The sequence below is a fragment of the Triticum aestivum genome, chromosome 4D (assembly GCF_018294505.1).
Source record: "Triticum aestivum cultivar Chinese Spring chromosome 4D, IWGSC CS RefSeq v2.1, whole genome shotgun sequence".
Lineage (NCBI taxonomy): Eukaryota > Viridiplantae > Streptophyta > Magnoliopsida > Poales > Poaceae > Triticum > Triticum aestivum.
Genome location: NC_057805.1, coordinates 419,816,496 through 419,888,584, shown reverse-complemented (window position 1 = coordinate 419,888,584; position 72,089 = coordinate 419,816,496). Strand labels below are relative to the sequence as shown.

The 72,089-nt window shown below is 46.9% G+C and overlaps 2 long non-coding RNA genes across 5 annotated transcripts; both read left to right on the top strand.

Moving 5' to 3' along the window:
- The first annotated feature begins 13,627 nt into the window (after positions 1 to 13,627).
- LOC123098298 (uncharacterized) lies at positions 13,628 to 16,699 on the top strand. The gene is made up of 4 exons (XR_006447709.1): positions 13,628 to 13,931; positions 14,019 to 14,147; positions 16,479 to 16,586; positions 16,677 to 16,699. It is a non-coding gene; the product is annotated as an uncharacterized lncRNA (long non-coding RNA).
- Positions 16,700 to 16,709: 10 nt separating this feature from the next.
- On the top strand, positions 16,710 to 42,164 carry LOC123098297 (uncharacterized). 4 transcript variants are annotated; one of them, XR_006447708.1, is made up of 6 exons: positions 16,710 to 16,797; positions 39,512 to 39,579; positions 39,668 to 39,713; positions 39,840 to 40,899; positions 40,987 to 41,379; positions 41,464 to 42,164. It is a non-coding gene; the product is annotated as an uncharacterized lncRNA (long non-coding RNA). The 4 variants fall into 4 exon arrangements; XR_006447707.1 differs by having other exon boundaries at positions 39,668 to 40,585; positions 40,785 to 40,899; XR_006447705.1 differs by having other exon boundaries at positions 39,668 to 40,899.
- Positions 42,165 to 72,089: the final 29,925 nt, after the last annotated feature.

The window sequence follows — 72,089 nt, the reverse complement described above, 5'->3', positions numbered from 1 at the left end:
CACAGTCGGGCGTCTGAGCGACACCACATAAAGGGCTTATAAGGTAAATAAATAACAAGCATGCCACAGACGGGCGTCTCAGCGACACCACATAAAGGGCTTATAAGGTAAATAAATAACAAGCATGCCACAGTCGGGCGTCTCAGCGACACCACATAAAGGGCTTATAAGGTAAATAAGCATGGTGAATATCCAGGAGGTAGAACCGTCCCAGGGATACTCAATAAATAATGTAAATGGTTAGTCCATAATAATAATAGCCATAATCATCGCAAGTCACAAGTCATGATCCAAGTTCTGGTTTAACAGTTTTTCTCCTCCGAAGACCGACACTTGACCCATCCCAGACTGTAGTCCTTACCCATGGACACGGCTATTCGAATAGATGTATAATCTCTGCAGAGGGTGTACTCTTTACCCACGGGTAACGGATTTCTTTAGTCCATCGGGACTAATTCCGTCTACGGTCTTTTAATTGAAAACACACCTAACCGCACACACCAGCCTAACTTACCGGTGTCTGGAATCACCCACGACACCCATTAAGCAAAACTCTAAGTGGGGAGGCTACAACCTCGACTTAGCATGGGATCACAAAATTTACGCGCGCAAACTAGGGGAGCTACCCCCTCGGCTCCAACCGGAAACACCCATGCCCCCGGGCCAGGTGGCATGCCTACCGGATGCAGCCGGTATCTTCCACCATGGCCTCTCTGTACGGTGTGTGCTAGAAAGGGGTTGACAACTTACTGGACCGTACCCTACCTATGGCAGGGACAAGTGGTAGTACGAAACAAGTATGGGATGTTACCGGAACAAGACTCGATCTACGGCCGACTCAGGAGGTTTAAGTATTCCCTGCATGGTTAGCATTGCAATCTTCTTCATAGTTTCCCGACAGGGTCACCACCCCTCATGCCCCATCATGCCTTACTGCACATTCTCGCCACAACGAGACGACAGTCACGGGGTTGTGTTCACCGGAACATAACCTCCTTTCGAACTCCCTCCGAACTATCATCAGGCACATGTGGCATGAGAAGTAGCTGCTGTCACCAATGTCACATACCTAACAGAAAAGATTTTCACCATGTGCTTATATGCATGAGTATGATTCCACATAAAATAACACCATTCCACATTAGCATAAATGGTGGAATTCTAGAATATTCTAGCAAAACAACACCCAACTTGTATCATATCTGAGTTCAAGATGCTTGCCTTCAAGGTGTGGAGGGGTGAGGTGCACTCCAAAACTTTTGAAAGTTATAATCTCCCCTCCAAATTCCTATTTTCAAAAATATTCAAATAACACATACTTTAAAAACAGCGCAAAAAGTTGTCCTAGATATTTTTGAAATAAATCTTAAAATAAACTAGGTGGAATTTGAGAGAGGTAGGAAAAAGAATTAATTCATTTGGAGGTTTATTTAAAACGATATAGCTAGTCGAAGTTTCAGTCAAAATCTGATTTTTAAAATAAAACAGAAAAGAAAACGTTCCGGACGAAATACGTTTTCGAGAGGGGGACACGTACTTCGGGCTTTACGCCTCCACCTAATCTAGCGTGGACCGGCGCTGGGTCACTGACAGTGGGCCCCTTGGGTCCACTGGTCAGGTTTGACCAGTCGTTCCCCCGCCTCCTTCCTCCTCTGGCCGAACAGAGGCGGGGCTCCGGCGATCGACGCCGGCGAACGGCAGCTCCCCGCGGGATCCAGAGGGCAGGGATGGATCCGCGGTTCCAGGGCGGTCCTCCCGGTGGTCGATAGGGTGGCGGGGACGGAGGGAGTTGCCGGCGGCGAGCTCCGCGGTGGACGGCAGCTTCGGGTGAGTTTGGGGGTCTGGGCTACGGTGGCTCCCGATCAAGTTTGAGAGGTGGGGTGGCTCCGCAAGGTCTAGGAGAGTCGAATGGTGGCGCTGGATGGACCGGGGAGGTTCTGCTCGCGACGCAAGGCACCGGAGCGTGGCGGCGGCCGAGCTGGCCAGAGACGAGGAAGAAGGCCCTCCCCCGTTGATTGCTGGCTGCGGGAGTGCTATGTGGATGGCTTGAGGTTGCCTGGGGGTTTGGAGGAGCTCGGGGGTCCCTATTTATAGCGGCCAAGGTCGGTTCCGCGGCGGCCGTGGATAAGAACGCCGGCGACCGCCGTTCTGTAGCCAGGGGGCGCGTGGCGTTGGCTGGCGGGGTCTGGCAGAGTGAGGGGATAAGCTTGAGCTGTTCCAGGGGCAGCTGGCGCGCTGGAGTGGCTCGGGCGGCGCCGTCCATGGCAGGAGCCTGCTGTGGACGCCGGTGTGCTGCCAAGGGAGCTCTGACGGCGGCGCTGTAGGGCGCTAGGGTGGCTTGGAGGGTTCTGGCGAGCGGGCGAGGGCAGGGCGTGGCCCTACGGGCGAGCAAAGGCCAGGGGCCAAACGCGGCGACTCGGGCGCACGCACGTGCAAAACGCGCGCTCTGGCCGCGCCCAGAGCACGCACGCCAGGTGCTCGACGCAATGCCATCGTGTGCTAGAGGGCTTGAGCGAGGCTGGTAGTTAACAGGTCTAGGTTAGAGTCATCTAGGAGCTTAGTGGACAAGTTAGTTAGGTCAGAGGATCAAGTTCACAATGCCAACTAAAAATCATGCCAGATTTGGCCATGCACACAAAGTGTTTGGCAAAATGCTAAGGGCAACTAGGCAACTCTTGGGGTGGCCAAAATCTCCAGATCCTAGTTTCTTTAGGTGTAGGTGATGGTGGCAAGGTTAATTGGTCAAGACCAGAAACTTGTTAGTGCAAGTTTTTGAGAAAACCAAATCTGGACAGAAACTAAAGGCTGTAATTGCATGAACCAAAAATACTCCAATGGGTCCACTCGCCTGGACTTAAGGGTTTTGTAGGGAGGACTACAAGTAGGAAAAAGCTCATGGGCACTAAAGCAAAATAAATTAGGGTTGCAGTAGAAAAAGCCAAACTGGACCAGAGAGCAAAAGAGGATGATTTGCTCAAATTTGTCAAAGAACACTCATGGGTTTTTGCATGAAGTTGAATTATATGCATCTACTGACATCTCCAAACACTTGGAAGAATTTTTAAAGAAATATTTAAATAGGTTGTAGTGCAAAATTACCAACTGGACAAGATTTGAAACTTTGGTGTAGAGCTCAAAATCTCCAATGACCAAAAGATATTTTTGCATAAAAGTGATGTGGAAACACCACATGACATCCCCAATTTTTGGTTGAAATTTTCAGATATTTTCTGAAAGGGTTGTAGTGCAAATAGAGTTCTGGAACTTATGAAAAATCATTTTTAAAGAAATAAAGCATCAGGAAAAATAATTGTAGAAATGATTCCACTGATAAAAAGAAATGGTCTTGGGAAGATATACAAGTCCAACAATATTTTTGAAGGTTTGCACTTGGGGTAAAAACTTCACAATATCAAAGAAAAAAAAGAGGTTCTGAAATCAAAGATAAATTCAGAAAATAAAAATTTAATTTCCTGGCAAAATTTTAACTAATAAAACAAGGTCAAAATTTTGGGGTGTTACAGATTTGGGTGCTAGCGTTTCCACGATTCCAAAAACTTTATGTGATGTGCTAGGTTTCCGTGAATTTGATGATTGTTCTATAAATTTGCATCTCACGGATTTCAGTATTAAGAAACCTATGGGAAGAATTAATGATGTTCTTATTGTAGCAAATAGGAATGATGTTCCCGTAGATTTCATTGTGCTTGATACAGATTGCAATCCTACATGTCCTATTATTCTTGGTAGACCTTTCCTTAGAACGATTGGTGCAATTATTGATATGAAAGAAGGAAACATTAGATTTCAATTCCCGTTAAGGAAGGGCATGGAACACTTTCCAAGAAATAAAATTAAGTTACCATATGAATCAATTATGAGAGCTACTTATGGATTACATACCAAATATGACAATACCTAGATCTATGTTTTATGCCTAGCTAGGGGTGTTAAACAATAGCGCTTGTTGGGAGGCAACCCAATTTTATTTTTTTATTTTTCTTGTTTTTGGTTCTGTTTTCAATAAATACACATTATTACCTCTATAGTAATTGTGTTTTGGTATTTTAATTAGTATTTGAGCCAAGTAAGACCTTTGGGATGGCTTATGGTGTTAGTTGATTTGATCTTGCTGAAAAACAGAAACTTTTGCGTCCAGTAACAGAATTGTTTAAATTCACTGGAGCGTGTAAAAACCCTGAATGTTTTACACAAGATTTATATACAAATTGCCTCCGTCATCCTAAATTTTCAGAATTTTTGGAGTTACAGAAGTATGAGCCAATTCAGATCTTCGCAGACTGTTCTGTTTTTGACAGATTCTGTTTTCTATGTGTTGTTTGCTTATTTTGATGAATTTATGGGTAGTATCGGGGGGTATGAACCATGGAGAAGTTGGAATACGGTAGATATTACACCAATATAAATAAAGAATGAGTTCACAACATTACCAAAAGGTGGTGATTTATTTCCTTATACTAACGGATCTCATGAGTTTTCTGTTGAGTTTTGTGTTGTGAAGTTTTCAAGTTTTGGATAAAGATTTGATGGACTATGGAATAAGGAGTGGCAAGAGCTTAAGCTTGGGGATGCCCAAGGCACCCCAAGGTAATATTCAAGGACAAGCAAGCATCTAAGCTTGGGGATGCCCCGGATGGCATCCCCTCTTTCGTCTTCGTTTATCGGTAAATTTACTTGAGGCTATACTTTTATTCACCACATGATATGTGTTTTGCTTGGAGCGTCTTGTATGATATGAGTCTTTGCTTTTTAGTTTGCCAAAATCATCCTTTCTATACACACCTTTTGAGAGGGACGCGCATGAATCATGAATTTATTAGAATACTATATGTGCTTCACGTATATCTTTTGAGCTAGGCAATTTTGCTCTAGTGCTTCGCTTATTTCTTTTTAGAGAGCGGCGGTGGCTTTATTTTATAGAAATTGTTGAACTCTCATGCTTCACTTATATTATTTTGAGAGTCTCTCTAAACAGCATGGTAATTTGCATAGGTTATGAATTTAGTCCTAATATGATGGGCATCCAAGAGGGATATAATAAAAACTTTCATATAAAGAGCATTGAATACTATGAGAAGTTTGATTCCTTATGATTGTTTTGAGATATAAAGATGGTGATATTAGAGTCATGCTAGTGAGTAATTGTGTATTGGTAGAAATACTTGTGTTAAAGTTTGTGATTCCCATAGCATGCACGTATGGTGAACCGTTATGTGATGAAGTCAGAGCATGATTTATTGATTGATTGTCTTCCTTATGAATGGCGGTCGGGGACGAGCGATGGTGTTTTTCTACCAATCTACCCCCTAGGAGCATGCATGTAGTACTTTGTTTCGATATCTAATAGACTTTTGCAATAAGTATGTGAGTTCTTTATGACTAATGTTGAGTCCATGGATTATACGCACTCTCACCCTTCCAACATTGCTAGCCTCTCTAGTACTGCGCAACTTTTGCCAGTGCACTACACCCACCATATAACCCTTCCTCAAAATAGCCACCATACCTACCTATTATGGCATTTCCATAACCATTCCGAGATATATTGCCATGCAACTTCCACCGTTCCGTTTATTATGACATGTTTCATCGTTGTCATATTGCTTTGCATGATCATGTAGTTGACATAGTATTTGTGGCAAGGCCACTATTCATATTTTTTATACATGTCTCTCTTGATCGTTGCACATCCCGGCATACCACCGGAGGCGTTAATATAGTCATATTTTTGTTCTAATTCTTGAGTTGTAAGTAAATAAAAGTGTGATGATCATCATTATTAGAGCATTGTCCCATGTGAGGAAAGGATGATGGAAGCTATGATTCCCTCACAAGTTGGGATGAGTCTCCAGACTTTACAAAAAAATAAAAGAGGCCAAAAGAATCCCAAACAAAAAAAGAAGAAAAAATGAGAGAAAAGAGAGAAGGGGCAATGCTACTATCCTTTTACCACACTTGTGCTTCCAAGTAGCACCATGATCTCCATGATAGAGAGTCTCCTATGTTGTCACTTTCATATACTAGTGGGAATTTTTCATTATAGAACTTGGCTTGTATATTCCAATGACGGGCTTCCTCAAATTTCCCTTAGGTCTTCGTGAGCAAGCGAGTTGGATGCAGACCAACTTAGTTTCTTTTTGAGCTTTCATAAACTTATAGCTCTAGTGCATCCGTTGCATGACAATCCCTACTCACTCACATTGATATCTATTGATGGGCATCTCCATAGCCCGTTGATACGCCTAGTTGATGTGAGGCTATCTCCTTCTTTTTGTCTTCTCCACAACCACCATATTCTCTTCCACCTATAGGCTATATCCATGGCTCACGCTCATGTATTGCGTGAAAGTTGAGAAAATTTGAGAACATCAAAAGTATGAAACAATTGCTTGGCTTATCATCGGGGTTATGCATGATTTAATACTTTGTGTGATGAAGATGGAGAATGATAACCCACAAGTGTAGGGGATCGTTTCTAGCCTTCTTCGATAAATAAGAGTGTCGAACCCAACGAGGAGCTAAAGGTAGAATAAGTATTCCCTCAAGTTCTATCGACCACCGATACAACTCTACTCACACTTGACGTTTGCTTTACCTAAAACAAGTATGAAATTATTTTGCAGAATAAAACTACGAGTACTTTGCGAGAATAAAAATATGAATAAATTGCAAGGTAATAAAATTAGATAGCTTTTGTCAACAAGAAAGTCATTTGTCCCTAGGCAATCAATAACTAGACCAGTAATCATTCTTGCAATTTTATATGAGGGAGAGGCATGAGCTAACATACTTTCTCTACTTGGATCATATGCACTTATGATTGGAACTCTAGCAAGCATCCGCAAGTACTAAAGATCATTAAGGTCGTGAAACCCAACCATAGCATTAAGTATCAAGTCCTCTTTACTCCCATATGCAACAACCCACTTATCCGTCTTTAGGCTGCTGTCACCCCCGCAACCGACAATAAGCGAATCATAAACATATTGCAACACCCTACATCGAGGACCCCTCACGTTTGCGTGAGACGGAGGGCACCGTAGGATAGCACCATAAATAAAAATACACTCATACCAACCAATATCACGATTAGCCCACAGGACAAAACGAATCTACTCAAACATCATAGGATAACCATAAATCATTGGGAAATAATATATGGAGTTGAGCACCATGTTTAAGTAGAGATTACAGCAGGGAGAAGGGCGTTACACCACTGCATAGAGGGGGAGAGAGTTGGTGTTGACAGCGGCAAAGTTGTTGGTGTAGATCGCCGTCATGGTCCTTGCCCCGGCGGCACTCCGGCGCCACCGGGAGAGAGGGGGAGAGAGACCCTCTCCTTCTTCTTCTACCTTGGCCTCTCCCTATATGGGAGGAGAGTTCCCCCTCTGGTCCATGGCCTCCATGGCGGCGGAGGGGCGGGAGCCCCTCCGAGATTGGATCTCCCTCTCTATTCTCTTCTATTTTGCGTTGCTGTTTTCTGGTCAAAAACCATTTCTTATATTCCCGGAGATCCATAACTCCTATTGCATTGAGATTTTAACACGATTTTTTCCGGATATAAGCTTCCCTGCGCCCGAAGTAGAGCCCCAACCAACGTACGAGGTGAGCACAACCCACCACCGTGCGCCTGGCCCCTAGGGCGCGCCCTGGTGTCTTTGTGGGGGCTGTGGGGCCCCGTTTGCGTTGATTCCAAGTCCCAAAAATCACATATATTCCAAAATAATTCTCCGTAAAATTTTATTGCATTTGGACTTCATTTGATATGGATATTCTGCGAAACAAAAAACATGCAAAAAATAGGAACTGGCACTGGGCACTAGATCAATAGGTTAGTCCAATAAATCATATAAATTGTTGCAAAAAATATGTGAAAGTTGTATAATATTGACATGAAACAATCAATAATTATAGATACGACGGAGACGTATGAGAGCATAGCCATACTATATGATTTTGTAGGGATAACTTTCTTTGGCCACGTTATCTTCAGAAGACATGATTGCTTTATTAGTATGCTTGAAGTATTATTGTTTTTATGTCAATATTAAACTTTTCTTTGAATCTTATGGATCAGAATATTCATGCCACAATAAAGAAAATTATATGGATAAATATGTTAGGTAGCATTCCACATCAAAAATTCTATTTTTATCATTTACCTACTCGAGGACGAGCAGGAATTAAGCTTGGGAATGCTTGATAAGTCTCCAACGTATCTATAATTCTGTTTTGGATGTTTTATATTACCTAGAGCCCAGTGACAATTTCTGTTTTTTCCTTGTTTTTGAGTTTTACATAAAAGGAATACCAAACGGAGTCCAAACGGAAAAAAACTTTCGTGATGATTTTTCTTGGACCAGAAGACACACGTAGGACTTGGAGAGGAAGGCAGAAGAGTCCCGAGGGCTCCACAAGCCCTCAGGGCGCGCCCCTGACTTGTGGGCCCCACGGGAGTCCACCAACCCTAATCTTTGGCCTATAAATTCAGAAATATTCCCAAACCACCAGAAGCGTCCACCAAAATACTTTTCTGCCACCGTAACCTTCTGTTCTCGTGAGATCCCATCTTGGGGCCTTTTCCGACATCCTGCCGGGGGGGATTTAATCACATAAGGCTTCTACATCAACTTTGTTGCCCTTCCGATGAAGCATGAGTAGTTTACCACAGACCTACGGGTCCATAGCTAGTAGCCAGATGGCTTCTTCTCTCTCTTTGATCCTCAATACCATGTTCTCCTCGTTGTTCTTGGAGATCTATCCGATGTAATATTCTTTGGCGATGTGTTTGTCGAGATCCGATGAATTGTGGATTTATGACCAGTTTATCTATGAATATTATTTGAATCTTCTCCGAATTCTTTTATGCATGATTTGGTATCTTTGTATTTCTCTTCGAATTATCGGTTTGGTTTAGCCAACTAGATTGGTTCTTCCTACAATGGGAGAGGTGCTTAGTTTTGGGTTCAAGCTTACGGTGTCCTCACCCAGTGACAAAGTAGGGGTAGCGAGGCACGTATTGTATTGTTGCCATCAAGGGTAAAAAGATGGGGTTTTCATCATATTGCTTGAGTTTATCCCTCTACATCATGTCATCTTACTTAAGGCGTTACTCAATTCAATGAACTTAATACTCTAGATGCATGTTGGATAACAGTCGATGTAGTAGTAGATGCATAATCATTTTGGTCTACTTGACACAGACGTGATGTCTATATTCATAATCATTACCTTGGATATTGTCATAACTTTTCGCTTTTCTATCAATTGCTCGAGAGTAATTTGTTCACCCACCGTATTATTTGCCTTCAAGAGAGAAGCCCCTAGCAAAACCTATGGCCTCTGCCTCGACCCTTGACCCCTCGGCGACCGGCAATCCTCAACCCTCGTTCCTGACCCTCGACCCTAGTTTTTGCGACCGGCGATCCTCGACCCGGTTCCGTCGGCACCGACGCACCCCTAACCTATATAGATGTCATTCAGGGTTTCGTCGACGTCTTTTTCTTCTTCTTCTTCTTCATCATCCTCCGACGGCGGCGAGGGGTGGTGTGGCTTTGCGGAGGAGTTTTTGGTGGTTGCGATGGGTGCCTCTGGAGTCGCCCTAGCGATCTGGGAGGCAGATCCATGGGTGCAGTTTTGATTCAGTTTCACTGCAAACATGATTAATAACTTTAGTGCAAAAGTCTGACAAAGATAATCAGAACAAGCCTCCGCTCTCATAGCCCTTTTCAACAAATTGTCCATACTTGGACACTACAACCTTATTGGACTCAAACACCAAATTATAGCCATCTCAACACAAATGAGAGCCGCTGACAAGATGTTTATTTATAGAAGGGACATGCTGCACATTCTTCAGCCGCACGATCTTTCCCGAAGTAAACTTCATATCGATCGTACCTACACAATGAACATAAGCATGAGACTTGTTCACCATCAACACATGTGTAGTTCTTGTGACCTGATCAGAAGAGAAACATGTTGATGTCAGAACACACATGTATATTGCCACCGGTGTCAATCCACCAATTAGGAGAATGATATACTGAAAGAATGGTAGAAAATTTACCATACCCGACATATTTCATCTCAACATCACCAATAATAACATCACCAATAACATGCGTCATTTTGACGCATGGTCATTGAAGGATGAAGCCCAATGATTCTCACTACCGCATAGAAGGCATTTTCCTTTTTATTTTAGGTCTCCTTCTTCTTCTTGAAGTTGGCAGGTTGTTGGACTTTGTTCTTGCCATCAAACTTTCCTTTGCCTGCATAGTTATTTTTGTTGGGTTTTTCGGGTTGGAAAATTTTCTTCTATACCAAATTGGCACTAGAATTCCCCTCATGGTAAATAAGCACGCGTGTCTTTTTCCCTCGCCTTCTCTTACACATCAAGAGTGCCAATAAGATTGACAACAGTAAACTCTTGCCTCTTGTGCTTCATAGAGGTAGAAAATTCCTCCACGAAGGTGGAAGCTTGGCAATGATTCCTCTGGCAATGAATTGTCTGGTAACACACAATTAACATGCTCAAGTTCCTTAGTGAGCGACTGAATCTCATGAGCCTGCTCAACAACAGAGCGATCATTAGTCATCTTGTAGTCATGATACTGTTCCATGTCACTTCCCGCGTCCACGACGCCAAACTTGGTCTCGAGCACATCCCATTTATCCTTACCGACCATGATGGTCATGAATGGATCAAAAATCTTGTCACCAAGAACACTCAGAACAACACCTCTAAAGAGGGTGTTTGTAGGCTGGAAAGCTTGCTCCTGCTCAACAATCAGCTCTCCCTCTGGCTTTCCTTAAGAGGCGTGAAAACAATTCATGGTGGTAAGACAAAGAACTGCCCTCGCATGCCACCTCTTATAGTTCACACCCTCAAACGATGCAGACTTGAGAGTTGCAGCAAAAGCAATAGGAGAAAATTGCCTACACATTTTAGGTTTTTGGATTTTTGAAAAATTAGGCATTTTCCATTAAATTTAATCCAGAAAAACAATAGGTGAAACATGATCAACATGATAGAGAGAATAATTGCGACATGCAACTGATTGTTGATATTAGTCATGCAATTGAGATCATAAGCAACAAGCAACATATCCATGTTGATCACTAGTAGCAGTAAACCAAACACTAGCCTAACTAAGAGGATAATATGACATACAGAACAACAACAAAAGATGCATACGCGCCATTCGTCATGTCGGTGAAGATGTTGTCGGCGTCGGGGAAGAAATCGTCGTCAAGGATGTCGTCATTCGTAGCCACGATGAAGAGAGATCCAACAGTCTTGCGGAAGAACTCCCTAAAACCTCATTGCCCCTCCCCGTATCGGATCACGAGAGCGCGGGTTTCGGAGGCCTGCTGTCTCACTCCCCAGTGCCTGCCAGGAAGCGAGATGGGAAAGAGATAGGTTTCAACTCACGGGTATATCCGCTAGTTCTAAAAGAAGGTAATTCCGTTGGATTGGAGCGACGTTGTTCAGGAAGCTACGAATATGATACGGCAGGCTTTCTTAGTCGTAGGCAAGTGCACAGACGAACGAACATGAGATGACGTTAGAAATTTTTTGTGACGGACGAAACAGACAAAAATTACCGACTCAAGTACAACAAGAATGAAGATGCATTCAAGATTACTGATATTATACTTTATTTTTAGACATATATTAGGAAATAGCCGTGTTTTTGCTCTCTATGCAATGCTAAACTATATCGATTTTTGAATATGTTGCATGTCACGCTTACTAGTAATCTCTAAAAAAAAGTTGACTTTTTTTTGAGCAAGAAAAGTATCCTTTATTGAATGTTCAAACACATAGGGATACAGATGATATCGGGCAGAGTAGTAAGCCACACATGGCGCCCGGGAGGAAGAGAAGCAGCTGCCTAGCTAAGGCATGAGCTTCCCCATTATGTTTTCTATTCTCGTGCACAAACTGTAAATCTTGGATCTGAACGCATCCTGTGCTTGATCTCCTCCAAGATAGCAAAGTATCGACATGAGGCACCAGTATGGATATAGGTGATCACCTCGAGGCAGTCCGATGCAACACACACGGATTGAGCATGGAGGTCCGCGGCAAGAGCAAGGGCCTCGTTGCACGCCTGAGCTTCGAGTGTAGTTGGGTCAAGCAAACCCTCGAAAATAACCGCGGAAGCCCCAAGAAACATGCCATTCTTATCCCTGCAGATCACCGCCGAAGCCCCTCGGTCTCCAACCTTGGAAAGGCCACCGTCAACATTAATCTTCACGTCATGCTTCGCCGGCGGGAGCCAGGTCGTCCGAACTGGTCGGTCGCGCTGCACTGATTCCTCCCGGGGCGTTACATGCACGTCCCTGGGCGTTGCATGCAGGTCCTTGGATTTTGCATTTCGGTCCCTGGGTCCCTCTTTCCCGTCGGGGATCGCCTCCAGCTCAGACAAAAACTTCTCAATGAACATATGCATACTGAGCGGACTTTGGAACTGCTCATCGTGGATAGCTCGACGCCGTGCCCACCAAATTGCCCACATCGTCACGAGGACGCGCGCAAGCTCCATCGAGGGAAGAGTATCAACGAGCCACAGCATCCACAACTTTGCGTCGTCCGTCCGGTTCGAGACAATGGTTTCCGTGAGGTCCTCATCAGCTAGTGCCCACACGCACCTAGCCATCTTGCAATCAAAAAGCGAGTGACGCCACGTGTCCACCGCCACCTTGCATAGGGTACACTCCGGTGTTTCAGCCATGTTCCTTGTCTTGCGAACTTCTCCCGTGGGATGGAAGATTTAGCCAATCTCCATGCAAAAATTCTAACTTTGGAAGGGACCGGAGCTCCCCACAGCTTTGTCCAAGATCGGCGATCAGACTCGAAACGCGAGTGGCCATCATTGTGCTCTAGCCAGTCCGTCCGCTGTTGCTTTGTGGCGGCCAAGAGTCTATATGCAGACCGTACTGTGAAAACACCCCTTCTCTCATAATGCCAAGACCAGAAATCATCACGGACTCTTGAGCTTAACGGGATGTTAAGGATTGCTTCAACATCCATGGGGTAGAGGTGCTGATCAAGAACATCTCGGTCCCATGTCATATTAACTGGATCAATAAGGTCTGACACCTTGTGGGGAGGAGTCAAAGACTTTGGGCACACCGACCAAAGCTTAAAATCATGTGGAATTCAATTGTCATTCCATATGTTTGTGTCCTCTCCCGAACCAATCCGTTTCACAAGTCCAAGCTTTAAAGTGTCTCTGCCTTCAATTATGGAGCGCCAAACTTGTGAAGGATGTTTGCCCACTTCTGCGTCAAGAATGGTGGAAGAAGGGTAGTAAACAGCCTTTAGGATCCGCGCACTCAAAGAGGTGGGTTCCTGTAGGAGGCGCCAGGCCTGCCTGGCCAGTAAAGCCAGGTTAAAGAGCTCGATATCGCGGAAACCCATTCCTCCCATAAAAAAGTTGACTTTTGTAATGCTCTGCTGGGAGCGAACCACCACCTCCCGGTTATGGGCCGCGGCCCATGGGGCGCCATAACCGCCTCCATCCAAGTCGAGACGGTATACCCATGGGGCACAGCCCGGCCCGATCCCTCCATAAGCAGGGCCTCTCGTGCGAGACAAGGCCTGCCGCAAGAAATGAAGGGGGAGACCGACGCGAAGAGGAAAAGAGAAAAAAATCTCAATTGATCGCCTCCGCCGCTACACATCCACGCCGTCGAGAAGCACTTCGGCACCGCCGCGGCCGGTAGCGAAGACTTCGGCGGCCTCTTCTCCGCCGACACCGACGACCAGATCGCCCTCGAATTCCCAACCTGTCCGCCCTAGAACCGGCGCCGCCGCGGCCGGCAGCGACGACTTCGGCGGCCTCTTCTCCGCCGACACCGCCGACCAGCTCGCCCTCGAGTTCCCCACCTGCAACCACGTGCGTGAGCCTTCCCCTCCCTCAATCCCCTTTTCTCTCCGCCGGCCTCTGATCCGTTTGCGCCCCGTTTTCGTTTCCCGGTGGCAGTTCGATGGGTTCCAGAAGGCGACCATGGAGATGGTGAGCAACAAGAAGGGGACGAACACGCTCTCCTTCATCTTCGACAAGGCGTCATCGTCGCCGCCGAGTCCCGGGCCAGCATGGGCGGGTACACATGTGAGTCCCCTGTCCCTTGGCCTCGCATTCGTGCTAGGGTTTGGTGCTGCGGGGATTCGATTTGCTGGCGTGGACGCGTGATTTAGGGTCGGGATGTTTATAGATGTCCTAGCGAAATCTGGCTCCTTTGTCCGTTGATTATCTCTGGGAGGACAATTTGGTGGTCAGGGGTGTGTTTCTTTACTCTTGCGTACCAGGGCTGTACATTTTCATATCTAGTAATTCAGGGCAGTGATTCATACATCTATGAAATCTCAAACCAACTTGATTTGGGTGTGAAGAACTTCTGCTTAGGTTCTAGTGTACAACAGAGAAAAACATATCGCAACCTCACAATAGCTGAGCCACCAATTGCAGTGCCATAACCTCACACCAGTTGTGGTGACCGTGCTTGGATGTGGCGGTTCATTTGGATTACGCGGTGAATACAAAGATACTTATTGAGTTTGGATGCTAATTATCTGTAGGAACTGAGAAGGGAGGTAATCTGTAGTGGGATTGTTAATGATAGAGAGTTGTGAATTGATGTGATACTGATATCACACACACAAAAAAGATAGTTTTGCTAATACTTACTATTGAATTCAAGTCTGCTTATCTGTAGGTCCAACATTTGTGCATATTGATTTGTGTCTTTGTGGTTTGGAGTAAGCCAATAGAAAGCTGCTGTTATTGTATAAAATGTCTATTTTTCCACAAGTGCTGATCCTTCTGTAAAATTGCCCTTGCATGTTTGTTAGTCGTTGTAGAAGGCTTTTGCTTGATGCATGTTTGTGGTTTGTAGAAGGCTTTTGTAGAAGGCTTCTGTAAAATTCCCGCGTTGCTATCTGAACTGTGTGCTACCACAAGTGAAATCCACCTCGAATTACCTATTTTTGGATCGCATTGATGCACAATGGTTGTAGACACAATCCAGTCTTCTACTGGCGAAATATCGAAACAATGTTAGTATCTCTGTTAATGTTAAATACACATAAGCAAAATATCTATCAAAACTTCAATGCCAACATGCCTGCAACATTCTTGAATTTGCATTACTAAGTACTCCCTCCATCCCAAAATAAGTGTCACTAACTTTGTACTAAATCAGCGGCACTTACTTTGGGACGAAGGGAGTATATACAGAACTGAAGTTTAACCAAGAACATTACATCATTGCATTTCTTTACAGAATTAGCCCACAGTTGTGATTACAATGCTAATTTTTAGTGTTAGATTCATCCGTATCTAGATAAATTTAAGACAAACTTTTTGGGATGGACATAATAGAACTGAAGGTGCCGACACTAAATTTCTCCCAAGATTTCTGAAGAAAGCAAAAATAAGAAAATATTTGCCCTAAGATTTCTCCAAGAAATGCATACCAGGAGCAAAATTAATATATTGATGTAGATGACATTAATCTTCATGTAAGGTGGATCAACTTCCATACAGGAGGGTCCAGGTACATGCTCATAAAGTTGGTTGATGTTGCCGTGGCTAATCTAGCCTTATTTCTTGCCGCTAGTTTCTATGAACAAGAAACCAACAAAACTAAAGTTTACTTTAATATAAAGTTTTAGCCGCAGCTAGAAAAGAGCCGCCAAGCTCTTGTACATTTAGTCGATGGACTTTAAAGAAAAATCATGGATAAATGAAGAAGCTAGATCTGGCCATATAGTGCAAGAAACAATTAGTGAGCGAGACAAATGCTTAGTGATGAGAAAAGAATACTTTAACACCTGGAAGCCTTAACAAATCTACTCTTACACCCTTTCGGCGGCCGTGGACCATGAGAACTCCAAGAACCTCTCTTGAACCCATGGCTCACGTACAACTGGAGTAGCTGCTGCACTCGGAGACCTGCTGCGGTGCCACTATTCGATGCCGCTAGGAAGCAGGTATAGATGAAGGTCGTACATGACAGAAGATGGTGAGCTACATCTTGCATGTACAAATGAGGGCGACCTAGGCTTGTGTTCGACAAATGTTATGCGAGGCGGCGACGACTGAACGCGATAGTAACCCTAGCTGGTCGCGCTCACTCTTCATGAGAGAGGAAGAATAAATCAGACTGGGTCGAGCGAGTCGATGAGGCAGGGAAGAGAGCGGGCGGGTCCACTCGCCGGCGATAATTTGGTTGAGAGCGGAGGAAGCGACACACGAACATGCGAATCGATATACCACGACCTACCAGCACAACCACACTCCCCTTTGATAGTAAAAGACAGTTAGCATAACAATAGTTTCTTCCTTTAGAGATTTGATGGAACTATGAGTGGCCCTTTGACATATTTTAGTGTCGTTAAGCTGTACTTAGGTCTATGCTTAACAATTCTGCTCTTTTTCTAGGGTTCGGTCTTGGTACTATGTTGATAAGCGAGGGTGCAAGGCTCAAGGGAAGCCGGTTCTCTTACTCTCTGTATGCTTATTATATGCTCATGGTATCTTGGATGAGGGGTATGTTCTTTTATACCTCTATATGTTGCTTTGCTCACTGTTCATATTATCTTGAAGTTGCATCCCTTATGTTTGTGTTTTACATTTCAGTTACAAATTCAACGTGTCAGTTGCAGTTGAGGAAGTTGAGGAAGCTGCTGAGTTAGCATGGCGGGCGCGGGCTTTTATCACGCAACCTTTCGTGATGGAGCCAGTGGTTGTATTCATATTGGTATGCATTCTATTTCCTAGTATCTATAGTAATATTTGTTTTGTTCACTCGATAAGCATGATACAACATGCATGCATATTTGTTAAACACCTTATCATTATATCTTCCTTTTGAAATTGCAAACATAATTGTTTATTGAGTTGAAAGTACTTTCGTAAGTTTTTGACAAAGTTCAAAAATTATTGTATTCTCCATCATGTAATGCACACCCCTAGGTTGGGAACTAGAGATTACCGTCTAGACGATGGTTATAAATTAAACCAAACCCTTCTATTTACAAATGTACAATGTTGAGGTCTAGACATCTAGTGAGACCTACCTAGGATTTCTAAAACAATATAATATAATGGTTACATGTAAATTACATGCGTAGATTTATTCCTTTTTTCATATGACTTACATGTTAGTAGATTCTAAAAATATGGTGTGATGTATAAAAAATTATGGTCAATGCTATGTCTAGTGTTTGCGTCAAATTATTATTTGGAAGTCGGGGTTAAAGTTTATTGAGAAAAGAAGATTATCATTTGGGCTTGATAGAGTATGACTATATCCCATGGGGTCATGTTATGCAAACGTGGCCCACTTTGGAGAAGAATACACCAACCATTTTGGTAGTGAGCCTAACTCATCTCAACAATTCTGTTTGGGCCTCGTTCCCCTAATATGCTAGACTATTTCTCTTATTCACTTCACGATTTGAGAGAGGGAATGCCAGCGGCCATGGCATCAGTGTGCCCCGGCCATTCATGCCACTTGAGAGGATGAAGGCTCTTGCGACATCGTGCGAGAGGCATTGGCGCTAGCGAGTTTGCCACCATCTGAGCCGCGGCGACAATGCCGTAGAGCATATACTGGTGGGTAGAGCTGGATGGTGGCGTGCCGACGTTGTAGGAGGAGGTGCACTTGTACGGGTAGAGCTGAATGGTGGCGTGCCGACGTTGTAGGAGGAGGTGCACTTGTACGGGCATTGCAATCTGTTTCTTCTTCCAAGCAATTAGAGAACCATTAGAAATGCACAGGAAGCAGAAAGTGAACGACAATCCAAGGGATCACTAGCCCACATAGCATCTCAATATGCCTGGGAGTTGTAATGAACGTGAACGGGAAAGAATATACAGTGAGGGATCGTGCCACGAAGATATCAAAAACCATGAAGATATAAAAAACATGAAGAAGATGACTATAGTGAACCGAGGTGGGGGCAGAGACGAACTGACTCAAAATATGGATATGATAGGAGATATCCCGGCGGGTGATAGCCGGAAGACTCCCAACAAGATGACGATAACGTGTCAGAGCCGACAAAGGGTCACCATCAGTAGCGCGAAGGTGAACATTAGCTACATGGGAGTCAATGGTGCGCTCATCAGTAAGAGCAACATGAGCAAGAAGATCCTGGATTACTTTTCTTGACCAAGAAGAGACCTTAATCCTAAGAAAGTAGCAAAGCGGGCCAAGATCAGATATAAGGAAGTGCTTACTAAGACGTGCCTTCACAAAGGTAATATACTCGGTGTCTTTGCCAGTAGTGAACATGTCATCAACTTATAGAAGAAGAGTCCAACCAAGAGCAGAAAGTTGGACAAACAATGCAGGATCATGAGCACTTGCTGAAACCAACGGCAGCCACTGTAGAGGAAAACACTCACACCAATCTTGAGGGCTTGCTTCGGGCCATGGAGAGCGACGAAGACGATAAAGCATGTCGTAAGGAACAAAATACCTAGATGGTGGCTGCATGTAAACGTCCTCACGCAGCTCACCATTGAGAAAGACGTTCTTAACATCAAGTTGAGGTATAGATAAGTGGCGAATGTGTGAACAGTGGTCATATGGTTCACATTAGCAAAAAGTCTTGTAATCAAGACCAAGCACCTCCTGAAAGCCACGAGCCACAAGACGAGTTTTGTAACGCAACGGAACCATCAGAGCGAGTCTTAACCTTGTAAACCCCTTACAAGTGATGGGACGAACACAAAGAGGAAGAGAAACAAGATCCCACGTGCCGGTACGCTCAAGAGCAACAGTCTTCTCTACCATCGTAAACTGCCATTTCAGATGAGCAACAATCTCCTCTACCATCGTAAACTGCCATTTCAGATAAGCAACAGTCACGATAAGAAATCGACTCAAGAAAAGCAGCGCAAGCGCTTGAAAAATCAGGGTGGTCAATTGGCGGAAACATATGAGAAGGCAAGCCGTAAGTAGGCTGAGGCGGGGAAGATGGCACATCAATAGACGCATACACAACACGCGGTCAACGAGTGTGAAAGTGAGGAAAAGATGGAAGACCATGAGGATCATCGGGGTAAACTCAGGTGATGGAGACGAGGAAGCCATCGGTGATGGTGTAGAATCTTGTGATAAGCGAGGTCAGGAAATCATAGGAGATGATGGCGTTGGATCTGTTACCATTGGAGAAGTGAATGGATAAAGGCTCAATAGGAATGATAGGAGTGTCGAGAAAATTGTAGAAAGAGATATCCTTCACTGAAAAGGTCGAGGAAGATGAATGCATGTAGAAGGGACGAGACTAATCGAAAGTCATATACCGAGAAATAGGCATCCGTCGATCGGCGTGATCTCAACAACGATATCCCTTACGCTCATCGCTATATCCCAAGAAGACACTTAACAGACCAATCAATTAGTTTGGTGCGCTCACGAGGGAAAAGAAGAACATAGCAAACACAACCAAACAATTGAAGCGCCAAATAATCAGAAAGCAATCAAAGTGACGCTCCAAAGGAGCGCCACCCTGTAGGGAAATGGATTGCTGAAGGTTGATGAGATAGATGGAACTGGAGGCAGACTTGACCGAAAAGTGCGGCGGAAGATAGAGCAGTGACCATCAACTAACGAGCCGTCTCAAGAAGGCGACGATGCTTGCGCTCAGCCATGCCATTCTGAGCGCGAGCACCAGGATAAGAGAACTGAGCAAGAGTACCTTGCTCAGCAAGGACTCAAAGCAACAACTTGGAGATGTATTCTCCACCAGAGTCATCACAGAATACAAGACTAGGCGTAGAGAACTTAGTATGAACAATGACATCAAAACACTTATATAGATAAGATATCACTACGAGAAGAAATAAAGTATATCCAGGTGTGTTGAGAGAAGTCATCTATAAAGATCGTATACTAGCGATGACCTTCTTTCAAGGCAAAGGGAGATGAACCCCAGACATAAAAGAGAACAATGTCGAAAGGATGCTGAGACACTGTCTCGCTATGAGCATAAGGTATCTGTACCTCTTCTCTTTACCAAGCTGACAACCTTGGCGGTTTAGAGACATCATTGGGGATGGATCCAAGAAGACCACGTCAAACTAAGGATGAGAGATGAGAGCCACACAAGTGACTCTTGGCGATGATGCCACTGCTGAAAACATGGTAGACAAGGCAACAGAGGAGGAGAGACTGGCGGCGATGGCAGCAGAGTTACTTGGTCCAGCATCCCACGTGCCTGTGCACTCTCCGTTACCCGCCGATCCGGCTTGGTGTGCTTCTCCTGTTTGCGGGTAGTGTGGCACGCACTTGATTAAGCACCCCACGTTCTCTTATTGTGCGCCCTTAGCCCTGGCTTTAGGTAGCGTCTGTCCTCGGCTTGTCGTGCATAATCTAGGTACGCGCCGATTGTCCAAGCTCCTGCTCACCATTGGTGTTGCTCGAGGGTTATGGTGTCGCTCAACAAGGGAGCATGGGATGTGGGATTGAGACAGTTCACATACCAACCCACAGCAAGGCAAAGGATGCCCATCCAGACTGGCAGGGAGCGGAGGTGGACACAAAGGTGGATGTTGAGTCTCAACAGTGCGCTCGTCAGTAAGAGTAGCACGAGCAAGAAGATCCTGGGTATACTTCTTAGAAAATAAAGATGAAATCTCATTCTCAAGGAAGGAGCGAAGAGGACCAAGATCATACATAAGAAATTCACTATGACGAGCCTTCACAAAGGCAATGTAAGAGTTGTCCCTAGTGATGATTGACATATCGAACAAATGTCAGACCATGAGTTGGTTGGTGGACAAAATGTGCAAGATCATGAGCACTCACTAAAAACCAGCCACATTCATTGCTGAGATGAAGCGTAACCAGGCACGCGAGGGGTTTGCTTAAGACCATATAGGGAGCGATGAAGACGAGAAACCATGCCATCCGGAAGAGAATACCCAGGTGGTGGCTACATATAGGCATTCTTGACATCAAGCTGAGAGAGAGACTAGTGGCGAATGGAAGCCACAACGGAAAGTGTGCGAAGAGTGGTGATCTCGGCCATACAGGAGCAAATGTCTAATTGTAGTCTGTTCTCACCACTAGAAGAGCTTCGTAAAGCTCAAGTGAAACATCATAGTCTTACCCTTGTAGGCCCACTTACGCGGGAAGAGCATTCAATGCCATTACATGCTGCTATTCTGCATGAACAAAAATGTCACGGTAAGAAGTCTTCTTGGGAAGAGCAGCGCAATAACAATAGTAGTTAATAGGCAGAAGTCGGCGAGCTCAGAAGCCATTAGTAGGCTGTAGGCTGATCTGGAGGCCATGTGTTGCCAACAGAAGAAGACATAGTAGTCAAGGAAGATGACTCATTAGAAGAATCCACAACACGCGGACAATTATTGTAGTATAAAGTCAAGGAAGATGAGCAAAAGAAGGAAGATGAAATGACGAAGTGCAAGAGTGACTCGACTATCAATTGGTAGGGAAGTTCCATTTGACAGTAAAAACATGAACAGGGGAATCTAGATGTGGAATACCCAAGTGGCGGCTGCACGTAAACCTCCTCACACAACTCACCATTAAGAAAGACATTCTTAACATCAAGCTGAAACACAGACCCGTGACAAATAGAGGCCACAACAAGAAGTGTGCTAACAATGGTCAGATGGCCTGCGGGAGCAAAAAGTCTCATCGTAATCAGGGCCATGCTACCGCTGAAAGCTACGAGCCACAAGACGAGCTTTGTAATGCTCAAGAGAACCATTAGAGCGAGTCTTAACCTTGTAGACCCACCAAGTAATAGGAAGAACACGAGGAGGAAGAGAAACAATATCCCACGTGCCGATGCGCTCAACATAGCAATATCCTCTATCATGGCAAGATGCCATTTGGTATGAACAACATTAAGATAAGAAGTCTGCTCAAGAACAACAGCGCCAATGTTTGAAAGACTAAGGCGGTAAGTAGGCGAAAGAGGACGAGGACGCAGGCCACAAGTAGGCTGAGATGGGGAAGATGGCACATCAGTAGACGCATCCACAACACACGAACGACGTGTATAAAGGTGAGGCAAATATGGAAGAATACGAGCAAGAATCATCGAGATAAACTTGGGTGATGAAGACAAGGAAGCCACCGGTGATAAATGTGTCAAATCCTGTGATAAGCAGGTGAGGAAATCATAGGAGATGATGGTGTTGAATCTTGAATAATCGGAGAAGCAAGAGCAGTACGAGGAATGGATTAGGGCTCAACAAGAGTGATAGGATTGTCGGGAAAAGTGTGGAAACAGATTCCTCCACTGAAAAGGTCGGGGAAGATGGACGCGGGTAGAAGGGACGAGACTCATCGAAAGTCATATCCCGATAAATAGTCATCCGACAACCAACATGATCCGAGCAACGATATCCCTTATGCTCATTGTTGTATCCTAATAAGCCACACTCAACAGACCGAGCAATAAGTTTGGTGCGTTCACGATGGGCAAGAAGGACACAACAAACACAACCAAACAATTGAAGTGCCGAACAATGAGGAAACGATCAAATAGACGCTTGAAAGAAGACCACCCTACATAACAGTGGATTGGATTGCCTAAGGATGATGAGTTAGATGGATGTGGAGATAGACTCGGCCCAAAAGTGTGGTGGAAGAGAGGTAGTGTCCATCAATTGATGAGTCTTAAGAAAGTGATGATGCTTGCGCTGAGCCGCGCCATTCTGAGCATGAGCACCAGGATAAGAGAACTGAGCAAGAGTACCCTGCTCAGCAAGGACTCAAAGCGACAACTTGGAGATGTATTCTCCCCCAGAGTCATCACAGAATACAAGACTAGGCGTAGAGAACTTAATGTGAACAATGGCATCAAAACACTTGTATAGATAAGATATCACTACGAGAAGAAATAAAGTATATCCAGGTGTGTTGAGAGAAGTCATCTATAAAGATCGTATACAAGCGATGACCTCCTTTCGAGGCAAAGGGAGATGGACCCCAGACATAAAAGAGAACAACGTCAAAAGGATGCTGAGACACTGTCTCGCTATGAGCATAAGGTAACTGTACCTCTTTACCAACCTGACAACCCTGGCGGTTTTGAGACATCGTTGGAGCCGGATCCAAGAAGACCACGTCAAACTAAGGATGAGAGATCAGAGCCACACAAGTGACTCCTGGCGATGATGCCACTGCTAAAAACAATTGGTAGACAAGGCAACAGAGGAGGAGAGACTGGCGGCGATGGCAGCAGAGTTACTTGGTCCAGCATCCCACGTGCCTATGCACTCTCCGTTACCCGCCGATCCGGCTTGGTGTGCTTCTCCTGTTTGCGGGTTGTGTGGCACGCACTTGATTAAGCACCCCACGTTCTCCTACTGTGCGCCCTTGGCCCTGGCTTTAGGTAGCGCCTGTCCTCGGCTTGTCGTGTATAATCCAGGTACGCGCCGATTGTCCAAGCTCCTGCTCACCATTGGTGTTGCTCGAGGGTTATGGTGTCGCTCAGCAAGGGAGCATGGGATGTGGGATTGAGACAGTTCACATAGCAACCCGCAGCAAGGCAAAGGATGCCCATCCAGACTGGTAGGGAGCGGAGGTGGACACAAAGGTGGACGTTGTGTCTCAACAGTGCGCTCAGTAAGAGCAGCATGAGCAAGAAGATCCTGGGTATACTTCTCTTATAAAATAAAGAAGCCATCAGAGGTAGAAGAAACCTCATTCTCAAGGATGGAGCGAAGAGAACCAAGATCATACATAAGAAATTCACGACAAGCCTTTACAAACACAATGTAAGAGTTGTCCCTAGTGATGATCGACATATGGAACAAATGTACAGAATGTGCAAGATCATGAGCACTCACTAAAAACCAGCCGCATTCACTGCTGAGATGAAGCGCTCAAACCAGGCACGCGAGGGGTTTGCTTAAGACCATATAGGGAGCGACGAAGACGAGAAACCATGCCATCCGGAAGAGAATACCCAGGTGGTGGCTACATGTAGGCATTCTTGACATCAAGCTGAGAGAGAGACTAGTGGCGAACGGAAGCCACAACGGAAGTGTGCGAAGAGTGGTCATCTGGGCCATATAGGAGCAAATGTCTAATCGTAGTCTTGACTATGTTCTCACCACTAGAAGAGCTTCGTAAAGCAAAAGAGAAACATCATAGTCTTACCCTTGTAAGCCCACTTACAAGTGATGTGACGAGCAAGAGGAAGGGAAATGAGATTTCACTAGCCGACGCGGGAAGAGCATTCAGTGCCATTACATGCTGCTATTCTGCATGAACAAAAATGTCACGGTAAGAAGTCTTCTTGTGAAGAGCAGCTCAATAACCATAGTAGTTAATAGGCAGAAGTCGGCAAGCGCAGAAGCCAATGTAGGCCGTAGGCTGATCTGGAGGCCATGTGTTGCCAACAGAAGAAGACATATTAGTCGAGGAAGATGACTCATTAGAAGAATCCACAACACATGGACAATTATTGTAGTAAAGTCAAGGAAGATGAGCAAAAGAAGGAAGATGAAAAGACAAAGTGCAAGAGTGACTCGACTATCAACTGGTAGGGAAGTTACATTTGACAGTAAAAACATGAATAGGGGAATCTAGATGTGGAATACCCAAGTGGCGGCTGCACGTAAACCTCCTCACACAGCTCACCATTAAGAAAGACATTCTTAACATCAAGCCGAGACGCAGATACGTGATGAATATGGCCCGTGGGAGCAAAAAGTCTCATTGTAATCAGGGCCATGCTACCGCTGAAAGCCACAAGCCATAAGACAAGCTTTGATCTCAAGGGAACCAGTGGAGCGAGTCTTGACCTTGTAGACCCACCAAGTAATGGGAAGAACACGAGGAGGAAGAGAAACAATATCCCATGCGCCGATGCGCTCAACAGTAGCAATATCCCCTATCATGGCAAGGTGCCATTTGGTATGAACAACATCGAGATAACAAGTCTGCTCAAGAACAACAACGCCAATGTTTGAAAGACTAAGGCGGTAAGTAGGCGAAAGAGGACGAGGACGCAGGCCACAAGTAGGCTGAGACGGGGAAGATGGCACATCAGTAGATGCATCCACAACACACGAACGACGTGTATAAAAGTGAGGCAAATATGAAAGAATACGAGCAAGAATCATCGAGAAAAACTCAGGTGATGAAGACAAGGAAGGCACCGGTGATAAATGTGTCAAATCCTGTGATAAGCAGGTGAGGAAATCATAGGAGATGATGGTGTTGAATCTTGAATAATCGGAGAAGCAAGAGCAGTACGAGGAATGGATTAGGGCTCAACAAGAGTGATAGGATTGTCGGGAAAAGTGTGGAAACAGATTCCTCCACTGAAAAGGTCGGGGAAGATGGACGCGGGTAGAAGGGACGAGACTCATCGAAAGTCATATCCCGATAAATAGTCATCCGACGACCAACATGATCCGAGCAACGATATCCCTTATGCTCATTGTTGTATCCTAATAAGCCACACTCAACGGACCGAGCAATAAGTTTGGTGCGTTCACGATGGGCAAGAAGGACACAACAAACACAACCAAACAATTGAAGTGCCGAACAATGAGGAAACGATCAAATAGACTCTCGAAAGAAGACCACCCTACATAACAGTGGATTGGATTGCCTAAGGATGATGAGTTAGATGGATGTGGAGATAGACTCGGCCCAAAAGTGTGGTGGAAGAGAGGTAGTGTCCATCAATTGATGAGTCTTAAGAAAGTGATGATGCTTGCGCTGAGCCGCGCCATTCTGAGCATGAGCACCAGGATAAGAGAACTGAGCAAGAGTACCCTGCTCAGCAAGGACTCAAAGCGACAACTTGGAGATGTATTCTCCCCCAGAGTCATCACAGAATACAAGACTAGGCGTAGAGAACTTAATGTGAACAATGGCATCAAAACACTTGTATAGATAAGATATCACTACGAGAAGAAATAAAGTATATCCAGGTGTGTTGAGAGAAGTCATCTGTAAAGATCGTATACAAGCGATGACCTCCTTTCGAGGCAAAGGGAGATGGACCCCAGACATAAAAGAGAACAACGTCAAAAGGATGCTGAGACACTGTCTCGCTATGAGCATAAGGTAACTGTACCTCTTTACCAACCTGACAACCCTGGCGGTTTTGAGACATCGTTGGAGCCGGATCCAAGAAGACCACGTCAAACTAAGGATGAGAGATCAGAGCCACACAAGTGACTCCTGGCGATGATGCCACTGCTAAAAACAATTGGTAGACAAGGCAACAGAGGAGGAGAGACTGGCGGCGATGGCAGCAGAGTTACTTGGTCCAGCATCCCACGTGCCTATGCACTCTCCGTTACCCGCCGATCCGGCTTGGTGTGCTTCTCCTGTTTGCGGGTTGTGTGGCACGCACTTGATTAAGCACCCCACGTTCTCCTACTGTGCGCCCTTGGCCCTGGCTTTAGGTAGCGCCTGTCCTCGGCTTGTCGTGTATAATCCAGGTACGCGCCGACTGTCCAAGCTCCTGCTCACCATTGGTGTTGCTCGAGGGTTATGGTGTCGCTCAGCAAGGGAGCATGGGATGTGGGATTGAGACAGTTCACATAGCAACCCGCAGCAAGGCAAAGGATGCCCATCCAGACTGGTAGGGAGCGGAGGTGGACACAAAGGTGGACGTTGAGTCTCAACAGTGCGCTCGAGTAAGAGCAGCATGAGCAAGAAGATCCTGGATATACTTCTCTTATAAAATAAAGAAGCCATCAGAGGTAGAAGAAACCTCATTCTCAAGGAAGTAGTGAAGAGGACCAAGATCATACATAAGAAATTCACTATGACGAGCCTTCACAAAGGCAATGTAAGAGTTGTCCCTAGTGATGATCGACATATGGAACAAATGTCAGACCACGAGTTAGTTGGTGGACAGAATGTGCAGGATCATGAGCACTCACTAAAAACCAGCCGCATTCACTGCTGAGATGAAGCGCTCAAACCGGGCACGCGAGGGGTTTGCTTAAGACCATATAGGGGGCGACGAAGACGAGAAACCATGCCATCCGGAAGAGAATACCCATGTGGTGGCTACATGTAGGCATTCTTGACATCAAGTTGAGAGAGAGACTAGTGGCGAACGGAAGCCACAACGGAAAGTGTGCGAAGAGTGGTCATCTGGGCCATACAGGAGCAAATGTCTAATCGTAGTCTTGACTATGTTCTCACCACTAGAAGAGCTTCGTAAAGCTCAAGAGAAACATCAGAGTCTTACCCTTGTAGGCTCACTTACAAGTGATGTGACGAGCAAGACGAAGGGAAATGAGATTTCACTAGCCGACGCGGGGAAGAGCATTCAATGCCATTACATGCTGCTATTCTGCATGAACAAAAATGTCACGGTAAGAAGTCTTCTTGGAAGAGCAGCACAATAACCATAGTAGTTAATAGGCAGAAGCCGGCGAGCTCAGTAGACATTAGTAGGCTGTAGGCTGATCTGGAGGCCATGTGTTGCCAATAGAAGAAGACATGGTAGTCGACGAAGATGACTCATTAGAAGAATGCACAACACACGGACAATTATTGTAGTAAAGTCAAGGAAGATGAGCAAAAGAAGGAAGATGAAAAGACGAAGCGCAAGAGTGACTCGACTATCAACTGGTAGGGAAGTTCCATTTGACAGTAAAAACATGAATAGGGGAATCTAGATGTGGAATACCCAAGTGGCGGCTGCACGTAAACCTCCTCACACAGCTCACCATTAAGAAAGGCATTCTTAACATCAAGCCGAGGCGCAGACACATGATGAATATGGCCCGTGGGAGCAAAAAGTCTCATTGTAATCAGGGCCATGCTATCGCTGAAAGCCACAAGCCACAAGACGAGCTTTGTAATGCTTAAGAGAACCAGTAGAGCGAGTCTTCACCTTGTAGACCCACCAAATAATGGGAAGAACACGAGGAGGAAGAGAAACAATATCCCACATGCCGATGCGCTCAACAGTAGCAATATCCCTATCATGGCAAGGTGCCATTTGGTATGAACAACATCAAGATAAGAAGTCTGCTCAAGAACAACAATGCCAATGTTTGAAAGACCAAGGCGGTAAGTAGGCGAAAGAGGACGAGGACGCAGGCCACAAGTAGGCCGAGACGGGGAAGATGGCACATCAGTAGACGCATCCACAACACACGAACGACGTGTATAAAAGTGAGGCAAATATGAAAGAATACGAGCAAGAATCATCGAGATAAACTCAGGTGATGAAGACAAGGAAACCACCCGTGATAAATGTGTCAAATCCTGTGATAAGCAGGTGAGAAAATCGTAGGAGATGATGGTGTTGAATCTTGAATAATCGGAGAAGCAAGAGCAGTACGAGGAATGGATCAGGGCTCAACAAGAGTGATAGGAGTGTCGGGAAAAGTGTGGAAACAGATGTCCTCCACTGAAAAGGTCGGGGAAGATGGACGCATGTAGAAGGGATGAGACTCATCGAAAGTCATATCCCGAGAAATAGTCATCCGACGACCAACATGATCCGAGCAACGATATCCCTTATGCTCATTGTTGTATCCTAATAAGCCACACTCAACGGACCGAGCAATAAGTTTGGTGCGTTCACAAGGGGCAAGAAGGACACAACAAACACAACCAAACAATTGAAGCACCGAACAATCAGGAAACAATCAAGTAGACGCTCGAAAGGAGACCACCATACATAGCAGTGGATTGGATTGCCGAAGGTTGATGAGTTAGATGGAAGTGGAGATAGACTCGGCCCAAAAGTGTGGCGGAAGAGAGGTAGTGTCCATCAATAGATGAGCCTTAAGAAAGTGATGATGCTTGCGCTCAGCCTCGCAATTCTGAGCATGAGCACCATGTTAAGAGAACTGAGTAAGAGCACCCTCCTCAGCAAGGACTCCACGCAACAGCTTGGAGATATACATTCCATCGGAGTCATCACAAAACACAGGAATAGGCGTAGAGAACTGATTGGAACCAAGGCGGCAAAACACTTATATAGATAAGACCTTACTACTAGAAGAAATAAAAGATATCCAACTGTTCAGAGAAGTCATCTATAAAGATAGTATACTAGCAATGACCTCCTTTTGAGGCAAAGGCAGATGGGCCCAGACATCAAAGAACATTGTCGAAAGGACGCTGAGGCACTGTCTCGCTATGAGTATGAGGTAACTGTACCTGTTTACCAAGCCAACAACCCTGGTGGTTTAGAGACATCGTTGGAGATGGATCCAAGAAGACCACGTTGAACTAATGACGAGAGATGAGACCCACACAAGTGTCCAAGGCAATGATGCCACTGCTGAAAATAACTGGTAGACAAGGCAACAGAGGCAGAGAGACTGGCGGCGGTGGCAACAGAGGGACTTGATTGCATCCCATCTGCCTGTGCACTCTTCGTTCCCGCCGATCTCGCTTGGTGTGCTTCTCCTGTTTACAGGTTGTGTGGCACACACTTGATTAAGCACCGCACGTTCTTCTACTGTGCGCCCTTGGCCTCGGCTTTAGGTATGTGTCGACTGTCCATGCTCGTGCTCGCCATTGGTGTTGCTTGAGTGTCCGGTCTTGGTGTCGCCCAACAAGGGAACAAGGGATGTGGGATTGAGACAGTTCCCATAGCAACTAGCAGCAAGGCGAAGGATGCCCATGTAGATTGGTAGGGAGCGAAGGTGGACACAAAGGTGGATGTTGACACCATAGGAGTCTCAACAGTGCGCTCATCAGTAAGAGCAGCACACGCAAGATGATCCTGGATATACTTCTCTTCGGAAATAAAGAAGCCATTAGAGGTAGATGAAACCTCAGTCTCAGGGAAGTAGCGACGAGGACCAAGATCAGACATAAGAAACTCACTATGATGAGCCTTTACAAATGACATACATTGTCGCCAGTGATGATTCACATCTAGAACAAATGTTCGACCATGAGTTGAATGGTGGATAAGATGTGAAGGATCATGAGCATCCAGAAAAACCAGCCACAATCACCACTGAGACGAAGTGCTCAAACCAAACACGAGGATACCATATAGAGAGCAACGAAGACGACAGACCATGCCATCAAAAAGATAATACCCATGCGGTGGCTACATGTAGGCATTCTTGACATCAAGCTGAGAGAGACTAGTGGCGAACATAAGCCACATCGAAAAGTGTGTGAAGAGTGGTCATCTGGACCATATAGGAGAAAATGTCTAATCGTAGTCATGACCATGTTCTCACCACTAGACGAGCTTTGTAATGCTCAAGAGAACCATTAGTCTTACGCTTGTAGACCCACTTACAAGTGATGAGACGAGCACGATGAGGAAGGCAAATGAGATTCCACGTGCCGATGCGGGCAAGAGCATCATTCCTCGATGCCATCACATGTTGCCATATGGGATAAGTCGTCTCGGAAAGAGCGGTGCAATAACCATAGCGGTCAATAGGTAGAAGCGGGCGAGCTCGGAAGCCATAAGTAGGCTGAGTTGGAGGTGGTGCGTTGCCAACAGAAGAAGACGTAGTTCGCGAACATATTTTGAATTCGACGCGAACATTTTACGAATTCACGTATGCTTGTATATGTGAATAGTTTTTTGTATTTATGTGCATTTTTTGAATTCATGAACTTGTTTTGAATGCGTGAATTTTCGAATATGTGATCATCTTTTGAATACATGAACAATTTTGGAATTCACAAGTTTTTTTGAATCCAAGAATATTTTTGAATTAGTGAACATTTTTTGTATCCACAATCTTTTTGGAATTGGTGAACATTTTTCGTATTTGCAAACATATATTTTGAATTTGTGAACATTTATTGAATTTCTAACTATTTTGTCAAATTCGCCTTATATGTTATTAGATTGTAAGTGTTGAAGTGTGTATGTGGATTGCCTAGCCCTTTCCATTAGTTCAGACTTTTGGTTGCGTGAATTGTCTAGCCCTTTCCATTATTTTGGACTTTTCGTTTGCATTGACTAGTTCATGAAGCTTAACACTAAGGATATGGTGTGATGTATAAAGAATTATGGTCAATGATATATTTAGTGTTTGGGTCAAATTATTTTTTGAAAGCAAGGGTTGAAGTTTGCCAAATAAAAGAAGATTATCATTCGGACTGGATAGAGTATGAGTAAATCCCACTCGATCCTGTTTGCATCAAAAGCGTGGCCTACTTTGGAGAAGAATGCACCAATCATTTTGGTAGCTATAACTCACCTCAGCAATTATGTTTAGGCCTCATTCCCCCTAATACACAAGTCATTATCTCATTTCTCATATTTCTTAGTCTCATTCCCAAACACTTCACGATCAACACGTGTCACATGTGGTAAGCAATTCAAAAAATTCAAAAAAAAATACTTCACGATCCTAGAGAGGGAACGCCAGCAGCCATGGCGGCATTATCCCCTCCTTTCATGCCACTTGAGAGGATGAAGGCTCTCGCGACATTGTGCGAGAGGCATCGCCACTAGCAAGTTTGCACCATCCTGGCCACGACGGCAATGCTGCAGAGCATATGGTAGAGGGTGTAGGACGGTGGAGCAACGACGCTTCAGGAGGAGGTGCACTCAAACAAGGGGCACTGCAGTCTATTTCTTCTTTCGGTCGAATGGCAGCCAGATTGACAAGACTCCCAACAAGATGACAATAAAGTGTTAGATCCGACAAAGAGTCATCCTCAGTAGCAGAGGCGAACATTGAGCTCCATGGGAGTCTCAACAGTGCGCTCATCAGTAAGAGCGGCACGAGCAAGAAGATCATGGATTATTTTTCTTGAAAGAGGCCCAAGATCAGACATAAGAAACTGCTTACTAAGACGTGCCTTCACAAAGGCAATATACTCAGGGTCTTTGCCAGTGAATGTCATGTCATCAACATATGGCAGAAGAGTCCTACCAAGATCAAAAAGGTGGACAGACAGTGTAGGATCATGAGCACTCGCTCAGCGGCAGCCACCACAAAGGTAGAATACTCAAATCAGGCATGAGGGGCTTGCTTAAAGCCATAGAGAGAGCGACAAAGACGACAAAGCATGTCATCAGGAGCAGAATAACCAAGTCGTGGGTGCATGTAGACCTCCTCACACAGCTCACCATTAAGAAAGGCATTCATAACATCCGAGCTGCATGTAAACCGACTTTAGGTTGCGTTGTGTCCTCTGCTTCGACTGTCCGAGCTCCTGCTTGCCATTGGTGCTGCTCCACATCAAAGCAAAGGATGCCCATCCAGACTGACAGGGAGTGGAGGTGGACACAATGGTGGATGTTGACTCCATTGGAGTCTCAACAGTGCGCCATCAGTAAGAGCAGCACGAGCAAGATCCTGGATATACTTCTCTTATAGGAAATAAAGAAGCCATTAGAGGTAGAAGAAACCTCAATCTCAAGGAAGTAACCAAGAGGACCAATATCAGACATAAGAAACTCACTATGACGAGCCTTCACAAATGCAATGTACTTAGAGTTGTCGCCAGTGATGATTGGCATATAGAACAAGTGTTCGACCACGAGTTGAATGGTGGACAGAACATGAAGGATCATGAGCATTGGCCGAAAAACCAGCCATAGTAACTACTAAGACAAAGCGCTCAGACCAGGCACGAGGGGTTTGCTTAAGACCATGTAGAGTGACGAAGACATAGACCATGCCATTAGGAAGAGAATACCCAGGTGGCGGCTACATGTAGGCATTCTTGACATCAAGCTGAGAGAGAGAGGGAGGGAGCGAGAGAGAGAGAGACTAGTGGCGAACAGAAGCCACATCAAAAAGTGTGTGAAGAGTGGTCATATGGGCTGTATAGGAGCAAATATCTCATTGTAGTCATGACCATGTTCTCACCACTAGACGAGCTTTGTAATGCTCAATAGGACCATCAGAGGCTTAACCTTGTAGACCCACTTATAGGTGATGAGACGAGCACGAGGACGAAGGGAAATGAGATCCCTCGTGCCGATGCACGCAGGAGCATCAATCTCCGCTGTCGTCGCATGCTGCCATTTGGCACGAACAACGCCGTCAACATAAGAAGTCGTCTCAAGAAGTGCGGCCCAGACTAACCATAAGCGTCAATAAGAGGAAGTGGGCGAGCTCGGAAGCCATAAGTAGGCTGAGCTGGAGGCAGTGCGTTACCAATAGAAGAAGATAGTAGTCGAGGGAGATGGCTCATCAGAAGAACCCAGAACACGCGGACGGCCAATGAAGTAAAGAAGATGAGGGGGAATCAATAGGGAGGCCTCAGGGGACGAGCTAGGGGAGGTAGCCTCAGGTAATGAACGGGGTGGGGAAGCCGTAGGTGACGACAGTGTGGAGTCTACAACAGTACTACGGGAAGACACGGTGGGATGGGTGGACGAGGGCAAATACTTGAGTGATAGGTGTATTGGAAAAAGTGAGGAAACAAATATCCTCAATGGGGGAGGCCAAAGGAGAGGATGGACGAGCGAACGCAGCTCCTTAAGATTTTGAGGACGATGCATTTCGAGTATGGCCTTGATTTTACTTGGGTCGATTTCTATTGCCCGATGTCGAATGAGAAACCGTAGGAATGCCTGACGAGACCATGAAGGCGCACTTCAACGGGGTTAACTTGAGTGCATGTTGCCTTAGGCGGCCGAGTATGATTTGGAGATGTTGAAGATGTTCTTCATAGGATACCACCTTTACAGTGAGATCTACATAACACTTGACAATCTTATGTATTATCTCATCAAAGATCTTAGCCATGGCGCGTTGATATGTAGCACCGGCATATAAAGGACGAGACTCATCAACAGTCACATTCTGAGAAACTGACGACTGACAGAATCCCAACCCGATAGCCCTTGGTCATCACTGTAACCTAAGAAGACACATTCAACAAACTGAGCAGTTAGTTTGCTGCATTCGAGGGGGGGGGGGGGCAAGAAAAATGTAGCAAATGTAAGCAAACAAAGGAATCATTGAGTTGTTAGGAGAACGACCAAAAAAACGCTCGAGAGGAATGTCACCTTGTAGAGCAGAGGAAGGATGAATGTTGATGACACAGGTGGAAGTAGAAACTACGTCAACCCAAAAGTGAGGTGCAAGAGAGGTGACAATCATCAACGCACGAGCCACCTCAAGAAGGTGACGATGCTTGCGCTCAGCAACATCATTCTGAGCATGAGCACCAGGACAAGAGAACTAAGGAAGTGTACCCTGCTCAACAAGGAATCTGCCCAACAAATGAGAGATACACTCAAGGATTCTGAAGCCGCTGAGTTCCACATGGAGCACACCTTGCTCCAGGCAACCATACATTGCCCATCGTTGACTATGTCGGTCCCGCTCTAAAGGAAAGCGCGAATGCACTTCTCGATCTCCGCAAGTAACCACAGAGGTAGTTTTATGGCGATGGCTTGATAATCTGGGATGGAGAGCAAATTTGAGAAGCCTCTCATGTTGAGTAGATTCTCAATCCAAGTGGGGAGGAAGTTGAGAACTTTGTCTGGAAGAGGCCACAGGTGGACCGTTTGAATCTTCTTGCACAACAAGGGGAGGCTGAGATAGGTGCACGAGAGCAATGAGAAAGCACATACGAAGCTTAACTTGATCACCTAAATCTGGACGATGCTGCAGCAGTTTGGCGCAAAGGAGCACTTGTCAAAGTTGGTGCATAAGTTTGACACGCCACCAAGATCAGGTTGACGCACGTCGAAGACAGGAGGTCTCATGTTGAGTAGATTCTCAATCCAAGTGGGGAGGAAGTTGAGAACTTTGTTTGGAAGAGGCCACGGGTGGACCGTTTGAATCTTCTTGCACGACAAGGGGAGGCTGAGGTAGGTGCATGGGAGCAATGAGAAAGGACATACGAAGCTTAACTTGATCACCTAAATCTAGACGATGCTGCAGCAGTTTGGCGCAAAGGAGCACTTGTCAAAGTTGGTGCATAAGTTTGACACGCCACCAAGATCTTTGCCGCACGTCGAAGACAGGAGGATGCCCATGTCGGCATCGTACAGTGACATGAGGTGCTTCATGGATGCCAGTGCGATGGCTCCGACATGACAACGCTCTTCACATGGACCAACAAGGCGTCGAGCACCACCAGCACAAAAGAAGAAACAACAATGACAAAAAGTGGTCACGTTGCCACATGCCATGATGGTGAAGAATATTCCTTCCGGGCACCTTGTTGAGGATGTCCATGGTAGAATCATTCAGACCCACTCGGTGAATCTGCCGCCAATGTCAGCGTGCCACGCGTTCATAGGAGGAAGGGCCATGAGACTGAAGCAAATGCCTTCGCAGTGTCAACCTTGAGCATGAGGGTTGCGATCTGGCGTGCAAGCCCTTGTCGGTGAGCATGAAGGAGCTTGTTGCTTCAACTGTAGTTCCGACCGACGAGGTTGATCTTGCGAAGCTCAAGGTCATCAAGGAAACGGTGAAATTTGACCATCTGTCTTTTTTTAGGTTAGCGTTATTCTTATCCCTTGCCTGCTAGATAAAGTAGTCATCGGTAACGACCCAAGGACCATGGTGCGAGGAGCGGAACTCATAGCTCTTGGAGCAAAGCGAAGCGATCTGCATCAACGAAAGGACCATATACGGTTGACAATCACCAAGGGGGTGCCCGAGACGAACACAGAGGGCAATGGTTCGCGTCAGTGCATTAAGGCCCCACACGTTTCAAGAAGACCACACCGAACGAAGGACAAGAGACGAGAGTCACACAAGTGACCAAGGCGATTCGCAATGCTGAAAAGAGCTGGTAGACAAGGAAACAGAGGTGGAGAGACTTGTGATGGTGGCAACGGAGGGAAGGTGAAGCCAGTCAAGCTCCCAGAGGCCCTTTGAGTCAAGGCACCGGGGGCCAGCACCAAGGAGAGCACTAGTGTGACGTTTTGTAACAAAGCATGAGTCAAAGTCGAGAATTACCCGACAACCAGAGTCAACAATTTGACAACCAGAAATGAGCTGCATGGTAAATCGAGGAACATGAAAAGACGAAATGCTAAGAAGTCCTTGGCCATTAACCAGGAGGGATTGTACCTGTTAGGAAATATGCAACTTGTATTTCCAGGTGGCTATATGCCGTTATACACAAACGTGCAAGTGTGTTACAATATGAAATAAGAACATTATAGAACGGGGAAAATACAAAGGGGTACACGGCTACATATATAACTCTTAACACCCCCCCAAACCCATGATGGATCAACACCAAGTTTGGAGAGATAGAAGTCGTGTTGTGCTCTAGTCTGGGCCTATCTAAAGAAATCCGCCAACTGTAACTCGGTAGGCACATACTAAGGGGCAATAACCTGAATCTTCCACAACGGCATGCACAAAAGAAGCATCAACACCAATATGCTTGGTGAGCTCATTCTTCACAGGGTCGCTCACAATACTAAGAGCACATGTAATGTCAGACAAGAGCAGAGTGTAGTGCAGAAACACCAAACTTCTGAAGTAAGCACCGTAACAAAGTCACCTCTGCCGTCAAAAGAGCCATAGCTCGCGACTCAGCCTTTGTACTCGAACGTGAAACTGCAGTCTGTTTCTTGGTCTTAGAGGCAATGAGAGAACCACCAAGAAAAACACAGTAAACAGAAAGTGAACAACAATCCTAGGGATCACTAGCCCACGTAGCATTTGAGTAGGCCTGAAGCTGTAATGAACTGGAGCAGGGAAAGAATAGACAGTGAGAGATCATGCCACGAAGATATCGGAGAACACGAAGGAGGTGACATAGTGAACCAATGTGGGCGCAGAGACAAACTGACTGAAAATATGGACATGATCGGAGATACCTGGACGAGTGACATCTAGATAGACAAGACTCCCATCAAGATGACGATAACGTGTTAGATCAGACACGGTCACCATCAGTAGCACGAAGGTGAACATTGAGCTCCATGGGAGTCTCAATAGTGCACTCATCAGTATGAGTAGCACGAGCAAGAAGATTCTGGATATATTTGTCTTGGGAAATACTCCCTGAAATTTCTCCGACAAGTATTTCCGGACGGAGGGAGTAAAGCCATTAGTGGTAGAAGAGACCTCTATCCCAAGAAAGTATGGAAGATGGCCAAGATCAGACATAAGAAAAAGAAACTGCTCACTAAGAAGTGCCTTCTCAAAGGCAATATACTCACGGTCGTCCCAATTGATGATCATGTCATCAACATATAGAAAAGAAGAGTTCAACCACGATTAGAAAAATATATCCAAAAGAATAGTCTGACAACGATGAGAAAAATATATCCACCAGAAGTAGAAGAGACCTTTATCTGAAGAAAGTAGCGAAGGGGGCCAAGATTAGACATAAGAAACTGCAAACTAAGACGTGCCTTCACAAAGGCAATATACTCAGGGGCGATCGCCATTCATGATCATGTCATCAACATTCTAACCTATAATGAGGCTGGCCAACTCAGCCTCCCAGCTCTCCCCTAGATTGAAGCTTCGTTGACCGTTCGATTGAGTTGCTTTTGGCCAACTGGTTCGTCTCGGAGATTTGTTCTGCTAGTTTTCACCGCGCGGTTAATTTTCAATATCCCTGACCGGTGGGCTCGTTCTTCCTCCCTAGTGGCCCGGGTGAGCCCTTCGTGGGTGCGAGCGACCCTATCCTCACACGCCGCATGTTGTGTTGCCCGTATTTGGCGTCTCCGCTTTTGCGTGCAACCCCATATGAACCCTAGCCCCAATCACGTATATGCCCCTCCTCCATCCCTTGTCTGCCGACGTCCATCTCAACCTCCTATCCAACCTCCTCTTGCACCTCCCGTTTTCCTCATCCTTGCCTCCCCATTGCTTGCCCTTTGCCCGGATCGGGCGCAGGTTGTCGTCGTGGAAGACTAAGGCGACAGGGTCTTCACTGTGGGGGTGGAGGAGCAGGGGTGGTCATTAGGCTAGCGGCGGGGGATGAAGCAGCGAGGCCCGAGCACTAGGCGTTGCACACATCGCGGGGTTGAGGAGAGCAGGGCCGGTCCTGAGATTTTGGGGGCCCGGGGCGAAACCAAAACTCGGGGCCCCCTTTGCATGAAAATCATTAATAATACTAATGACCATCTCTGCTCTTTAAAAGACTCAGCCGACGACGATGGCATGCCTGTTATCCCTAAATTTGATCATTCGGTCTACATCTAATGCATGCGATGTAGGTTATGGTATTGAAAAGAGACCCCCACTACTTTGCATCATATTTGCAGTAAATCTGTTAGTGTGTCCGAACCAGCCCCAAACTTTCCCAACATCATCCAAACAAATAAGAGGAATATACTATGGATGAATCCTAACATATTTGTAGTGATATATACACTGAGAGCGGGGTGTTTGTTTCAAGTTTATCAACATGTATCAGTTTATTTTAGATTTGTTGCAATGCACGAGTAATTTTCTAGTATGTGTATATATACTTTAATCAAATCAAAACGAATATTTATATGAAATAGTTTATACACACAAAAACGATATTGAAAATAAATAAAATATGAAATAGTTTATACACACAAAAACGATATTGAAAATAAATAAAATAGAACATAAGTTGAATATGTGCAAAGAAGGGCTACTTTTAATAAACTACTTTCTCCGTTCCTAAATATAAGTTTTTTTAGAGATGCTAATATGAACTAGATACGAAGTAAAATACGTGAATCTACACTAAAATACGTCTATATACATCCATATGTAGTCTTTTTGAAATCTCTAGGAAGACATATAATTAGGAACGGAGGGAGTAATAGTGAATAACATGGTATACCTTAGAGCGGTTGGATCTGCTTCGCTAATGGCCTGATCGGGCGCTCCGCCATGACACGAAGGGGACTGCCATTGGCCACCTGGCGTGTCATTATGGTGCGCTCGGAGATGACACGACGTGGATGCCATCTCGAGTGGAGACAGGAGAGCGGAGCTCGCCGGCGAAACGGCGACTTGCAATCAGATCCGGGGGGTCGGGAAGATTGGATCTTGAAAGAAAGGGGAATTAGGAAAGCGAACAGGAGCGCGTTCGAGGCTAGTACGTACGGTTACGATGAGTCGAGGAACTAGCGATTGCATGCGTGGGCTAGCCGTGCTTACATCTGCATGTCCAGCCCATGTAGTGCTTAGCTCCTTTTCCAACAAAATAATGCGTAGCTGCGTGTGTGGGCTAAGCCTAAGCTAGCAGCATACGTACCTTGGGTGGGGGCCCCTGCAGCTTGGGGGGCCCGGGGCGGCCGCCCCACCCCCCCAGGGCCGGCCCTGGAGGAGAGGCTGGCGTGGGGCGCAAGTAGCAGCAGGTGGGGAATGGTGGGGCTTTATCTCCCACTGTCTAGCACGGGCCACTGAAGAAGATGAAGGGAAGCCAGGGCTCCTCAAATGGCGGCTGCTCCTCTCTGGCTTGGACCAGAAGCCAGGCAGCTGCGTAAGTGCAGAGAAGCGAGCAGAGCAACTGGCGCGCCGCCTCCTCCCCTCGCTTGCTTCCTCCTCTTGGAGCCCCTGTTCCAGTTCTCTCTTTCTCTCTCTCTCTGGATTTGCTTATGAATTGACTCGTGTTGTTGATTGCTTTGCAGGTTTGGGTTCAGATAGAAGAGCTCCATGCTTACAAACTTTTGGGATAACCGAGTTTATCAATGCCAAAGTATATGATGGTTTCTCCACTTCCACCCCATGATTTGCAATTTCTTCATGTGATGCATTGATACCATTCCATTATGATTTTTCTGCAGAAAATAATCATCGGGTTTTCAAGTGTAGGCATCGTGTGAAAGCCCAGTTAGTGTTCCTGGTTTATGAATTTAAGAATACATTCTCATCTCCCTTCTGTCTATATTCCATTGTTTTAGATTTATAAGTGCTTTAGATAATTCTTGAGTGCCTGGTGCAACCTTTCCATTTCAGGCATCATTTCTAAGTTGTATGGCATCCATCCCGATAATTTGTTCTGCACCATGCTGCCTCATGTAGGATTTTAGTGCTCGTAATCTACTTTGCTTAGGTGACCTGCTCCCAATCCTTCTTCCCCTCTTTTCTGACCTCTCTCTCTCTCTCTCTCTCTCTCTCTCTCTCTCTCTCTCTCTCTCTTTATGATGTTTGATATGTGTTTTGGTTCAAATTTGACATGACTTTTTGGTTGATGCTTGGTTCAGAAAGGAACAAGTTCTAGAATTGGTAGAAGAGTTGTCATCCTTTGTTTTTTTTGTCAGGATGAATGCTTCATAACAGGTGCATGGAAGCACAAAAGTAGATCATATAAACTACAGTTACAGTATCAGCAATAAGCAAGGGACATCTCACATGTTTCTATCAAAATTGTGTATAAATTTAAGAGCTTAGCAAGAGAATAGCATCTCTGTTCCGGGAGAAGAAATTTAAGAGCTTAGTAAGAGAATAGCATCTCTGTTCAAATATTAGAGCTTAGTTTTTTGCATATGCATGTAACAGCAACTCTTTTGTGTTCTGGTCTTAAATATCCTATTCATGATACAGTAATCTGCACCAAGCTTACTATGATGAATTTCGGGCAAGGGAACCCCATTGTTTATGCATCTTCTGTAACAGAAGAACGATATTTGGGGTATAGTTTCGTAATGTTTCGCCTGGAATCCATCTATCCAGTCTGCTTTTTCTTTGTTCAGTTCATCAAGGTTTGCTCCCTTCTTTTAATGCATTAGCTTTGTTTTCATTATACTCTTGTGATGCTTGTTAGTTAAGTGATGATTTTACATTCTGGATTAGGCCAACGTGTTGTGTTATATTTCGCGTCGTGCTGCTTATATTTCGTAATTGCTTGTGTTGTAGACCCCGGCCTGTAAGTGTATTGATTTTTGATCCCATTGCTGGTAGGTCCTGCAGGAGCGCGGCGCTTTGCTGACCAAGAAGATTGAGAGGGGGCGCCAATTGCTAGAGAGCGAGAAGGCCCGAACTGCTGCGTTGGAGGCCTCAGTATCCGATTGCATCTGTGAGTACCTACCTTCTGCTTACTGGCATTTAATTGGTGTAGACTTGTTTTTTGCTGATATAGCTTGTTATTGCCGTGATGAAGCAGCCGAGGAGCAATATTGCGAGATGCGTTGTCGTCTTGCGAGATGCGTTGTCGTCTTAGCTTGGTTTGTAAGGAGGCCAGCAATTATCAGAGCATCGCCGAGTTGGATGCTTTGGAGGCCTGTTCCTGCCAGGAATTATTGTTGAAAACGCGAGACGCTGGGGATTCCAACCAAAACATTACCTCTGGTCTCCAGGCAATGGTGCAAAATAAGAGAGACAGAGGCCGACCTGCGGTGACAAATCCAGTCCGTCCGGGATGAGACTGAAGCTTCAGGGAAGCGTGAGGGCCCTTCGATTGCCGAGGAGGCCGCCCTGTGAGAGGTCGGTCAACGCATGTCAGTGGGACTGTGAGATCAATACGGCCAAATAGCCAAGCTCCAGGAGGCCACCCGAGGTGGATGCCCTTTCTTTGTCCTTTTGTGACGTGCTTTTTGTCTGGCGTCTCGCCATGTTTGCTAATTGTGGTTAATTGTTGCAGGTATTCTTCCGTAAATGTATGTTGTGCCGGATCAAGACAGCCTTGGTGTTGTCACTAGGCGCTGACCCGTGTGGCAGGTTCGATGTGGATCTCGCAGGATGTTGATGTCCACTTGGGTCCGTTGATCGAACGTGTAGCTGGAGCCCGGGATCGCTTGGTCGGCCTCCAAGAAGCGGCCGCCAAGGAAGGAGCCCGACTCGTGCTTGCACGCTTGAGGTCGCGCTGTAGCGAGGTCTCCACTCATGTTGTTGTGACCTCCGTTCCTGAGAACCGCCCACTGACGAATTTCTTTGAAGTCAAGGACACTGCCTTGATGGTGGCGACTGGATGTGAGCTTGATGTGAGCCTGAAAGAGTAGGAACATTTGTTGGCCGTGTGTGGCGTTAGCCAATGTCAACTTTTTACAATTTTTATGTTTCAACTTTTGTAGGTTGAATTCTTGTTTGATGCCTTTGGGCAAAGTTTTGACTGACCAAGCGCACGTGGGAGGGCACCCCTATTTCTCGCTTTAAGCGAGTACAGGGTGCTGCTATATGTCGCGTTCAGCGAGCAGGCGCGCTGCACTCGCGTCGGGTGAAGCCCCAGACGGGCCGGCTCAGTAGCGTAGGAGCCACAACCTGTTTTTCTTTTCTGTTTTCTGTTCTCATTTTTGCTTCATTTTTGTACTTTTATTTAAACTTTAAAATATAAAATATTATATATTTGAACATGTTTAGTAAAATGTTGAATAAGTATTACAAAATGTTGAATAAGAATTTGAAAAATGTTGAACATATATTTGAACATGTTGAATAAGTATTAAAAATGTTGAACATATATTTGAACATGTTGAATAAGTATTAGAAATTTTGACCAATATTTAAAAATGTTGAACGAGTATTTGAAAAATGCTGAACAAGTATATGAAATTTTTTAAACAAATATTTGAAAATGTTGAACGAGAATTTGAAAAATGCTGCACAATTGTTTGAAAAATATTGACCAAGTATTTGAAAATGTTGAATAAGTATTTAAAATGTTGAAAAGGTATTTGAAAAATGCAAATGCTAGCATCCACCCGTGTGGCACAAAGCAACATGACCCAAACGCCTACAATACCATTCATTTTGCCACATCAAAACAGATGACATCAGCGGGAATCTTTTTGGTTTTCGGCTTAAAAATATTTTATCTCCTAATTAAAAATCTGTTTTCATCATTAAATCCGTCTCGACGAGATCTTCAAAACCAGATCGCCTGTTGATATGTTTGGACGAATTTTTTTTTGGCCAAAAGGTGCCATGATGTTACTGTAGTTGCCACAGTGTTGCACTAAAGTTGCTATGTGGCAATTTTAGTTTATAGAGCATGACAATTTCACTATTTTGACCATGACAATTTTAGTACTTTGACCATGAAATTATTTTTTGTATGAACCATGGCAACTTTAAGTGCATGTATCATGGAATTTTAAGTTTATGGTTCATGGCAAGTCTACTTTCTTAATTCCCTTTTTTATAATAAGTCAAAATTTACTTCTAAATGTAGAATAAAATAGCTCAAACATATGATGGCAACTTCAGTGTAAACACCCTGACAATTCATGTGCAATAGACATGGCAACTTCTAAAAGTCGCCGAAACATATTGATATGAGATCTAGTTTCGAAGATTTCGTCGCGATGGATTTGATGGTGAAAACGGATCTTCAATCGGATTTTTCATTAAAACGATAAAACAGTTCAAAAACTGGAAATCCAAAAAGATTCTCACATGCATGCGATGACGTGACATAGTCTGTATATTATAGGGCGTGTGGGCGTTATCAGCGTCCTTGAAAAATGTTGAATAGGTATAAAAAATGTTGAACGGATATATAAAAATGTTGAACAAGTATTTGAAAAATGTTGAATAAGTCTAAAAATATTGAAAAAGTATTTGAAAAATGTTGAATAAGCATTGGAACAATGTTGAATGTGTATACAAAAAAATGTTGATCACTTATTAAAAAAACTTTTTGATATATACGAAAATGTAGAGTGAAAACGAAAACAAACATAAAAAAAAACAAAAAATGGAGGAGAAAAAAGAAAAGAGGAGAAAAAACAAACAAACAAAAGAAAATGTAGAGTGAAAACGAAAATAAACATAATAAAAAACAAAAAAATGGAGAAGAAAAAAGAAAACCAAACAAAAAATGCAGAAGAAAAATGAAAACCAAACAAAAATGGAGAAGAAAAAAGAAAACCAAACAAAAAATGCAGAAGAAAAATGAAAACCAAACAAAAATGGAGAAGAAAAAAAATAAAAACCAAAGAAAACTAGCTCGAATAACTCAAGTAGGATGCGCCCCCTTGTTCTAACAACGAAGGGAACTTGGGCAGAGTGGTTATCTATAACACCCCAAAAATTAGGTTATCAATTTTTGTGCTGTTATTCCTTCCTAGCTTTCTTTTTCAAAATCTTCCTCCGAAGTTTGCTGGATGATCAGGTGGATCCAGGCAATTTTCAACCTTTCAGAACCATGCCCTTGTCTTGGATGCTGGCCAAGACCCATCTGCATCACCGAAACCCCAATCAAAACCCTAATTCCATAATTTGGATTTTGAAACCCTGCCTTTGTTATTACAAAGGAGCCCTCATTCCTTGCTCTGTTGATCCTCCAAAAATTCCAAGAGATCCTCCTACACCTATAAACCCTGGATATGCAAAAATATTGCCAAGTCATATGCAGTATTTTTCATCTAGGATTAATTATTTCTTCTATCCTTCCGAGGAATTAAATTTAGAAGCTAGAGATCTTTGGATTTCATGAAAATTTATGGAGATGGTCTTTGTGCCTATCTCAAGCTCTGGTAAAAATATTGGCCAAAGTTAAATAACAAAATTTTGATTTTCCTTTCACAAGGCCAATACTGCCTCTCTCCCACGTTCCAAAGGAACTACCATTTTGGTAGCCAGGAAAATTCTCAAATAAATTGTGGAGCTTCTCCTCACTACATCTTCACCATTTCCATCCAAACATCAAGTCACAATTTGAGCACATGATCCAATGCAAGTTTCTGCCTTGTTTGAAACTTTGTGAAGTGCTTGATTTCTTAATCCTATTGAGCTGAAATTTGTAGGGTAATTTATACTGATATATTACTACTACAAACCAAAAATCAGCACTATCAACCTAGCCATTTCCCCCAGCATCTCCATTCCTATTTCTATTTGAGCTGAGAATTTTCCACAACGATCACCTTAGTGGATGAACAACTCAGCCAAATATCAGAATGGATGGACCATTTCATTGCCCTTACAACTAATCAAACACCTTATTGTTTATTAGGATTTGTGCATCGTGCAGTCACATCGTGGGCCATGGCTATTGTTTCTTTGCACCTAGCAGCTACCTGGAGAACGACCCACCTTCCATACATGCTTTTGCAGCCAAGAGCGCGTGGTAATGCCACGTTCACGCGGTGACCACACGTAGAGTGCGTGCATTGCATGCAGAAGTAGTGCTCTGGGCACCGGACCCCTTGAGAGGGCCCTCTCCGGCCTCCCAACTCGCCCTCGCGCGCCACGAGCTCCCCCATGCTACCTAGTCACCTCCCTCCCTTGTCCCTAGCCCCTGTTCGAGCGTGCCGACCTCATATTCTCCACCGGAACGCGGCCACGTCGCCGAGCGTGTCGGAGCTTCGACTACCCTCCCCGGCATTCCAGAGCTCTCCCCCGTGGTTATTTAATCGCGTCACCAAGCCCTCCCGCAACCCAAGCCCTCTCATCCAAGACTCGAAGCTCATCTCCCCTCCAAGGGTTGAAGTGCCGCCGTTTGATCCCCTCGGCCAGTTCCTCCTCGTGGCCTTCCCCCTCCCTTCCCTTTGCATTCTCGATCGCCCCTGGAGCTCGCAAGGCCACCGCCCTCCTCCTCTTAGCCTGGGAAGCCTCACCGACGTGGCTCCCCTACATCGCTTCGGCCGCCGTGGCCTGTCCAATGGTGACGACGTCGTGGGCTGTCTCAAGCGACCCCGCGGCCACCCGCAGGCGCGGTGCTACGCGCTATCTCCGGCGAGCCAAGTGGTGAGCCCTCCTACATCGCCAAGCGCCGGCCACGCCAGAGGCCGAGGCCCTCCCCTTCCTGTGTCGCGAGGAAGGAGACGACCGGGAGGAGAGAGAGAGAAGGAGATGAGGTAGTCCCACTTGTAAGCCTCTCGGCACTGACCAGGCCGACCCGTTGACTGGTTAAGTGGTAGCGTAATCAGCGGAGTGCGCTTTACCCTTGAGAAGGCGTACTCGGCCGCGGCTTCGGCAGAGAACGCGCTTTCTCTATTCCGAAGGCGCATTTCCGAAATACGCTTTCAGCCTCATCCCGCTGGCCAAAACGGTTAGATTGCGGGCGTTCAATCGTTACGAGCAGAAATGCATGGTTTTCTGTTTGTTTTTCTACCTAACAAACGAACTATCATATTTTCGCAACTGTAACTCCGACTGAGGTAATTACAAAGCCCACATTCTCAGTTCGTCGAGCCTGTTCCAATGGTTCCGTTTTCATAGTGTCATCACTTGTTGAAAATGCCATCTTTACCCTTTTCTCTATTCTAGTCCATTCCTGAAGCACCTATTCCAACGTCTCGTGTCCAGAGGATCGTTGCATTTCCATCTGGTGCATTCATCCACACCAAGGCAAGTCAACCTCTTATCATGAGCCCCAGACTTGCATGTTGACTTTGCTTGAACCCTATGTGTGTAATTGCAGCATATCCATATTATGTTTTAGTCTGTATTTATGCAATCTATGCTAGATGTTCATATTGCTTAATACGTCACGCCATGACCTGACTTCATGCTATGTTTTGCCATGTTAGCAATAATACTTTTATTCTTAATATCATGTTGATACTATGATTTGATCTCATGCCATGGTTATCAATACTATCATAATTATGTTATGTTGTTGACGTGTTTGTATGATGCTATTGTGATGCTTCATATGTCATAACTGGTCACTTAAGAAGTTTGGTAATATTTGCTCATTGATGCATTTGTAATTATTCATGCTTATAAGTATTGATGTTATGGTAAGATGATGGAGATGTTAAATTAAACTTAAATAACAAACCTCCTCCGTCATCGATGGGATCAAGTCATAATGCCACCGAACTGAGCTCATCAGTGCAACCACATTTTCCTAGATGGGGAGGCCCTAACTTGGCCTATTGGCGGGCCTCTTACTGGTACCTTCAACGAGCGAAGTATATATGTGTGTGCTACCCTGGCCCGGTAGGCGGCTATAACCTTGTGAGCCCAAGTTGTATGGATATTCACTGTCCCTGTTTGGGACATCACTGTACCCCATTTGGGATAGTTTTGTTTAGCCACACGGTGAGCCCCAGGGACACCCATGGCATGAGCCAAGAGGAGGGTATGTCGGAGGAACCATAAGTGTCACACAATATATTAGTTTTGTTGGAACGTCTATGGTCCACCCGAATGGGAATATGTACTAAAGTACGAGGCTAGGAGTTCCATGGTGTGGGTAGAGTGCGCTATCTCTGCAGAGTGTATATACTATCGATAGTCGCGTCCTCGCTTATGGACACAGTTCATACTAAGTCACACTATCTGGTCTTTGTCGACATGAAGGATAAACATGATATAATAAACTTGATAGAGAATGTGCTATAAAGTAATTGGTGACTTGGACTATGCGATAGTTGAGGGAAGTCACATCGTTGTTTTGACAAGATCGCGTGATGCGATCTCGGTAAGTCTTGTGGTAGCCTAGAGTGGCGGTTGTGTTGTTCTGACAAGATCACGAGATGCGGTCTCGGTGAGTCATGTGGTTGCCCAGAGTGGTAGTAAGACTGATTGGTGAACAACACGTTACTTTAAATCTTCACGGGAGGTAAGTGTAGTTTGCTTTCCGGCCTAGTTTCATATATACATGTCTTGTAGATACAACTATTCCATGCCATGATATGCTAATGATTTGCTTGATCCATGCTTCTTGTTAATATCACACCATGCTTAGCTATTGCCATGAGATAAATTCATGTATGAGCATATGACTTGCTTTGTCATCTGCTTGTTTGGATGCTATATATTGGTTGTCTTGAGAGTATATTCAAAGTACTCACCTAGCCTTGCTCGTGGCCAAATGCAAGAGAAGACTCATCGTGCTAGACCGTAACCCTACCAGTCCTGTGAGTTGTGGAGCCCATCCAGAGATGACGTGCCGCTAAACTAAGACTTCCTCCACCATTTAGATAGCCTTAGAGCTATGCAACTCTGTTGTAATAATCAGCGATGTAATACTCTATTTCATGTAAATGAAATATTATTTTGTGCTTGGAATGCTGTAGTGTGTACCTGTCTTGCATCATGTGTTATCCTGGGCTGACGTGCGACGGCCCTCTTGCTCTAGGCGGATCGGGGTGCCACGGGACATGGTATTAGAGCAGCCAAGCTGGCGGTAGGTTGCCCTAGCATATAGTCACCGCTATCATCAACCCATAATCAGCCAAATAAGTTTGACCCATCCCTGGCACCCGACATGGCCAATGTTGAACAACAGGTGGCATAGTTGGAACTGACGCATCCCTACCCAGCTGCATGCCCACCCAGCTTTTCTTGGATTGGACCGCAACCCTACCCCTTTGTCGCTCGTATTGGCGTTTCCTTCACCCTGTAGGGAAAGGATCCACGCTATACTTGTCGGGCGGATGACCCCTGGGTAGGCGAATCAACACTTAGCAATTTTCAAAACATCAGGGCGGCAAGCACCCCTCAATCCAGCTCGCCCTCTAGCCGGCCATCTGGCTTCGGGCCAGTTGGGCACGGCGACAAAGCTCCAGCCGGCTGGCCATAGCCGGCAGATGGCGGGTCAGCGCCCGTCCCATCCAGTCGTACAACAAGACCGCTCCCCCAAGACGGGGTGCGCATGGCAACAGTGCCACCCTTGCCGCTGACCTAGGAAAGCATGGCTATAGTGCGAACGTTACCGCTAACCGAGGCGGACGGTGACCAGGCGACGCGGCACTGAGGCCGCACATTACCAACCACTCCCTGACGCGGGCGACGATGCGCCACAGTGACGTCCTACCGACGGGCCCACAGCCGGCGGGCCCCATGAGAAGACTCAGACGATGACACCAGGGCCTCGCCCCATGTAGATTACCATTGTACCCTAGGGGCCGACTATAAGACCCCTCGGGAGCCCCTCATGCAGGGGGTCGGCTAGTTCATTCCACACACCCACATCCACATACATGGAGAAGTAGAGAGCTAGCTATTCTTCCTCCTCCACCCAAGACTGCTCAAGGAGCACAATTGTAGCCTTCTCATGATCCTCATAGTAAGATCCAGCAGGACTAGGGTTGCTACCTCCCACGGAGGGCCCCGAACCTGGGTACATCGTGTGTCTCGCACCGCTTGTCCCCGATCTTGCCTCCGGAACCCACCGGCGTCCTCTGGGCCCAACCACGTTCGATAAGCCTACCCATGGCATCCGCCGTGAGCACACCACGATAGTTAGCACCCACCGTGCGGCCATCCACGGCGTCAGCCGGAGTTACAATTCGGACAAGACCTTTCACTCCCTCTGGCGAGCGCATCGCGCATGGTCTGATCATCCTGCCCGATGTAGCCGGCTGCGTTGGTTGGCGCGGGTGTCGCTGATGTCGCTTGAAGCTACGTCGGTATTTCCCCAAAGAGGAAGGGAAGCACAGCGGCAGTAGGTATTTCCCTCAGATATGAAACCAAGGTTATCGAACCAGTAGGAGAACCAAGAAACACAATGTAAACAGCCCCTGCACACAGATAACAAATCCTCGCAACCCGACGTGTTAAAGGGGTTGTCAATCCCTTCCGGGGTATGGCGCCTCAAGATAGGCCAACGGACGTGAGATAAATTTGTAGTAAATTAATAGATAGATCACAAATAAAATAAATAGAAATAAAACGCAGCAAGGTATTTTTCTTATTTTTGGATTAGTAGATCTGAAAATAAATGGAAGAGAAAAGTAGATCGCAAAGGCAAATATATGAGAAAGAAGACCCCGGGGCCGTAGGTTTCACTAGTGGCTTCTCTCGAGAAAAATAGCAAACGGTGGGTGAATAAATTACTGTTGGGCAATTGACAGAACTTCAAATAATCATGACGATATCCAGGCAATGATCATTATATAGGCATCACTCCAAGATTAGTAGACCGACTCCTGCCTGCATCTACTACTCCACACATCGACTGCTATCCAGCATGCATCTAGTGTATTAAGTTCATGGAAAAACGGAGTAATGCAATAAGAGCGATGTCATGATGTAGATAAGATCTATCTATGTAGAGATAGACCCCATCGTTTTATCCTTAGTAGCAATGATACATACGTGTCGTTTCCCTTTCTATCACTGGGATCAAGCACCGTAAGATCGAACCCACTACAAAGCACCTCTTCCCATTGCAAGATAAATAGATCAAGTTGGCCAAACAAAACCCAAATATCGGAGAAGAAATACAAGGCTATAAGCAATCATGCATATAAGAGATCAAAGAAACTCAAATAACTTTCATGGATATAAAAAGATAGATCTGATCATAAACTCAAAGTTCATCGATCCCAACAAACACACCGCAAATGAGTTACATCATATGGATCTCCAAGAGACCATTGTATTGAGAATTCAATGAGAGAGAGGAAGCGATCTAGCTACTAACTACAGACCCGAAGGTCTACAAAGAACTACTCATGCATCATCGGAGAGGCACCAATGGAGGTGGTGAACCCCATCCGAGATGGTGTCTAGATTGGGTCTGGTGGTTCTGGACTCTGCGGTGGTTCTGGACCCCTCGGGGCACCACCCAGGCGCAGCCAGGGCCCGTTGTGTTCCTTCTGGCCCATAAAAATTCTCCATGGAGTTTCGTGGCATTTGGACTCCGTCTGATATTGATTTTCTGCGATGTAAAAAACATGGAAAAAACATCAACTGGCACTTGGCACTATGTCAATGGGTTAGTACCAAAAATGATATAAAATGACTATAAAATGATTATAAAACATCCAAGATTGATAATATAACGGCATGGAACAATAAAAAATTATAGATACGTTGGAGACTGCTACCTCTTGAGCACTGCGTTGGTTTTCCCTTGAAGAGGAAAGGATGATGCAGTAAACTAGCGTAAGTATTTCCCTCAGTTTTTGAGAACCAAGGTATCAATCCAGTAGGAGACCACGCTCGAGTCCCACGCACCTACACAAACAAATAAGAACCTCGCAACCAATGCGATAAAGGGGTTGTCAATCCCTTCACGGTCACTTACGAGAGTGAGATCTGATAGATATGATAAGATAATATTTTTGATATTTTTATAATAAAGAGAAATAAAGATGCAAAGTAAAATAAACGGTAATAGAAATAGCTAAGTATTGGAAGATTAATATGATGGAAAATAGACCGGGGGCCATAGGTTTCACTAGTGGCTTCTCTCAAGAGCATAAGTATTACGGTGGGTGAACAAATTACTGTCGAGCAATTGATAGAATTGAGCATAGTTATGAGAATATCTAGGTATGATCATGTATATAGGCATCACGTCCGCGACAAGTAGACCGAAATGATTCTGCATCTACTACTATTACTCCACACATCGACCGCTATCCAGCATGCATCTAGAGTATTAAGTTCATAAGAACAGAGTAATGCTTTAAGTAAGATGACATGATGTAGAGGGATAAACTCATGCAATATGATATAAACCCCATCTTTTTATCCTCGATGGCAACAATACAATACGTGTCGTTTCCCTTTCTGTCACTGGGATCGAGCACCGAAAGATTGAACCCAAAGCTAAGCACTTCTCCCATTGCAAGAAAGATCAATCTAGTAGGCCAAACCAAACTGATAATTCGAAGAGACTTGCAAAGATAACCAATCATACATAAAATAATTCAGAGGAGATTCAAATATTGTTCATAGATAAACTTGATCATAAACCCACAATTCATCGGTCTCGACAAACACACCGCAAAAGAAGATTACATCGAATAGATCTCCAAGAGAATCGAGGAGAACTTTGTATTGAGATCCAAAGAGAGAGAAGAAGCCATCTAGCTAATAACTATGGACCCGAAGGTCAGAGAGGCTATGGTGTTGATGTAGAAGCCCTCCATGATCAATGCCCCCTCCGGCGGAGCACCGGAAAAGGCCCCAGGATGGGATCTCACGGGTACAAAAGGTTGCGGCGGTGGAAATAGGGTTTTGGCTCCATATCTGATAGTTTGGGGGTACGTAGGTATATATAGGAGGAAGAAGTGCGTCGGTGGAGCAACGTGGGCCGCACGAGGGTGGAGGGCGCGCCTGGGGGGGGGGGGGTAGGCGCGCCCCCCTGCCTCGTGCTCTCCTCGTTGATTACTTTGCATAGACTCCAAGTCCTCTGGATCACGTTCATTCCGAAAATCACGTTCCCGAAGGTTTCATTCCGTTTGGACTCCGTTTGATATTCTTTTTCTGCGGAACACTGAAATAGGCAAAAAAGCAGCAATTCGGGCCGGGCCTCTGGTTAATAGGTTAGTCCCAAAAATAATATAAAAGTGTATAATAAAGCCCGTTAAACATCCAAAACAGAATATAATATAGCATGTAACAATCAAAATAATAGATACGTTGGAGACGTATCAGGGACGTATCAGTCACCTGCCCTGCAGGCGGCTCCGTCGTCCCTTTTGATGAGTTGCGCGTCTTCAATGCACTCATCCCCAATGAGTACCCTAGCGGGGTGCTCACCGTCTTTGACCCGCTGCTGTTTTGCGGCGGCAGCATCTCCGTTGACATCGACGACTTCTACATCCGCATGGAGGTGCTCACTACCGGGTCCAGCACCACCACTGGTCGCAACCGGCGCGCGGCTACCGCGACTACTGCGGCTGTGGCTAGCGCTGGTCAGTCCAACCCTCTGCTGGCAACTATGCAGAACCTGCGTGCCCCATCACATCAAACGCCGATCCGGCTGCTGCTGCTGCCTAGCTCGAGGCGTCCCGCAAGGTCCTGCTTGCTGAGGCTACCAAGCTTGTCGCCATGCTGCGCCAGATGGAGTCTGCACAGTGCGAGTACAATACCGCCCACGACCTCACTCCGCCTAGCATTGAGCCCAGCCGACGGGGCAACGTGCGGCGCAGTGGCGGTGCCATCGGCAAGCTGTTCGGCACCAACCGGCCCACCTACGCAACTCCTGCCAAGAACATGAGGGCGGGGCAGGAGGCTTGTCGTGGAATTGTCACGGCAGATGTCCTAGTGTAAGGACTTAGTCGCGAGGCCAACGCATCTATGTGGTAGCTTGAAGGGGTTGAGCGGAATCGAGAGACGCAACACATAAGACGAGGATTTAGACAGCTTCGGGCCCCGGGAAACATCATCCGGTAATAACCCTACATGCTGTTTGTGGCTAGGTCTCATTATGATCATGAAGGAGTCGCCGTAAGCCGGCTCTCCTCTTTCTGTCTAGCCCTAGATATTGTTTCTTGTCCCTCTTTGGGGAGCCCTGCCCCTCCTTATATAAGTTAGAGGGGCGGGTTACATGTGGAGTCCTAGTAGGACTAGGACTAGTCTATCTTCTCTTACAAGTTAATTACAAGTCCGGGTCTTGCTTCCTTGTAAAGGAAATATTCGTCATCCCTTTCTTCTTAAGCCGGCCCATCATCACATGAGCCGGCCTTCTGGGCCTTGGGCCTAGTCTTCTATCTGACCCGTCGTCGGGGCCATCCGTGAGTCGTCCGGCTCGTGAGTCATCTGACAGTGAGCCGCCAGACCCGTGAGTCGCCAGTCCTCCGGCGGGTCACGATGAAGCGCCAAGTCCGGCCGGGACATACTTCCAGCCGGGTCATACCGCGGGGTATATCCCCGACATTAGCCCCCAGTTTAATTTGGATTTATCCATGTTAAACTAATCTGCAATATAAACATACGAACAAATTTGACAGGTTGTGTTCCGGGTTAAATATTCTTTGTAAGCTGGCACCTGATCATCCGTATTTCCTTGTCATCTTCCTTCTTGATATGTATCCATAATCTCATAGCAAATCTCTTTAGCAGATATGTTCAAATTTTGCCAATGCAAAAAATCCAGATACTTCCTTTGAAAAATCCGGGTCAACAGGCCAGCTTCAGAGACAATTTGCTGACATTGGTCTCTTGTTGAGAAATATTGTAAGAGATAATCCACTTGAGTCGGCTTTCAATGCTCTGACTTGACAAAAATATTGGTCTTGAAATATTCAACTTATATTCAGCCGGTTTAAGATATAAAACTTGCCGGTTTATGAGTACCAAAATTGCCGGGTTACGAATAGATGATGCCAAGTCATAATTGTCGCCGACGCCGGTTTGTGATTTTTGCAGACACCAGGTCAATCTGATTTACTCAAAACTGAGAATTTGAAGATATTTCTCCCTTATATCCATATTACCTGTAGCCCCCAAGGGCCGGTTTAATCAGCATGAATAAGCCGGGACTTATCACCATGGCTTTAAATAAAATCCAGTTGTGTAGCCCCCATGAGTCGGCTATAGTCATAGTAGTGTAGCCGGGTCATCCTAGAATTGTCTTGAACTGTTGCCAGGAGCAATTGGTAGCCCCCAAGGGCCGGCTCATTACGATGTGATGATTCAGGTCTTCAATGAAGTGAGCAAAAAATGACTTTGCATTAGCCCCCAAGTGCCATGGTGCATGCTGGCAGTGACGTGGGACTTGCATATTTGATGTAATCTCAACTTGAATAATGTAGCCCCCAAGTGCCGGGTTGTAAGCCTGCAGCGACTCGGGACTATTCCTTTCATTGTAGAATAAATCATATCCATTGACAAAATAATAGCCATTGCGCCAAAGCGACTTATCTGTTGACAAGTAAATCTGGAGTTTAAATACCCGGCGACTCTTGGCCGATGGCGATTTATTACGCCTCCATTGTAAGCCGGAAATTTTATAACCCGGCGGCTTATAGCCTTTGAGAAAACCAAGAATTGACAACCCTTTTGAGACACCAATTTCAATCTTTGATGATGGGCTTGAACTTAATCATTTATGTAAGTCATAGCCCTGTAAATCCTGCACAGAGTTTAAACAACATATGCCCTGGCGACTTAACGTTAAAAGCCAGGGCGGGTAACTACCCAAATGTAGTCTTATCATGCACACAAGTAGATCACAAGAACCCTTGGCGGTTTACCGCAGGGCGGGTCATAATATCTTACATATGACCACTGATGTGTAAAAAAGGAGTCACAGATAAGCCTGTTATGAATCATAACTTTGAAACATAACTATAATATCATACTTGTGGTATTGAATTTGCATTGTCGGTTTATATGACCTGCACAATAAGGGTGATAACCCAATCTTTGATACGCGCATGATTCCAATGGCGCAATTCAAAACATACCGGCGGCTTAAAGTCCATAGTCAGGGCCGGTTTAAACATAATCATGTATAAACAATATCATACCTGTGATATTGAATTGTACTGCCGGCTTATGATACCTGTGCAGTAAGTGCGATAACCCAATCCTTAGAAGCCAATGCTTCCACATAGATGATGATTGTCATAAGCCGACGACTTATCATCAAAAATCAAGCCGGGTTAAATAGCAACCACTCATATACACTTTAGATATGATCAAAAGAGCTTCAAATAAAATCCGAAAACTGTTTGCAAAAAGAGACTTCAAAAATTTTGAGGCTTCTGATTCGAATACGATCAGAAAACCGTCCCAAAGGGGTTAAGCTAAGATTCGAATACGATCATATAGCCCCCAGTGGCTTTGGCGTTGCCGATCAAGAGGGTACCGACAGCTATGTTCTCTTTGGTTCGAATACGACCTATGTTTGAACAGGAAGCCCCCAAATGACCTTGAGAGTTGTTTAACGACGCTGATTCGAATACGATCCACGTCGGTTCCCAAAGGGGGTTGAGCTATGGTTCAAATATGACCAATAAACTCCCCAATGAGCTCGGCAGTGTGCCGATCAAAAAGGGTATCGACAGCTATGTTCTCTTTGGTTCGAATACGACCTATGTTTGAACAGGAAGCCCCCTAGTGATCATGATAAGATAAGCAGTAAGGTGGGATACCCATGTTTGAACCGCGCATCATGACAGCAAGCTCTTTTTGGCACCCTTTAATCTTTCTGAGAACTCGTACTTGAGCCGGATTTTGAACCGGATTTGAGAGCTTCAAAGCTTTGTGGTAAATAAATTTCCCTTGAACCGGTTTTTAAATCCGATATTAAGAGCTTCAGTGCTTTGTGGGAGAGAGATGTCTCTTGAGCCGGGTTTTTAACCGGAATCCTTTCTTTTTAAGCCGGAAATTTTCTGATAGCCTTTAAATTTTTCACCAGTATGGCGGTAGCCTCCGGGACCGGGTTGTCTTCCCTCCAATGACCGGGAGTTCTTGAATCTGCTCAAACTGGCAACATTTACGGAGTCATGTCATCATAGCCCCCGAGTCTTAAGACTACTCGAGGAGTTGGCTTGAGACTCTCCATATTTGACCGTGGTATAAACCGGTATGAGTCATTCAACATCTCAGTGATATAATAATCCCTTTAGTAGTAGACAATTTGTCCTGCATTGGAGAACTTGCAAACCAGAGTAATTGCTCTTTTAATGAAAGCAATATGAAATATAAAAACATACTAAATGGATTTCACCTGATATGTTAAACCGAAAATTATCCACCGCGGAGTTGATGATCACCACGGTGAAACTGAGTTGTCCGGACGACAAATGATTTATGCATGACGTCCGTAGATAATCTCCAGTAATTTCAATGGCGATTTAAGCCCTTTCTGGTCCGCTTGTCCATACTGGAATATTTGCATTTGACGTTTCTGGTGTAACACTAGCTCCACCTTTTCTTTTTTTTTCTTTGCCGGCAGGCTTCGCTCGTGTCCATTGGACAGTGCCAAAATCAGTGTTGCGCTGTAGCTTTATCATGCCAGAGAAAAAATAACCAACAACAGCAAAACAGTAATCTGATGTGATTCCTGATCACTTATTATGTGACCCCTTGTCACGCTTTGGCTTTAATCTTCTTCCTAGTGTATGATGGCCCCCTTTGGAAATCGTGCCAAAGCCTGATGATAATTGTACCAATACATTTAGTTTATTCGTGGGACCATGTCTGATCATGGAGAACTCACGGGACTGCAGCCTCTTTCTTTTCTTTCTCAACTTCCCAATCCGTTCCCTGCTTTCCTTTCTTCAGAAAATAGCTCGCAGCTTTCAGGTGAACATGCAAGGGCGCAACAGGAGGCGCGACGTAGCAGGTTGAAGCGCTATACGGGCAAAAAACGGTGACTCGCGCTGGCAGCCGACAGGTTGGTACAACGACTTTGAAGGTAGCGGTGAGTTGGCTCCACGGTGATGAAGCAGCTCAGAGGCAAAGACGGCTCGACGCGCAGTGACTCATGGCGCAGCGGAAAAGCAGCCAGGCAGCGGCTTATGGCGCAACAGAAGAAGCGGTCGACGGACTGCTCTGCGGTAGCTTGAGGCCGTGGCGGCAGGTCGCGAGGGAGTCCAGCAGGTAACCGGCGACGAGCAACCTGACAGCCAGCAGAAGCGGAGCCAGCGGGCTAGAGCACCGTGAAGGGGACAATTCATGCAGCTCAAAGCGGAAACAACAGCAGGCGTAGGCACGGCATCGTCATTCGCCCGGGTGGCTTGTGTGATGCTCGGGTGATAGGCACGCGAGCGCGGACATAAGGCCAAGGCGGCGACTGAGATGCGAGCGACACGGCGGCGAGGGCGGCAAGGGCGGGTGTTGACCCGGAGGAGAGGAATGAATCCCGGTTTGAGCAGCAAAGGGCGGCGACTTTAGCACAGGGCCGTAGTGGCCATGGTGGGGCCAGGCGGACGAGCACTTTTGGAGCTGGCTCACGTGAGGTCGTAGACGTGACAGCGGCAATTTGATGCGGATGCAGAGCGGGGCCCAAGGAAACTTGATCGGGGCGGGTCACGGCGAATCACGGCGGGTCACGACGAAAGCTGGTTCCAGTGGCGAAGGCCTCAGCAACAGGGTTTAACTTCTTACCGCAGTCCAATCCCTTTTCCATGTCGTACACGTAGAGGCGGAGCCATGGTCGTGAGGAACGGCAGCGCGCCGGTGAGCCCGCAGCGGCGGCTCGTCGCATGGCGGCAGTTCACAACAAGCGAGGTGGGTCACAGCAGGGCTCGAGATGGGCGGCTCAGCAGACGAGCACCGCAGGTGCGGTGGCGCATCAACGAGGTCAGCCTGGTGGCAAAGACGCGCCGGCGGGTTGGAGAAGAACGGCTCAACAGCGGGGCGGACCACAGTGACCCAGAGGCGACTTGGTGAGGCAGGGTCCGGGTTGTAATCGGAGATAGGCGACTCAAGGTGGTCCTCCACAATCCGGAGGCAAGGCACGGCAGCTCAACGCTTAACACCACGGCGGAAGCGATTCGAGGTCGGGTCAACTCGGCCTGGACGAGGTAAGTCCGATGCAGAGGTGTGGCCAGGGCGATTTGAGGCGCTGGACCGCAACAGAGACGGCTCAGCGGGGGCCAGCTCAGAGGCAGGGCAAGGTGAGGCTTGACGGTTGAAGGTGCGCCGGCGAGGAACGGCCATGGAGGTCACGGCAGAGGCGGATACAACCACGCCGATGAGACAAAGGCCACGGCGTGTCAGCGCCGGTCCGATACAGCCGTGATAGTTGCGGTCTTTTTTTTCCAGAAGCGCGCAAGGACAACTCGGAGTCCATATCCTCCTTGGTCGTAGATAACTTTCCCCTTTTTTTCTCTACAACTTGTACTGGTTTGACTCGGATACGGGCATGACTTGATACGCCCGCTACAGTCGACGAAATCGATCTGTTCTTCATCTCGGCAGATTACAAGTCACCGCAGTTGACGTTAAGCTCCACAGATTGTAAATCTAAATTGATGAACTTGAAGCTTTGAAGCTGATGCTGGTTTTTCCAAGCCGGCTCTTCTTCATCCGGAAAATTGTGAACTCTCAATCCCTAGAAGAGATCCCTCCAAGAACTCAACACCACCGTGTGCAGGCCCCACGGTGGGCGCCAACTGTCGTGGAATTGTCACGGCAGATGTCCTAGTGTAAGGACTTAGTCGCGAGGCCAACGCATCTATGTGGTAGCTTGAAGGGGTTGAGCGGAATCGAGAGATGCAACACATAAGACGAGGATTTAGACAGCTTCGGGCCCCGGGAAACATCATCCGGTAATAACCCTACATGCTGTTTGTGGCTAGGTCTCATTATGATCATGAAGGAGTCGCCGTAAGCCGGCTCTCCTCTTTCTGTCTAGCCCTAGATATTGTTTCTTGTCCCTCTTTGGGGAGCCCTGCCCCTCCTTATATAAGTTAGAGGGGCGGGTTACATGTGGAGTCCTAGTAGGACTAGGACTAGTCTATCTTCTCTTACAAGTTAATTACAAGTCCGGGTCTTGCTTCCTTGTAAAGGAAATATTCGTCATCCCTTTCTTCTTAAGCCGGCCCATCATCACATGAGCCGGCCTTCTGGGCCTTGGGCCTAGTCTTCTATCTGACCCATCGTCGGGGCCATCCGTGAGTCGTCCGGCTCGTGAGTCATCTGACAGTGAGCCGCCAGACCCGTGAGTCGCCAGTCCTCCGGCGGGTCATGGTGAAGCGCCAAGTCCGGCCGGGACATACTTCCAGCCGGGTCATACCGCGGGGTATATCCCCGACAAGGCTGCTATTGAACTTGACCACTTGGAGGGTGAGGCGCTATTGCAGCAGCAGCAGCGCGTTCGTGACCTCATCGCTGCGGCAAACCGGCTGTAGTACTACGAGCCGGACCCCTCCGGTTCAGAGCCCGCGCGTTCGGCCGACGTCCACAGCTGGGCGGGCTCCCTAGGAACACTTTCCAAGCTTCTTCTCTACCTGCTGTCAGCCACGGGAGCTAGTTCCATGGCAGCAGGGGAGGCCGGCGTCGTCGTGACGCGCCGCTGTCACTCATGGAGCCGGCCGACCCCGCTCGTCGGCAGCATGCTCCTCCGACTCCACCCGCACGCCGGGAACAGCGGGCCTCTGTCGGGACGGTTGGCCGCCCTCCAGTCGTCGACCGACTCGGGCCCCGTGATCTGCTGGAGGAGAAAAATGCTCGCCACCGCATCGAGGAGCTGGTCCACTCCCTCATCTTGGAGGAGGAAAGCTTGGTCGGGCTGGCCTACTTCGGCCCGTGCATCTACGGCAAACCTTCCCCAAGATCTTCACGCTTCCTCGCGACACCCCAAGTACAAAGGGACCGTCAAGCTGGAGGATTGGCTCACAGACTACGCCACAGCCATCGGCATTACAGGCAGCAACAAGCGTGTGGAAGTGCGCTATACCACTCATGCTGCAGGGCTCTGCCTGGACATGGCTCAATAGCCTGCCGGCCAACAGCATCAACACCTGGCTAGACTTCGACGAGGCGTTTGTGCGCAACTTCACCGGCACGTACAAGCGTCTTGGCCGGCCCCGCCAGCTCTCCATGTGCATCCAGGGGCCGGACGAGCCCCTTCGTGACTACCTCATGCGGTGGACCGAGCTGCGCAATGGCTGTGATGGAGTTCATGAGGTGCAGGCCATCCAGCACTTCATGGACGGGTGCTGAGATGGCACCTTGCTCAAGCACAAGCTCATGCGCTCCGACCCGGCCACCATGGCCTCGCTCATGGCCACGTTGGACAAGTATGCCACGGCCAAATCTACGATGCAGGTGCGGGTCCGGCTGGATGAACCCAACAATGCGATGCCTGCTCCGCCGACCAACCCTCGGCCGAATGGAGATGGCGGCCGACAACACAACAACAAAAACAATAACAGCAACATCATCATCAACAACAACAACAACAACAACAAAAAACAACAACAACAACAACAACAACAACAACAACAACAACAACAACAACGACAACAACAACAACAACAGCGACAATGACGACAAGCAGAAGGACGAGCAGCTGGTGTTGGGGAACGCAGTATTTCAAAAAAATTCCTACGATCACGCAAGATCTATCTAGGAGATACATAGCAACGAGAGGGGGAGAGTGTGTCCACGTACCCTTGTAGACCGAAAGCGGAAGCGTTAACGCGGTTGACATTGTCGAACGTCTTCGCGATCCAACCGATCAAGCACCGAACGTACGACACCTCCGAGTTCTGCACACGTTCAGCTCGATGACGTCCCTCGAGCTCTTGATCCAGTTGAGGACGAGGGAGAGTTCTGTCAGCACGACGGCGTGGCGATGGTGATGATGAAGTTACCGGCGCAGGGCTTTGCCTAAGCACTACGACGATATGACCGAGGTGTTAAACTATGGGGGGTGCACCGCACACGGCTAAGAGAAGACTTGTTGTGCTCTGGGGTGCCCCCTGCCCCTGTATATAAAGGAGGGAGGAGGAGGAGGCCGGCCCCCTAGGGGTGCGCCAAGTGTGGGGAGTCCTACTAGGACTCCCAAGTCCTAGTAGGATTCCCCTTTCCTTTTCCTTTTCTAGAGTAGCAAAGGGGGAAAGAGAGAAGGAGTAGGAGAGGGAAAGGGGGGGGTGAGGGAGTCCTGGATTAAGGGGTCCTCGGGTGTCTGGCCTGTTGGACATGGGCCGGACTGATGGGCTGTGAAGAAACAAGACCGAAGACTCTCACCCGTGTCCGGATGGGACTCTCCTTGGCGTGGAAGGCAAGCTTGGCGTTCAGATATGAAGATTCCTTTCTCTGTAACCGACTTTGTACAACCCTAGTCCCCCACGGTGTCTATATAAACCGAAGGGTTTAGTCCATAAGGACAATCATAATCATACAGGCTAGACTTCTAGGGTTTTAGCCATTACGATCTCGTGGTAGACCAACTCTTGTAATACTCATATTCATCAAGATCAATCAAGCAGGAAGTAGGGTATTACCTCCATAGAGAGGGCCCGCACCTGGGTAAACATCGTGTCCCCTGTCTCCTGTTACCATCGACCTTAGAAGCACAGTTCAGGACCCCCTACCCGAGATCCACCGGTTTTGACACCGACACTGGTGCTTTCATTGAGAGTTCCGCTGCGTCGTCTTCAAGAGGTTCGATGGCCCCGTCAATCATCTACAACAACGCTTTCCAGGGGGAAGTTTTTCTCCCCGACCAGATCTTCGTATTCAGCGGCTTCGCACTGCGGACTAACTCTCTTGGCCATCTAGAGAAGATTGACAGCTACGCCCCTGGCCATCAAGTCAGGTTTGGAAGCTTGAACTACGTTCCTGATACCCGCGGAGACTTGATCTTTGACGGATTCGAGCCCACGGCAGCCACTCCCTGCGACCGCGATGAGCATGACCTAAATCTGTCATCAGACCATACGCAGGAGATAGCACCTATAAGTGCTTCGGCCCTAGATCCGGAGCAGATTGCGCCGTCCGAGGACGGGAAGCTCAACCCCGCCACGGGAGAAGCAGACTCAGCGGCGCTGGAGCCGCACACAGACCCAACCTCGAGCATGGCCTATGTCACCGGAACCTCGGATTCGTCTCCGGCCACAGGTTCCGAACCACGCGCGTCCGTGTCCGTCAAGCCCGATCAGGCGTCGGTCATCGAATTCAGCACCGTGGACATCTTCCAGCACTCACCTTTAGGCGATGTGCTGAATTCATTTAAAACCCTCTCCTTAGCAGGGGACTCACAGCTGAATTATATCCGGTTTGAACTAGGGGTTGATGACGGGGAATTTCACTTCCCACCCACCTCCCACTTCATAGCCACTGTCGAGGACTTAACCGAGATGCTCGATTACGGCTCCGAAGACATCGATGGTATAGACGACGATGCCGGAGACGAGCAGGCCCGAAACCCGCCGTTTACCGGACGCTGGTCGGCCACCTCTTCGTATGACGTGTACATGGTGGATACACCCAAAGAGAATAACAGCGATGGCAAAGAAGACCCAGTTGAGGATAAACCTCCTGAGATACAGCCAAAGCACCGGCGTCAGCGGAGCCGCTCTAAATCACGCCGTAGAAAAAACAGCAACACCGGCACATGAGAAAATAATACTCTAGACGATGCCGAAGACAATGAAGACCCCGTTGAGCCAACCTCCGAACAGGATGAACGGGAAGATGGGCGAGTCAGCCCTGATGAACAGGCCATAAACGAAGACTTGGAGGACAGTAATTATCTTCCACTCTCCGAGGATGAGGTGAGCCTCGGCAACGAGGATTTCATCATGCCTGAGGAACCTCTCGAGCAGAAGCGCTTTAAGCGTCGGCTAATAGCCACTGCAAGGAGCCTGAAAAAGAAGCAGCAGCAGCTTCAAGCTGATCAAGATCTGCTCAACGATAGATGGACTAATGTCCCGGCAGCCGAGGAATACGGCCTCGAGCGCCCAACCAAAAGTTATCCGAAGGGCAAATTGCTACCTCAGTTCGATGACGAGTCGCTGGAGCCCGTACCATCATCGCGCAATGCGGCTGACCGACCATCGCGTGGCCGGGACAAAGCGGCAACTCAAGCCGAACACCAGCCCATTCTACCTCACTGTAAAGGCAGAAATAAAACGGCTCGGGGATATACATATGATCTGCGGCAGGACCTGGACAGTAGAGCAGGTCAGAACAGATCGATCTATGGATCGCGGGGGCGTGCCCCGACACGCGATAACGGCTATCTAGCTGGACGCAACAAGCATAATCATGCCCGGGCCGAGAACCGCATACGGACTACATCCGAACTACGTCGCGACGTGGCCCGATATAGAAGCGCCGCACACCCCCTTTGCTTCACTGACGAGGTAATGGAGCACGAATTCCCAGAAGGGTTTAAACCCGTAAACATCAAATCATATGATGGGATAACAGACCCCGCGCTATGGATCGAGGATTTTCTTCTCCATATTCATATGGCCCTTGGTGATGATCTCCATGCCATCAAATACCTCCCACTAAAACTCAAAGGACCAGCTCGGCACTAGTTGAACAGTGTGCCCGAAAACTCCATTGGCAGTTGGGAAGACTTGGAAGAAGCCTTCCTTGACAACTTCCACGGCACATATGTCCGACCTCCGGATGCCGACGACTTAAGTCACGTAATTCAACAGCCCGGAGAGTCAGCCAGGAAATTCTGGACTAGGTTCTTAACCAAAAAGAACCAGATCGTCGATTGTCCAAATGCCAAAGCCCTAGCGGCCTTTAAGCATAGCATCCGGGACAAATGGCTCGCCCGACACCTCGGCCAAGAAAAGCCGAAGTCCATGGCAGCCCTCACGGCGCTTATGACCTGCTTTTGCATGAGCGAAGATAGCTGGCTAGCCCGTAGCAATAATAATGCAAGCGAACCTGGCACTTCGGAAGCCAGAAATAGCAACGGCAAGCCCCGACGCAACAGACACAAGCGTCGAAGCAACGGTGATAATACTGACGACACGATGGTCAATGCCGGATTCAGTGGCTCCAAGTCCGGCCAGCGGAAAAGCCTTTCAAAAGGAACAATTCGGGCTCATCCAGCTTGGACCACATTCTCGATCGTCCATGCCAGATACATGGCACCCCGGATAAGCCAGCCAATCATACCAACAGAAGCTGTTGGGCCTTTAAGCAGGCCGGGAAGATAAACGCCGAAAACAAGGAGAAGGGGTCGCAAAGTAAGGACGATGACGAGGAGCCCCGTCCATCGAACACAGGGGGGCAAAAGAAGTTTCCCCCTCAGGTCAAAATGGTGAACATGATATATGCTAGCCATATCCCCAAGAGGGAGCGCAAGCGCGCGCTCAGGGATGTCTATGCGATAGATCCAGTCGCCTCAAAATTTAATCCATGGTCGTCATGCCTGATCACCTTCGATCGCAGGGATCATCCGACCAGTATCAGTCATGGCGGTTCAGCCGCACTGGTCCTCGACCCAATAATTAATGGATTCCACCTGACGCGAGTCCTCATGGACGATGGTAGCAGCCTCAACCCGCTCTATCAGGATACAGTGCGCAAAATGGGCATCGATCCATCAAGGATCAAGCCCACAAAAACTACCTTTAAAGGAGTTATACCAGGTGTAGAGGCCCGCTGCATACGTACCGCGCGTACATAACTACGCACTCAAAATACCATGGGCAGAGACGGAGGCATAACCAGACTGTGGTCCACAATACGGCTTCAACCTTCCCCGGACACACATACTTTTACTTTTTCTTTTTTATCCTTTTCAGGTTTCTTTTCCACAGGCCCCTCCTGGCGGCCTGCTCAGCGGTCCTTTCGAAGGACGGATACACCAAGGCGGCAAGTAGCACAGACGTGTGGGGGAATCTCTAGACGTTCTCTTCGACGATCGTCCTACCTGTTTTCAGGACCCGCACGCAGCTCTCCCTTGGTCTCGGCATGTTAAATAGCCAGGTTGCTTATCGCACTATTTGTACAAATACGCTTTGACGTATTAATCAAATTATATCGAGAACTGTTTGTGGCCCAAATTACGTGGCATTGGCTTACTACTTCATTTTTTCGCTATTTTTTGCACCCGTACACCTTGCTACGTCTTAAATTGGCCAGGGGCTTCATTACGCTCCATACTATGGCAACAAAGTCTGAACACTTTTACAATACATTTCGGCGCCCCGAATTTCAGCATTATATGCATTGGCTCCGAATCATGTATTTGGTCAATAGTTGGGTTGCCCGGCTCCTGTGCTTACTACCTTATGTTCCGTTCTATCGGCTAGGGTAGTAAAGGGAGAACTACTGCGATTGTGTCCTGGTTTATCTAGATGAGCACCTCAGTAGAGAAAGCCGAAAACTGACTATCATGATGCGGCGTGAGCCGGTCAGCTGTTCGGAGGTTACAAATCTTTTGCGATTTTTTCCGCATTATGCGACGGATCGGCCTCAGTCCGATCAGGTGTTTACAACACCCTAGTCCGGATTAAATGCTAACTAGGGGCTGCGCCTACATTTTTATTGTCAAACTCCTATGGCTAAGTGAGGGTGATAAAGCCACATAGTCCAATTGCCTTGTTCGTTGCGCTAAACACCTCCTTCAAGGACCAAATTTTTGGATCAAGAGTGTTTAGATAATCATCCCGAACACCCCCGTACTACCTGCGCGGGGGCTGAAGCCGACGACTGGCCAACTCTCAGATTTAATAAAAACGGCCGCACAGGAGGTAAAATTTTAAAAATAACAAGCATTATATTACATAACGACTTCGTTTCATCATACAAGGCAAAGATAACACGAATGTATTCATTTGAAGACAATGTCTTTTGCACATTGCGCCGCCACAATGTGGGACCCCTATAGGACATCTTCAAAATACCGCTCGAGTGTGCGGTGCTCCTTGCCAGCAGGCGGTCCCTCAGCCGCGAGCTTGACGGCGTTCATCTTCGCCCACTGCACCTTGACACGGGCGAAGGCCATCCGCGCACCTTCGATGCAGACCGACCGCTTGATGACGTCGAGTCGGGGGCAGACATTGACCAGCCGCTTCACGAGCCCGAAGTAGCTCCTGGGTATTGCTTCTGCAGGCCATAGCCAGATTATCAAATCCTTCATGGCTAGTTCGGCCACCCTATGCAGTTCGACAAGCTGTTTTAGCTGATCGCTAAAGGGCACCGGATGTTCTGGCACAAGGTATTGCGACCAGAACAGCTTCTCCGTCGAGCTCCCCTCTTTGGCTCGGAAGAACTCTGCAGCATCGGCAACACTGCACGGCAAATCCGCAAACGCTCCTAGAGAACTCCAAATCCGGGTTAGTAAGAGATACCTCTTCTTCACATATTTTCTCTGCATAATGAAGGCCTTACCCGCCGTGGTCTTCTTGGCCTCTCGGATCTCCTGGAGAGTGCCCTGGGCTTCAACCCGGGCATCTTCTACGCTTTGGCGAGCCTTGGCGAGTTCAGTCTCTTGGTCCGCAATGTTGCGCTCCAAGGACTTGCATTTCTTGACGTCATCCTGGAGCTCCAGCTGGACCTCATCAACCCTGGCCTCGTGTTTCTCATGGGCGGCTTGCTCCTTTGCCGCTTTCTCTTGGGCCTCGGCTAGCGCCTTCTTGAGGGTTTCCACCTCAGTTGCCGCTCCTACAAAAACCATGACACTATAGTCAACATAAATCATCAATCCTTTCTGATATACAGCAGGTCATTACATACCTTGCCTATCCTCCAGCTATTTCCTTGCTTGGCCGAGCTCCTCCTCGGCCCGCTCCAGCCTCTGCTTTAGTCCGGAGACTTCAGCAACATGAGAAGTCGCAGCCAGCAATGACGCCTGCTTATTCACATAGACATATAAGGTTAGTCTCCTGCGAAAACTATTTGATCCTCTGTTCGGCTCTTCTTTCCGAACACCGGAAAGAATCTCAGGGGCTACTGTCTATACTATGACTTTCTATATAATTACGCCGCTTACCTCAAAGCCTGTCAGAAGGCTGGTGTAGGCTTCGGTCAGTTCGCTCTTAACGGACTGAACCCTCTCAATCACCGTACCCATAAGGATGCGGTGTTCTTCCACGATAGAAGCGCCTTGCAGCGCTTCCATTAAAGTACCCGGTGCCTCTGGATGGACAGAGGTCACCGGGGGGATAGGTGCACCTCCTTCTTTTGAAGGAGGCTGCCTGCCTGATTCCGGAGCCTTATGGGTCTCCGGAACAGTATTTGGCTGGGGGTCGAGTTGGATATGACCCCCATCGCCAGTCTCCAGGGGGATCCGCTCCCCCAGGTTTCCGGCAGCCGAGGTTTCACCCTCCGGTGCCGCTTTGATGGCCTCTCGCGCCTCTCCCTGACCTGTGAAAGTCCTTCGGGACACCGCTTCGACGTCATCCGTGGCCTTGGGAGAGGTGGCCGTCGGCAGTGAATCACTATCCATGGCCTTCGGATCCAGCGAACCCCCTGATGAGGATCGCTGGGAGTTGTCGTGGGCCGGACTGCAGCACGTGATTCAACGCATTAGAATTGCGAAATAAGGGAGTCGGACATATAAGTGCGTCAGAGCCTTCGAATACTTACAATCCGGCCGGGGGCTTCTCCCTGGGGCGCCACTCCGAGCTGTTGTCGGTGTCCGGCGTGATGTCGCCCGCAAGCGAGGCTCTCCCCCTCTTGGACACTTCGGCCTCCAGACATGTGGAGGACGCCCTTTTCTTCCTCCCCCCCACAGGGGGGAGTTGCTTTCTTCCTCCTCCTCCTCCTCGTCGTTGGTGGCGGGTGAGGACTGGGTCTCGGCGTCTTCGGACGTCACGTCCGAAGTGCCCTTGTGACAGAGGCCACCTCTGGCCCCCTTGGCCTTCTTCTCCGGCGCCTAGTAGGGCGCCGGAACCAGCATCTTCGTCAGAAGTGGAATTGTTGGGTCTTCGGGCAACGGAGCTGGACTCTTGATCAGCTCCGCCTTCTTCGTCCAGCCCTGAAAAAGTAAAGACGGGGAAGCTTAGACATGCCCCTTGAGTATGTAAGTAAAGGATACACCTTGAAAACATGGAAAAACTTACCGGACTGGCGGGGTGGGTCAGGTTGTACCCACGGTCTTTGGTCTCTTTTGGCCATGTCTTGTCGGCCTTGAAGAGCACCTGCCAAATACCTTCGTGCGTAACGCCGAAGAAGTATTGCAGGGTCTGGTGCTTGGCCGGATCGAACTCCCACAAATTGCAGGTCCAGCTTTGGCATGGAAGGATCCGGCGAAAGAGCATCACCTGGATCACATTGACAAGCTTGATGTTCTTGTCGACCATGCTCTTTATGCGCGTCAGCAGCGCTGTCAGCTCGTCCGACGAGGCCCAGTCTAGGACCTTCTCTAGCCAGGAGGTGAGCCGCATCGGGGCCCCGGACCTGAACTCGGGAGCCTCGGCCCAGGTGGTGTCGCGGGGCTCTGTGACATAGAACCACTGTTTTTGCCACCCTTTGACAGTCTCCACGAAAGAGCCTTTGGGCCATACGACGTTGGGCATCTTGCTCACCATGGCGCCTCCGCACTCTGCGTGTTGGCCGTCCACCACCTTCGGCTTCACATTGAAGATCTTCAGCCACTATCCGAAGTGGGGTGAGATGCGGAGGAAGGCCTCGCATACGACAATAAATGCCGAGATGTTGAGGAAGGAGTTGGGGGCCAAATCATGGAAATCCACCCCATAGTAGAACATAAGTCCGCGAACGAATGGGTGGAGTGGAAATCCAGCACGCGGACGAAGTGGGGAATGAACACTACCCTCTCATGGGGCTCCGGGGTAGGGACGATCTGTTCCTTGGTCGGAAGCCGGTAGGCGACCTCCTTGGCCAAATATCTGGCCTCCCGGAGCTGGGTGATGTCCTTCTCCTTGACGGAGGAGACCATCCACTTGCCCTGCGCTCCGGATCCGGACATGATCGGAGTGCTTGCTTGAGGTGGAAGAGATGAGGACTTGGGCGCTGGACACTACTAGGAAAAGGCCTACTAATGGCGCACCTAATTTGGCCATTAATGGCGCATTAGTGGTGCGCCATTAGTGCCACGCCATTAGTATATTTTACTAATGGCGCACCACTGGTGCGCCATTAGTATGCGCCATTAGTATATACAACAGTGCGCCATTAGTATGCCTCCCAGGGGGCCATCTATACCCAGGTGCTTTGGCATACTAATGGCGCACAACAATAGGATGCGCCATTAGTAACTTCGGCATACTAATGGCGCACTGTTTAGTGATGCGCCATTAGTATCCTTTGGCATACTAATGGCGCACTATGATGTGATGCGCCATTAGTATGAATATTAGGTTTTTTTTAATTTTTTAATTTTCTGTTTTTTGCACAGGTTACAAAATGTATAATTGGACAAAATATAGACAGCACACATCAACAACAGATTCATCGAATACAATAGAAGATTAGTCTCTGAATACAATTCATCATTTTAGTCTCCGAATACAATTCATCATATTAGTCTCCGAATTGAAAAGACCGAACAAAGATAGAACATTATATTACAAGTCTCGAGACCGCGAGTTTGTCTTCACATTACAAGTCGATATCGATCATCTAAACTACCATCACATAGAAGAGAGCTGCGGTCATCACGATGAGCATCATCACGATGAAACTCGTCTTCATCCGGTTCCTCCAACGCTCCCTCCCCTCTCCCGCTAGATAGCGGGCGTATCTAGATTCGGCCTCGGCCCTAGTGGCATACCCTTTGTAACTGTTACCGCTGAATCGGTGAACCTGTCTCCGACACTCCTCCCAGTCGTCGTAGACTCCAGGTGCGCCATTAGTAGTTTCAACTCTAATAGCGTATCAGAAGGTGGTGCGCCATTAGTATATACTAATGGCGCACCGCTTGTCTGGTGCGCCATTAGTGTCAATCCCATCTATAGCCCTTTTTCTAGTAGTGGGAGCTCGAGAATGGGTGGGCAGAGAGAGAAGGCGTGGGTGAAAGGGGGTGAATCCTTATCCCCTTATAAAGGAAGCGAATATCAAGCGCATCCCCACTCGCCTTAAAACTCGCCTGTTTCCCCAGGGCCACGCAGACGGCACAGTTGGATTACCCACGCCCGTATTAATGAGAATCCCGTAATAAGGGGACACGATCTCTGCTTTGACAAGACATGCCAATGAGACCACATCTCAAAACTTGGAGCGGCAGGCCGAAAAACGGTTCGAAATAATGACCGGGTGGTGACGTGGCGTCACGTTACAAAAAGTTGTCAGTGGATTGGACTCGTGAAACATTATACTCTCTGCGGTTGTGTGTGTGGTACTTGTTTTGTAGAGCCGGACACGTTCTTTGTGTTCAAGGGCTATTTTGGAGTATTCGGAGGAGGAACCCGCCTTGCAATGCCGAAGCTGCGCGCCGGACACCTCGTCATTGAAGCCTGGTTCAGGGACTACTGAGGGAGTCCTGGATTAAGGGGTCCTCGGGCGTCCGGCCTGTTGGACATGGGCCGGACTAATGGGCTGTGAAGATACAAGACCGAAGACTCTCACCCGTGTCCGGATGGGACTCTCCTTGCCGTGGAAGGCAAGCTTGGCGTTCGGATATGAAGATTCCTTTCTCTATAACCGACTTTGTACAACCCTAGTCCCCCCGGTGTCTTTATAAACCGGAGGGTTTAGTCCATAGGGATAATCATAATCATACAGGCTAGACTTCTAGGGTTTTAGCCATTACGATCTCGTGGTAGATCAACTCTTGTAATACTCATATTCATCAAGATCAATCAAGCAGGAAGTAGGGTATTACCTCCATAGAGGGGGCCCAAACCTGGGAAAACATAGTGTCCCCTGTCTCAAGTTACCATCGACCTTAGACGCACAATTCGGGACCCCCTACCCGAGATCCGCCGGTTTTGACACCGACAAGGGGGGCGCCGCCCCCACCCCTTTTCCAATTCGGATTGGCAAGGGGGGCACGTGCCACCTCCTATGGCCAGCCCTCTCTCCTCCACTAAGGCCTATGTTGGCCCATTACCTTCGGGGGGGGGGGGGGGGTTCTGGTAACCTCTCGGTACTCTGAAACTTATCCGAAACTTCCCGAAACCATTCCGATGTCCGAATGTAACCTTCCAATATATGAATCTTTACCTCTCGACCATTTTGAGACTACTCGTCATGTCCGTGATCTCATCCAGGACTCGGAACAAACTTCGGTCATCAAATCACATAACTCATAATACAAATCGTCATCGAACGTTAAGCGTGCAGATCCTACGGGTTCGAGAAGTATGTAGACATGACCAAGACACATCTACGGTCAATAACCAATACCGGAACCTAGATGCTCATATTGGTTCCTACATATTCTACGAAGGTCTTTATCGGTCAAACCGTATAACAACATACGTCATTCCCTTTGTCATCGGTATGTTACTTGCCTGAGATTCGATCGTCGGTATCATCATACCTAGTTCAATCTCATTACATGCAAGTCTCTTTACTCATTCCGTAATGCATCATCCCGTAACTAACTCATTAGTCACATTGCTTGCAAGGCTCATAGTGATGTGCATTACCGAGAGGGCCCAGAGATACCTCATCCATACACGGAGTGACAAATCCTAATCTCGAACTATGCCAACTCAACAAGCACCATCGGAGACACCTATCGAGCATCTTTATAATCACCCAGTTACGTTGTGACGTTTGATAACACACAAGGTGTTCCTCCGGTATCAGGAGTTGCATAATCTCATAGTTAGAGGAATATGTATAAGTCTTGAAGAAAGCAATAGCAACAAAACTTAACGATCATTATGCTAAGCTAACGGATGGGTCTTGTCCATCACATCATTCTCTAATGATGTGATCCCGTTCATCAAATGACAACACATGTCTATGGTTAGGAAACATAACCATCTATGATGAACGAGCTAGTCAAGTGGAGGCATACTAGGGACACTCTGTTTTGTCTATGTATTCACACATGTACTAAGTTTCCGGTTAATACAGTTCTAGCATGAATAATAAACATTTATCATGATATAAGGAAATATAAATAACAACTTTATTATTGCCTCTAGGGCATATTCCCTTCAGTCTCCCACTTGCACTAGAGTCAGTAATCTAGTTCACATCGCCATGTGATTCAAACACCAATAGTTCACATCACCATGTGATTAACACCCATAGTTCACATCGCCATGTGACCAACACCCAAAGGGTTTACTAGAGTCAATAGTCTAGTTCACATCACCATGCGATTAACACCCAAAG